At 40.7% G+C, this 72089-nt stretch overlaps 2 protein-coding genes across 2 annotated transcripts; one reads left to right on the top strand and one right to left on the bottom strand.

Moving 5' to 3' along the window:
* Positions 1-24674: 24674 nt before the first annotated feature.
* LOC131462802 (A disintegrin and metalloproteinase with thrombospondin motifs 15-like) lies at positions 24675-48827 on the bottom strand. Its single transcript, XM_058634333.1, has 8 exons — positions 47570-48827; positions 43041-43173; positions 39805-39972; positions 36533-36816; positions 36279-36456; positions 35276-35451; positions 32888-33063; positions 24675-29683 (listed from the first exon to the last, which is right to left on the bottom strand). The coding sequence occupies exons 1-8, from the start codon at positions 48518-48520 to the stop codon at positions 28906-28908; spliced, it is 2844 nt and encodes a 947-aa protein (XP_058490316.1). The 5' UTR covers positions 48521-48827; the 3' UTR covers positions 24675-28905.
* Positions 48828-50630: 1803 nt separating this feature from the next.
* Positions 50631-68769, top strand: LOC131462962 (A disintegrin and metalloproteinase with thrombospondin motifs 8-like). The gene is made up of 9 exons (XM_058634548.1): positions 50631-51657; positions 53848-54087; positions 57857-57989; positions 58698-58865; positions 59730-60022; positions 63035-63221; positions 63725-63888; positions 64162-64337; positions 66074-68769. The coding sequence occupies exons 1-9, from the start codon at positions 50917-50919 to the stop codon at positions 66816-66818; spliced, it is 2847 nt and encodes a 948-aa protein (XP_058490531.1). The 5' UTR covers positions 50631-50916; the 3' UTR covers positions 66819-68769.
* The last annotated feature ends 3320 nt before the right edge of the window (positions 68770-72089 follow it).

Below are 72089 nucleotides of genomic sequence, written 5' to 3'. Positions count from 1 at the left end.
TTTCATCTGCATTTTGACAGAACGAGCAGTCCCACATTGTATTAATGTACAGTATATCTGTTTATATGAATAGTGTAATCAATATGTGTTAAACCACATGATTAATTGCACTGCTGTTTATGAATCGTGTAGGATTTCTTCTAAAAATATGAGAAGCCAGCCTCGGCAAACAAACCAAAAACATGTCCTCCATTTATTTCAACAGGCTTTTACACATGAATATCTATGGGCACTTTGCACAAGAGTTCACTATCATGCTAAAGTGTGTCCTGTCAGACTAAACTATTTGGAACAAGCCTACATTTGTGGCGACAGTGATGTATTGCAGAATGTGGTGGAATGATGAGGGAGTAACCTGAGATTTCCCACACATGTAGACAGACATGATTTCACATGCACCATTCTGACACACTCTCACACACACACACACACACATGCTGTTTCACCACCATGTTTAATACCACAAGGATGATGTCATTGTGTGTGCCAGGCCTCTGTGGGCAAGCAGCCTGGTGTCCCAGGGAAATGTTGCCATTTTACTTTACTACAAACCATGGAGAATGTTGGAGTTGAACATACTGTAGGGCCTGCTGGACACAAGGTTTGAATCTTGCTAAATTGCTTCAAATGTTTCCTGTCAAAATGTTGTAAATGAATGCTAATTTCCTGAATTTCAGATTAAAAGTGTTCAGCCTGAGGTGGACAGGTCAGTGGCAGCAAGCAACGATAGTTAGTGAAACCGCTGCCAAACAGAGTTAGAGCACACAAAACAGTTCTTGCTCCAACCTATTACTACATTATTAATACTTTGTTTTTGTGGACTCAGCATGACAAAGAAGGAAAAACTGATTCAAGCCACTTAAGGTAAAGCTCATCGAACTGCTCAAGTATACGATATCTTAATACATTGTTGAATTTTATTGCCCTTAGACGGCCTTGTTCTGACTGGAATCTGAACTTTGTGAACACTCACTTCCTGCAACAATGTCCATAGAGAAAATCAGTGATCATAACACAGGGTAGTTGTTGATCAGTAAATTCAAATATGTTATTTTGTGACCTGGGTGTGTGAAATCCTTCTTTTAGATTTAACAAAGTGGCACAAACTTATCAAATGACTCCTTATTTTGCAACTGGAAAATGCTATCTCATGGCAAGATAAAGCAGCAAGCAGATTCCTAACATATGGACTTAAGCAGGCATAGATTTATTAGGTGTGTGTTTAGTTAAGTGGCTGAATTAAGTGTTTCCTTGTGTACCCGCTGACTCTGCAGTCCTATATCCATTCTAAGCACTAAAGTCATGCACAAGGCCAGTTGTATGCAAAGTATTTCAAGATATATAATTAAGTAATGTCATTTTAGTTCAATTACATGAGCTGTGGTCCAAGATCAATATTTGATTGTGGTGACTGGATCGGAGCATGTTGCTGCTGAGCTAAAACTGGACAGCAGGCTTGACAATGTGGACAACGTGTGTAAGGAAAATGACAAAACAAGCCTGAAGGCTCACGATCTGCTGTCAGTGTCATTTAAAACTGATACACATCAGAGAACAGACAGCTGCATTGTGACGGAGTTCAACACTGACAACCATGACTTCATGCTTTGTTGTTGCCCAAGTCTGCGTCTCCAGTCAGTGTTAAAGAACGCGGAGAACCAACAACATTTGACTGCAGGTACTAAAGAGTACAATTTGTGATAAAAAAGAAAAGGAAAGAAGAGTCACTTTAGAGGTTTGATCTTTTCTGCTGCTTTAATCACTGCAAACCTCAATAGACAGACGTCGTGCAAGTCCCTGCTTCAGAAATCTAATCTGCTTCATGGTCTGGACTGAAAACTAATTTCCTGGAACTGTCTTGTTGGTCAAGTGCCTGTTGTGAGTTGCAGGTCTTTATTAACAACCAGAACTTCACCTGCTGGCCTTTTGTTTTTGTTTTAGTGCTAAGTGCAGCTTTCATTCGTAAACGCAAGGGAGACAAAGCGTTCTCACCTGTCTGTCTCTGTGCCATTTACTGGAACACAGCCTCCTCCATGTCTCCTCCCCTCACAGCCTCTTTTTACTTGTTATTTTTCTCCGTAAGACACAAAGAATCTGGACACCATACCAGCCAGATGTCAGGATGTCACCAGATGTCAGTATTCAAAACAAAATGTTTATCTTTTAGGCTTGATCCTCACCTCTGTGGACCTGCTGACCGACGTGAAGCAGTTTTCCACGCTATAAACAAGGCACAACCTTTATTAGTAAAAGTTTCTCACCTCTCGCCATTTAGCAGTCAATAAAACGTAATGCAACTATTCCTATTAGTCTATTTTGGCAGACTCTGTACTTTATCAAAACCTACTTTGGGTTTAAACATGTCGGGAGATGTTTTTTTTGTAAAAGTGAGATGTGCATGGTTTAGCAATAGAAACTGCTCACAAACGCTGTGTAAAATGAAACATCTCTGAAGTGTTATTAAAAGTCAGATTTCAGGTTTTCGTTGTAAACAGATGTGTAAGAAAGATTATTAATGGTTATGGGGCACTTATGTGCTATTATCCTTTCTCAGTTTTTTCTTTCCGCCTAAAGCACGGGTTGCCAGGTGCAGTCAGTAAAAACAAGTTGGAGACTCTGCAAGCAATGGTAGGAAAGCTATGGTAGTGATGCTATGCATAGAGCACTACAAAATGATTGTGAAATAATTCAAACAACAATTTTTATTGTTTTTGTCCGGGCACATTGAACCAAAGAAAGAGTGTTGGGCTACAGAATAGAGACATAACACTGATATTAATGTATTCATCTCTTGACACCTCACTGTGGTTAGATTACACTAGAGAAGCTTTTATTCAACGTTTAAAGTTACAATGTGCCTTAAACCCCCATGAAGATTTATTATACTATACTGTACAGTACAGTACATGTATGTTCAGTGTCATATTGTACATGTATGTATAGTTTCACAGCATGAGAACCTCTGTTTAAAACACATCCGAGTCCCACAGTAACTCTACCACGTTCGATGCAGCCACACGTCACCACAGACTTCACATCTTCACTTCAAGTCTTTCTTCTGCTGCAGTTTGGCCACAGTGTGAAATGTGAGTCCTGCTGTGGTCGCAGGGTTGGTTTCTATGATTTGTAACCTCTGCTGCTGCACATTTCCACAGTATTGACTTTTACTTTAGAAGTTGTCTTTGTGGTTTGCCATAACTACTGACTCTAGCTCCCTGGTCTCTAAAGTAAAATAGTGTTGAATATTGTATACCATTCATGTATAAAGCACATCTGTTGTGAAAATCCATTCATGCTTCATTCATTTATCATGTCTGCAACACCTGATTTAAGTAATACCATCATTTCCTTATTTAGCTTTCATAGGCTACATAATATTAGCTAATACATTTTCTGTATGATGACCCAGCATTATTGGTGGACTGGACATGCACAGTTCACAGATCATGAGATCTACATGTTCCTTAAATGTTAAGGGGCACAAGTTTTACACTTGGGATGCCACCATTTTATTTCTTATTGGTATATTTACAAACACATTTATTTTTGTAACAAGTAACATTTGGGGTGTTGAATGCCAGTATATTGTATGAATACAGATTTTTCAAAATGTGTTTTTCACTTAACTGTAAAATCAAAATCCAGCAGATGTCAAGCTTTGTATGAGAACAGACTGCGGGCGTTGAAGAAACACCGGTTGCAAAGGAGTGGCACTTTTCTGTCGTCCAATCAGCTGATTGTTGTAGGTCTAGCTCCACCCGTAACGTACCATTACCCTGGTACCGCTAGGGAAGGGCACTAAAAAATGGAACATCCGGTTGCGTACATTCAACCGCAGAAGAAGAAGAACTACTCTCTTGTAGCTGCTGAGATGCAGAGCATCCACCATGCCAGAGGCGGAGCTGTGTATCTGAGAGCTTACGTGCTAATTACCTCACTTCCAGGTACCTGGCCAATCATAACACAGTCTGCATTCTGGGGGTGTGTTTTCGGTCTGAACCAACGCGGTTGACGAGAGCGTCAGTGAGGAGATATTTTGACCATGAAAACAAGTTAATATATGTAAGTAGACCTCCATAACTAACACATACGAGCATTCAATGTCACCTTTAACACATGGGAATGCCAGCCCAGCAGATCATCCTATGTGGCAAAAATACTGGACCTAAAAAGCCTTGGTATAAACTATGTCTCTCAAAGAAGTCTTGAGTATGAAAGTAAAAACAAGGGTCTGCAGTGGCAATGAGTTAAAATATAGACGTGGAATGTGGAGAGGAACCTCACAACAGACATGCTGCTATGGATCATTTTCTCCCACATAGGGAAGCAACACGTGAAAGTTCAGCCAAAGTTAGATTACACATTATTATTTGTCCTGCGAGTAACTGCTGTTGCTATTTTTCATGAACAACTTTTATTATCTGGCAGTTATTTACAATTTACTGCAGATTAAAATAGTGTAAGGAAATTGTAAGTTGTAGTTGTACATGAACACCAAATTCTACCTGTTAAAATTAAACAGTATAAAACATAATTAAAATAACATTTGTTTGAGTCTTAATGTTTAAAAACAGGCCAAAAAACAACTGTATGTACTCTGGTGACAAAGGCGCTGATTCGCCGGCTTCCTTCCTGCAACAACGTGAGTGAAACTACCATAATAAGCATGTTTGCCTTGATGTGCAACTTCTCAGCTTTCAGAAACTATTGGAATGTTTCCCATAGCACAAACCACCGCGTAATTACGGTAATGCAAAGTGCACTTGTGCAAACGTGTCATCTGTGATACGCTCTGTGTCAAAGGGTTAAAACTGCTGTTGTACATAATGTATATCACCTTTAAAAGATGCGGGATGGACAGATATAGTACATTTAAAGCTGAAATACAGCACCTTTTGATTTAGATTTTTCACTATGATGTCAAAGCTAATTGCACGGCACAAAGGAACCCCTTTATTCTGTGTTTAAACAATACTGTATTGCAACAAACAATGAAGAGTATCATTCAACTGGTGTCTCGTGTTTTGTGACATAAGGGTGATAATCATCACACAACACCATCTCTGAGGGAAAGTACTTCTGTCATCACTGGCACCTCGCTACTGCTGTATCTCTGTGACTGTGACAGTGACATACAGAGAGTGCTAAGGACATGAAAGTTATCTGTTGCTTCTTTAAATAAAGCTTGTGTAATTGATTATCAGTTTTTATCATAACCTTGTTTTGCAGAAAGAATGAGGTCACCTCCAGTCATCATCTCGCCACCACTTCGGAAAAACAGACTTTGTCTTCAAGTAACTCAGGAACTATGTGACATTCAAACTCACATGCAGTAGAATTTATTAGCTTTAGAAAAACCTTTCATCTGCATTGTCAGTGACTGTAATGTTTACATTGGACCAAAGTCTTGACATAAGAGTCAAAATGTATTCATGTTAAACAGATCTTTGTTGAGTTTGCAGTTATTAAAACTATTGAGAGCCTAAATCAAAACATTCATGTGCAATTCTGCATAATACTGACAGATAGGCCTGTGTTTGTTCTGACCTAATGTATGTACAGTGAAGCGAGGTATATAGAACATTTATTATCATAAAGTTATTTTTAATTACATAGTTCTCCACTGGACTTTCTCCACTGGAGTTGTACTGGAATCCCGGAGCCTGCTGCTTCTCACCACTACAACGGCAGCATTTCAACACACATGTAGACACCAGTGTGGACATAGACCGAGGGACAAGGAGATGCTTCATCGTTGCTGAGAGGTTGAAGCCTGTTGGCCTTATATAGTCACCACATACCAGGGTTAGCTGCCCATGTTTCATTTCTTAGTTGGAAGGAAAAGCAACAAAAGCATAGAGGCTCCACTTCCATGTCATTGTTGATAATGCACCCTTCAGGTTGTTGGTTTCACCTGTGACAAGGCATCAGAGTCTGCTATTGTTTGGGTGTTGGACTTTACTGGTGTTCTGTGTTTGTCTGTTGATCCTTTTAGGAAGAGAGCTCAGGACAACATTAGGGCTCATTTTGTGTCTTCCACGAGCTGTTTCCTTGTCATCTTCACTGCTTCACTGTTTCTTCCAGGTCTAGATTAGTCCTTGTTGTACATCACTGAGTTAATGCAGCTGATGATAGGTCTAAGTGGGGCTCCTTCCTTGTGCACTTTGGAAGTCCATAAATGCGAGGAATGGTATCCCCAGAGTACAGCATGTAGAAGAGCTGTCGGCCTATTGCTTGAAGTCCTCTCAGCTGTTGTAGGCATTTCACAACTTTTGTCTTGTATCCACTGGTGGGGTACCCCTTCAGTGACTAGTCACCTTGGCATGGTAATCTGCAGTGTTGAGCACCACTGTACATCTCCCCTTGGCGGTTCCACCTTCCTCTCTTATGTGGTGAGATTTGAGGGAGGTGATTTGGCACTGGACAGGGTGGCTAATACGTTGAGTCTTAGTTCTCGGCCAGGGTAGTTTTGTTATCCATTTTTCTGTTGCAGAAGTTATTGCTTCTTGACTTTAACGTAGTACATTTTTTGATTATATCTTTTCTTATCTTTGGTGTGTCGTGATGTCTGTGCCTTCTCCACAAATTGTTTGCTGCTTCCAGGACCTCAGATGAAAGTTTTAATGCGGTTCATGTTGTTGCTTTGCTTTACATTTGAGAGCATCAATTGTATGTTTCTGCTTCACACTCATTGAGGGGCTGGTTCTGGGCCCTCCGTGTGTCCCTTCACTGTAGAAGGACTCATATTTCTAACACAATACACATTTTGTTTTGATGTTTATGAGATCTTTATTTTTTATCTTCATTTTACAGTATATTGTCAACATATGCAAAAAAAAAGTCGTATCAATGTATCTTCATGAATTGCTGAAAGTTTAAACTTGTTTAAAAGATAGAGTCTGATCAATTAAAAATACCTACAGAAGGTATTCATAATGAGGTGTAATTTCAGTGTATGAACCCTGGACAATAGGGACAGGTGGAAGGTCTAATGGCTTTGTTTTTCAGTCTCAAAAGTTAATCAGCTTTCAAGTTTTAAATTAGAAATTATATAATGTATACATGATGCATGTTTGTTGCAGGGTAGAGAATGCATTGCTTCTTTAAATTCTTTATAGCTCTTTGGTAATGCTAATTTGGGAATATTATTCCAGATACAAATAATTATAATGATAATAAATGCTGTGGACAAAGTTATTACATGCTTTTTACATTGGATCCTGTTCAGGCTTTGGTTAAGAAGTGGTCCAGTGTGTAGCATGAGGCTTTATGAGGCTTGAGGATTAATGGTGCGTTTGAGGCTTATGCTGTGCTGGTTACATCATTGTCTCACACTCTCCAACAACATGATACCCGATACCTTGTCAGACCAAAAGGATCGTGTCACCAACATCTGAGACAGTGTTTCATGTGTTTTCAAATGGTGGTCTTTGATCCAATGCTGTCACATTGAAAACAGACTGTGGATAGCATGAGAACACCCATCATAAAAAGAAGACTTTACTGGTTCTGCGAATACAGGCTTGACCACATGTTTTCCTTGTTCCACTGTTGTTAAAATGCTATGACACTCACTTTTATGGTATTAGCAAGTCTGTTCTATATATGCACATTTCCTGCAGGTGAAAAAATAAAGTATTATGTAATCCAACTGAACCATGTGATTTAGATAGTCATGTCCAAATGTTCAGGGAAGTCATAATATTATGTGATTGATACAAAACTGAACATGGCTGCTTGTACTGACAAGGTTTAATCTAATTTAAGGTTGAACCATGCAGTATTTTTACCCTAATTTAACAGCTTTGCAGTCATTGTGATGGTTAAATGGCTTGTTGCATGGAGGTTGAGGACTGCCTCAGTTAGCTCTACTACTGTCTTTTAACGGAAAACCAGCTTTGCAAGATCAGGAATGTCAACCGGGATTTCTCAGAATCGGGAGGTCTTGCATATGTGTGGAGTGCTGTAAAGCAGTTTGTGTTTCCAACAAGACCCAACACCTTAACCAGGTACAGGCTATAAGATAAAGGCAGTGATAGCATTATTTTAGATGTTCATCAAGGCAGAGCCAGCAAAAAATAAGCAGCGAAAATGTCAAGAAATTATTGGAGGTAAGAGGAAACAAGTGTCAGACCAAGCGAGGGGCCACACTTGAGTAAATACCGGACCAGCTTTTTTTCAAATGCAGAGACTTGAAAACCACAGCAGCATGCAAAACAGATGCCAAACAATGTCTGTTGCTGGTTTATTTTCGGTGGGTGGTTGGCTGTTATTCCATCGGCATAGACATGGCTCTATGGCTTGTGTTCGCCAGCTCCATTGAAAACAAATGCACATGCAACCTGTCCTCCAACTGAAACATAACTATGGGTCGTTTTTTCCAACTCCTAAAACGTAACTATGGGTCATTTTTTCAAACTCCTAAAACGTAACTATGGGTCGTTTTTTTCAACTCCTAAAACGTAACTATGGGTCATTTTTTCCAACTCCTGAAACGTAACTATGGGTCGTTTTGGGCGCTGGTTTTGAAAACGTAGATATAGGTCGTAATGCCTCCATAAGACCTATATGTACAGTGCGGTATTTTTCAACTCAAATATGCACATGTGTTATTGAGGTTAGGGTAAGGGAAAAAAAGACAGGGTTAGGCAGTAAAAATTAAAAAGGTGGTATAGGGAGTTGAACCCTTGTCGACCACACTCAGGTGCAGTGCTCTCGTCACTGAGCCGACTGCCAGTGGCGACTTCGGTGACACTACTAGATACCACTACCAAGGTACCAAGTTGCTGTCATGTATACAACCGCTAGGGGCGCTGGTTTTGAAAACGTAGACATAGGTCGTAATTCCTGCATATGACCTATATGTACGTTTTATTGGAGGACAGTCTCATACATGGCAATGAGAGCACACTACTATACCAGTAGTATATTTAATAAGTTCATAATTTGAATCACAAGCACTAAGCAGACTCTTTTATCAAAAGCGACGGATAAAACAGTGGAGTGACAGAGGGTGAGAGTGAAGAAGTGCATCCAAAGGCAGAAGGAGATCACAGGGGAGGGGGGTACGGTAAGTGCTAGGACAGAAGATATTCTTGGAATAGTTGGGTCTTCAAGAGCTTCTTCAAGAGCTTCTTGAAGATCGACAGGGACACCCATGTTAGGGTAGCGCTCGGTATGTCATTCCACCAACGAGGAACCACACATAACATAAGCCTTTATGAGAGCATTTAAGTAGGTGGGAGAGGACCCATGGAGCACTTTGTAAGCTAGCATCAGTGATTTGAATATGATGTGGGCAGCTAAGGGTAGCCAGCGGAGCTCAATGAACAGAGGGGTGACATGTGCCCTTTTAGGCTGATTGAAGACCAGACATGCTGCAGTGTTCTGGACCATCTGACGTGGTTTCACAGCACAGGTCGGGAGGCCTGTTAGCAGGGCGTTTCAGTAGCTGAGGCGGGAGATGACCAAAGCCTGGGCAGCCTGTTGGGTTAGGTACAGCCTGATTTTTCTTATATTGAATAGTGCAAAGCCACATGACCAGGCAACAGAGGAAACATGATTTGTAAAGGTCAACTGGTCATCAATCGTGGCACCCAAGTTTCTTGCTATCTTGGAAGGAGCCAGAGATAGGGAGTCCAATTAGGATCAAGAGGTGCCATTTCCTTGTCCCTGACAGCGCAATCTCAACCTTACAGAGCTGTGACCCACCAAACCAATGACAAGGTAACTTTATTTAGGTAGATCTGGTTTACAGTGAAGTGAGTTAACTTGCTCCAGACACACATGCTCCATACTAAAAAAACAGGCTCAAAAGAACAGTGCAATAAAAAGGTTACAATACAGGAATAAAACCATCAAAGCAATATAAAAGCAAGATCAAAATTTCAAATGGAACGAATGCTGTTTTTTTTTGATCACTCTGATGGCTGCAGGAACAAAGCTATCGATATATTGCTTGGTTTTGCAGGTTGGCAATTTATATCTGTGGTCTGATGGGAGAGGTTGAAATTCACGTTCATGTAGTGGGTGGGAGCCATCTTTCAAAATGTCACCAGCCATCCTCTGTCACCATCTGCAATATAGGCATTCTGGGTTAAGCTCTGACTCTCCATCAGACTAGCCCACTTCACAAGTTGATTCAGGGAGTTTTTTGTTTTTTAGAGAAAGGTTGCTGGACCAAGACACCAGACTAGACGAAAAAATAGATTCAATAAAAGAACGATAAAAGAGGGTCAACTGTGTTCTAATGATGTGAAGTGACAACAATTTCTCAGACAGTATATAGACACTGATTCCCCTTTTTATACACAGCTTCGCAGTTGCCTCAAATGTTGGCTTATTGTTTCATGATACACATTCTACTCCGTAGCCCTTTATAACAGTGGGTTCCTGAGCCCAGGGGAACCAATCCCCTTCATCTCTGTACATGAATGTTTATTTAATGTTTTTTTTACATCTTGGTAGCCATCAATAAAGTTGTATGAAAAAAGCACACAATGGGAAAGCTTCCAACATAAGGCTTCGCTGCAAATGGTACATCCTACACCCACTAGTCCGCCCTTTCCAAAATAGAATAAACTGCACATGTTGACAGTTTCATCTACAAATCAGTTTTTTTGAGTGCAACTTAAATAACTGGTTGTGTTAACTTCACTATTGGCAACGGCTACAGACAATTTACTGATGGCTTTTAGAACACTGATGATTTAAACTAATATGATAATGTGTTTTAGAAACCAATTACAGACTATAGCTTCAATACCATCATGTCCTCTAGGCTGCTTCTGCGTCCCCTGACCGACTTGCTCTGAAACATCACCTCCCATCAGAATCGCTCATCAGAGTGAGTCAAGGCAAACGACTCTAGTGTAAACTTGTTAAGCAAACACAACAGTGTGTTGTGATCATAACCATGCTGTCTCCCTCCACCACAGCTCTCAGTCACTCCTCCCCCCCCCCCCAGCTTTTTTCTCCTCTCTGTCCAGTAAACCCAGTTCACGTGGTGGTGAGATGATACGATGGCTGCTCGCCAAAGCAGAGCTGAAGCCGCTCTGTGGGATCAAAGCCTATTGGCATCTTCTGCGGATTCCTGCCATCCATTGATTCCTCCTCCTTCAGATAACAAAGGCCGTTTCTGTTGTGCAAGAGAAAGCATTTAAAATGTGCAAAGTCTCGACAGACGAGTGAATCGCTCATTGTTGCCGTCTTCAGCAGGACGTCTGCATCAACTTGACCTTTTCTGACCAACTCGTATTATATTTCTGAAGAATTTGTCTCCGTCTGTGCAGCTGCCTGTTCTGTAACGTCGCCTGTTTTAGAAAAGCTTGTGAAATATATCGAGATAGTTTATCCCTGTGGTATTCATGACATTTTAATAGTCTAGATGCACATTTAAACACAACTATTAGAGACATTAAAACTACAGTTCCAAGTGGAGTGAACTGTAAAGAGCTGCTGACACTGACTTTTCTTTTAAAAAAACATGCTGCTTTTCATTACAGCCAAGATGATTGTGAAACATTAGGTGAGCAGCTAACTAAGCCCAGCCCTTATTTTGCTAAGTTTCCATGGTGATGTAAATCTACGTAGGCGCTGGAAAAACCCCAATTTAGTCCTCATTAGGTTTTTTATTTTCTTAGTGGGGAGCAGAGGGAAAGAAAGGAGTGAGGGGGAAAGGACACAGACGGGTGAATGTCTCTACAGATAATCGTGAAGAAGAATCAGACTGGGAAATAAAAGTTAAACTGAGAAAAAAGTGACAGTTGCATAACACAGTGTGTCTATCAAGTTTCGTTTTTATGACGTAGGCTGTTCACATGTGCTGCCGACTACATCCTGTGATAAGGCATAATTAAAACCACACACAGGCTGTGGTCTAAGTGTGGATGACAGCATCTAATCTCCGGATGAAGACCCACAATCCTTCACTTTGAAAGAAGATTGGTGTGGGAACAGGACAAGGCACTGCCAATAAATTCTTGTGGATGAAGTCCCGGAGCTGTTAACCCCACACTCACCACACGGATCCCTCCCATTTATTGATTTCAACCACAGCCTCTCTGCTTCCAGAGGAAGGACTGTTATGTGACTGGAGCTGAGGTTCAGATATGACGGCACAGGTGCCAGAGAAATGAACTAAAGCTGTTTGTGTTGACCTTGAATCTCTGCTGCAAACCTCAGTCCAACATGTCAGGTTGTAATTAACAGAAATATCCGAGCATCACCTCAGGTGGAATATTCAACCAGAGAAAAGCTATAGGAGTCATGATCAGCCAGTGTTAACTGTAAGACCTTTGAACCATTGACATTCACACTGGAATTGTTGTGCACATTAATGTCTGTGAAGGAACAGGCGCTCACAGGTCACAGTGAGGTCAACACACACATACACCTCCCAAATCTCACACACATATCATGTAGACCAGTGAGTACTGCGATGCAGGCTGTTTTGTTGTTCTAACACAGGGGTGCCCAAAATGTACTCCCTTGCAGGTTTGATACCTGCAAGGGAGTTGATAAAGTTGATAAAGGATCCAAAAACAAACACCTAGTGTATTGTATTAAAGCTTCAGTGTGTAACTAATGTCACCCCCCTGAGGAATTCTGAGTAATGACAAAAACAGTGACTCTACATGATGTATGCCTAGATGATCTTGCACCACTAACGCTCTCCACCCTCCACTACCCATTCACTATTGAGGTGCTTATCCTATCAAACTGCTAAATGTCTAGGGTTTTTGGTTTATTTAGCAGTGGAGTCCACATTTTGATGGGTGATTTGTGTTTTGTTTTTTAAGCCAAACTGTTGCAATGTTCTTCCTTTACCAGCACAGTGTTGCTGTTGCGTCAGTCTGGCTTGACATACAACAAATCACTTCCAGTGTGCGGCATGGGAATGATGCCTGGCAACAAGAGATTCTTTGGGATCTCATAGCCTGGGACATACAGAGTTATGTGGAGCTGATAGGCTTAGTAAGCACCGTGTGAACTGCAATGGATGTTTGAATACAGTGTCTTTAATTAAATATTCTTTTAGCTTTTACATAGTAGTGCTGCTTCAATTAGTATTTGAGAATAGTGTGGCATCCTCTGAAATGTTTTGGATCATGTCAGACTTCCACTGTACACATACTGTACATGCAGCATCTTCAAAGAGCCATGTAATCCTCTGAAATTGAAAAATCTGAAATCTGATTGGAAAAGGTGTGAATGCACCCACCTCTCCAGGATCATGGCGTCATCCTTTCTTCCTCCCACAGGAGCCAGCTGAAATACAGTATGTCACTGCCAACGTAAGTATTCAGCTGTCAGCACTGCTGTGCCTAACATACTAAAAGCTGAAATTACAACCCAGGCAATGTCTTTAAATGATGTGTGCGGTTATTTTGTCACACAACACTGTGGTTATAAAATCAGGACCAGCAATTTATAGAGGGAGGACTGAAGGACAGAATATTTTAAGAATTTACTTTAACTGGTTCCCCACATCACTAACATCATTCTAACTAATCTGTGAGGACAACTTTTGTGAGTGCAACCATTTCTGACATAAGTTATTGATGATTTTAATGGATGTTTACAATAGTTAGTGATTTAAATGCAGATTTCAGAGAGAAGGGAAGGAAAAATTCAGACTTTATGAGTGAAGTGAGACCAAACTGGGAAAATGTGTAGCTGTTTGTGTTGTGGTGGCAATGATGAGCTACAGTAGAAATAAAGTCTGTCAACCTTGGGACGACGGCGTATCAGTGGGAAAGCAAGTTGTCTTTCAACTGGAGGGTTGTTTATTTCCCAGCTCCACAAATCTACCTGCACTGAGTGAATGGGTGAATGGCAAAACTGTAGTGTGTTGTTTTACAGTGGTCATCAAGACTAGAAAAGCACTATATAAATACAGACCATTTAACCTGAAGATTGTTGCTGAAACCTGTATGCTCAATTAACAGATGCTCGCATCCAAAGACATGGAACCAGATCTTCACTCTGATTTAAACACAACTGTGACTGTAGTACATTCTGTGCTGTTGAGGATACTGTAATCACATTTGTTTGGACTGCTTTGCAGAGACATGGATGCTGGAGATTGTAAACTACTATGTCATTGATGAATACAAGTAATTATTGCAGCATCTACGAGAACAAATGGCAGTAAGTATAAACGTGTAAGATTTATGGGGCAGGGGGTAATGTTCTCCCGTTAATGGTCCCTGTCTGCAAAAATATTAAGAGCAGCTGATTTTTCCGAACACCCTTAACTCTCTTTGGAACATTTGGAAAACTGACTAAATGTTCTTTATACTTATCAGCTCCATGGTAAGTAGGTGAGGGTAAATGTGTGGTTTAAAATGATCTAGACATTCTCATAAACCCAGTGCAAAGTAGCACTGAAGTGTGACTGAAGTGTCATTGCCTATTTCAAACACACACCATGACATGTTCCTGTACAGCGTCCACATTGTTTAAATAGCAAGTGTACTTCATCCATCTAATCTTCCTGGGTTGTGATGGTCTTAAAATGATTTGGGGTCTTGTAGTCTGGGAAAACTTGAAACTTTACTCGAGCTAAAGTGGATTTTAACATATACAGTAATTAGCAAGAAAAATGGCGGAAGAGCTTGACTATATTTTCATAAAACAACCGTCAGGTTTTTCTTCTTGTACACTCTGATACACTTACTTTATCTTCTTTACAAAAATCTAAACAAGATATGAATTGCTGAGATTTAGCAGGTACAGTATCTTAACTGTAACTTCACATGTACATGGTTTGTCAGTATGACACATCATGAGGAGCCTGACCCCTAAATACCATTCCCAGAAATCCTTCTTCCACTGCCTGGAATGGAATAACGTCAAGGAAAAGGGCGGTTACCATCAGGCCCAGAATCATCCGTCACTGTTGTGATCCTCTCACGACCTCATAACTGAAGCTGTTCAGTCAAAAAGGGTGTTGGTGGAAAGGCTGTTGAGATAAACACAGGAATCCATGTGACTTTTTTTATTTCTCAGACAAAGGCTGGGAAAGCGAATGTCAGTATCCACCCAAGGAGATGAAAGGTTAATATGTCCAGCATTTGTCTGTTCTTACTGGAACCTGAAGTGTGTAAACTACTCACTCCCTTCACCAACGTCCACAGAGAAAATTAGCTATTTTAAATAATGACACACAGGAGCTGTGATGTATTGCTGCCCCTACTAGTAAGTATAAGATAACACACGTTTTTTTTTTTTTTTTTACGTTGGTGTTTGAAGTTTCCTTTTTTGGATTCACAAAGGCAGCAGCAACTCCTGAGTCCCCACAAGCTAAAAAAAATAGATTTTCTATAGACACTCAAATCAAAAAACCTGAATCAGGTGAGGTATTTTATTCATTCATTCATTCATTTAATCTGCATGAACCCCCTTTCAATAGATTTTGAATGTAAATGAATGTTAGTGGTGTTCTGTCACAATATGGAATCACTTCTTTCCCTAATTACCTCTTCAAGAGAACACTGTGTGTTGTAGTTGGCAGGAAACATTGAAGCTGCTATCAAACGCTTAGGAGAATAAATAGGAAAAATAATGAACCATTGTGACCGGATTTAGCAACATACTGGATCATTTTCACGTTCTTTGTTTTCTCTTGTCCCTTTTTTGGATCCTTCTTGACTGATGACTTGCCCTGCCTTGATTGATTGCACGTGTGTCCAGTTACTCACCAGCTTGATAGTAGTCTACTGTATGTAGAACTAATCCAAAGCACAGGAAGTTAGCAATATACCAGAATTGCTGTGGTCTCACCATTGTTTGCATGAAAGTTCCCTTAATGTTTAGTGTCTATGGCTGAAACAGTTAGTCCATTAATCAGTTTGAGTGTTTTTAAGGAATTTAAGGACAAGTTTTCTGCTTTCTGCTGGTTTTGTTGCTCCATGTAACAAAGAAACATTAAAACTGAATTATGTTTGGGTTTTTTTTTGGAAGAAACAAGACACTTGAGTACATCATCCTTTCCAGGATCCAGAAACACTGATCAACATTTTCTGACATTTTATGGACCAAACGATTACTCGATTAATAGATTAAGAAAATAATCGTTAGTTGCAGCCCTAACAGTTTCACACTTAATCCTGCAAAGATAGGTCTGTTGGTGAATGTATGCTTTCACCTTATATTGCAATGTGATATCCTCTGTTAACCTTAAATGCATACATTTGTCATTCATTGATAATCTTATGTTAAAGGTTCCACGGTCACAGAGTCCCACGTCATGCTTTACTGGTCAAATATGTCGATCAAATCCGCCCTCTGCATCCTACAACATCCCAACCCTGGAGAACATTAATACAGTGCATCAGGAACCGCTCATTTTTTGGAAACGCTCTTGTTTGGGTGATTAGTTTCAATTTCTCCTTGATGAGAAACAATCCTAAACCTGGAACCTAACATGCTATGAAATAAATAAATTGTGATCATAAAATAAAATAATAAATACATACATGTCCAAAAACATGCAGATGTTAACAGAACACTCTAAATTGCCCACAGGTGTGAATGTGAGAGTGAATGGTCGTTTGTCTCTCTGTGGCCCTGTGATGGACTGGTGTATAATGCTGTATATATATGTTCTTGAAGTCTACTCTGTTGTATACTTTGATCACAGTTTAATTCTTGTATTTCCTCTCAGGCATGCGCACTCTTAATTCTTAGGTGTAATTAGCTGTTTAGCTTGTCTCCTCTGTCCTGATAGCAGTGCAGCACGCCGGCCTCATCAGCCATCTTTTTAAATATGTTTTCTCTCTATGCCTTCGTTGTCCCACACTGCTGTTTACGGTCAACTTTGTTGCAATAAAATTATTCTGCAAATCTGCTACCAACTTAAGACATGAGAAACTGCAATGTGTGCATACCTGTTACTGGGCTACAGTTAATGCCAAATTTAAGTTCCATATTTCTGTTTGATCTCAGGCCCATGTTTGTCATTATATCCATCTCCAGTTTGGATCTAGGCGAGGTGGAGATTTTTGAGCTGCATTCTTCTCCATCAGTTGTCTGGCACAGCTCTAGAATCACATTCTGTCATGAACAATCCAATCTGGACCTCCTCGAGTTGCTCAAAATCTCAAAGAGGCATTACTCCAGCTCTGTGTCTGGAGTTCTCACAGCTCCAAGCCTTGAGCAACAAGGTGATTGTCAAATCTCCAGTTGAGAGAGTAACTCCCTGCTTCACATAGAACTTCAGCTCCAGCCTGAAAGTGGTCAGAGATTAAATCATTTTGCTCCACGGGCCAAATGTTGTTCTGTTTCTGCCAAACTCCATTTCATCCACTCCAGTTCATGTGGTCATTGCCTATCACTCGTCCAAAAGCACTCTAGTGATAACCCTCCCATCTCTGGTCAGTGCCATACAAGCAATCAGTACTTGCCTTCAATTTCTGGAGAATGACCAGGCCTCAACATCTGCTTCAGTATTGATTCCTCAGATCCCTCAGTTACAAGGATCAGAGCATGAGCATTACCAAAATCTTACAAGAATGGAAAAGAAAAAGGTTTTAATTCCCATTCTGATCACATTCATATCCAGGGTCTGTGAACATCACCCTCCTTATTTAGCTAATAGTGTCTCAAACTGTTGACATAAAGGAGTAATGTTATTTTAGTTCAGGAATGTGAGCCTGAACGTTTTCTTTCTTTTGGTTTGCAGAAATGTACGATAGCAACATATGGATCTGGTGACTGGGTTGACACACATTGTTATTACGCAGAGTCAACCTTGGATGGTTAGAGTAATAATGCTGATAATCAAAATATCAATGGAACGTTCACTTACAGAACCACACTGTCGGGCTCTATTATACTACACCAGTATTTAGAGAAAGGACCAGTGTGTGTGAACTAGTGACATCTGATGTAGAATATGGTATGATATAGTATAATAAGTGACAAATCCATTCAGATTGCTGTAGAAACCTGGTGGAGCCTAAAAGCACATGTAAAGGGCTTATTCTAAGTCTACAAATAACAAACCATTTTTTTTTTTATTTTAAAGCGATTATTCACATACAAACATACCTATGGTAGTATATTACATTTCTGTAAATAAACCCTTCTAAATGTTACACACAAGCCCCCCAATCAAAGCAGACTAGAACCAGGCCAGCGAGTCAGGTTTCTGCCCCTTCACTGTTTAATGGAGTAGAAATGAGAGGAGGGGTTGTGTGCCAGTGGAACAACTAGTAATGGCCCTCCTAAATGGCTTGATTTAATTTCCATTTCCATTCAAATGAATCACTTTATTAAAACAGTGTCCCCTATATGTCTCAACAGTTTGTTCTTCAGACCACACACAGATTGTTTTAACTACTAGGATTTTTTTTCAGACCACTTGTGGCTCTGCCAAAACTAACATTACACCTGCTATTATGAATGCTCTTATTCAGCTAAATGTCCACATTTATGGAAGGAAGCTGCGGAATTCAGAGGTTTTGTCAAGTGATCATGGCATTACAGCAGTCCAAATGTGACAGAATGAAGGCATGGAAGACAGTTTTGTAGCAGCTTATTTCTAACTGTTAACATAGTAGGTGTCAACAGAAAAAAAAGATACAGCTTTTCCTTAGATGTCGATTTGTGGTATGTCATTTGGTATTGTGTTTCAGTGGTTGGTGGTTTGGTTTTGATGCAAAACCCTCCATGTCCATTTTGCTCAAGGCCCCCCAAGTCCCTTGAAATGGCCCTGTGGAAGGACAAAGTAAATCTGTTTCCACTCCCATTCTGTTTAACCTGAAATCATGGAACCCATTATGTGAAGTTTGGTATTTCACACTACCACCAAGTGTCACATGATATGACATTACTAAATTCTCATTTTTACTCCCCATCTGCCCTGCTTTATCCCAGAGGACACTGAAAGAAAAATGATCCAACACTGATGAGTCACTGCTGTTTGGGTTTTCACATCAAATTTCACTCTCTGCAGGTGGAAAAACAAACAGTTTAATTTATGGAAATCTACCACATCCCATTTGGTAGAGATTGAATTGTTACTTTCTATTATGGGTAATGTAGCTTTAAAAGAAAGCCCTTCGATGGCATGAGAACAGTGTTTGTGTTTTCAGTAAACTTCTCAGGTGAAATCTATTGTGATTGAGACCATCTGGATGTTTACTTTAGATGAACATTATCAGGGCAGGACACTTTAATCTACTGCAAACTCAGTGTGATAAATATTGTGAAAATAAAAATGTGGTGAAATTCAGACACAACATCCTCCTTAAAGGCTGGTGGTTTTCTGTATTTTTGTTTTTGTCACGAAACAAAGACCACAATCAATAAAATGAGAGTTTCTGCTCATGCCTGGGCTTTGGCTGCAATATCAAACTTTTTACTGGAATCTCTTCATTGTAGCTTTGATCTTTTGTTTGGAAGAAAAAGAACATTGTGGACTGGCATGCTCAGATGCACGCTATAACTGTAATATACTAAACAGCATTAAAATTATGTTTATGGGAAATGATGTAAAATGCTGTGTAAACTCACAGCATTCTCTGAAAATCTGTAAAAATCTCTACACATGTAATTAGGCAGAAATGTCAGAATTTGCCACCTTTGTATTCCCACTAATGTTGGTCAAAGCAGAAGCCAGTTAAAGCTTGTTTGCATTAGAGATTCCTTTGACCTAGGAATGAATGCCAATTAAACACATTCTGATTGGTCCCCCATCGTCTTACCAAAAGTAAAAGACCTGGGTTTGTGACCTGGTTGGAACAAGGGCCTTTCTGCATGGAGTTAGCATGTTTTTACGGGTTCTCCAGCTTCCTCCCACGGTCCAAAAACATGCCATGGTTAACTGGACACGTAACTGTAGATGTGAATGTGACTGAATTGTTGTTTGTGTCTAGTGACATCTCCAGGGTGACTTTCACCCTATGTCAGCTGGGACTGACAACAATCTGGTACCTTGGATGGGTGCTCATCCAGAAGCTTTGCCCTTAGTACCATTGTACTTTGGTTTGGTTGACATAGGTTTGATTCCCACATTAAGGCCCTGGTATACTTCCGTGCACATGTCCCATGTGCCAAAGTGCACGGGAGTCGGGGTGTCAGACAGTTTGAGGGTTGCCAGGTCGAGGCTTGGATGACTATCCTTAGATGTTTTTTCTGCTTGGTGAGCGGGGATTAATACTCTTGGGTCGCTCTGCATGGAAGTATACCAGGGCCTTTAGACTTTTACAAACTCTGACGTTTACAATTTTACGAAAGTAAAGAACAAAAGCATTTTAAAAAAGTAACCCTAACCACACTTACACCTGTGAATAGTCAAGTTGGAAAATATTGGACCTTTGCGCTAAAAACATAACTCACTCACTCATATACCGCTTTATCCTCCACATTAGGGTTGCGGGGGCGCTGTGCCAATCTCAGATGACATAGGGTGAAAGGCGGGGTACACACTGGACAGGTCGCCAGTCCATCACAGGGCCAAATATAGAAATAAACAACTATACACTCTCACACCTACGGTCAATTGAAAGTGCCCATTTTGCCTAATCCCTGAATCTACATGTTTTTAGACTATGGGAGGAAACTGGACAACCCAGAGAAAACCCACTCACACACATACAGAACAAAGAAAGGTTAAATACTTACCTATGGGTCATATTCTAAAAACCTACCTCTGGGTCCTAGGGTTGGCCAAAACGACCCATAGTTACTTTTCAGTTGGAGGACAGGTTGAGATGGATGGCTCTATCAAATTGACCTTACAAACATGATGTTTGTTAGTGTTTAATTTTAGTGAGGTGTCTGATGTCAGATGGTGGTGATGATACTTCTTTGAGCTGTCTTTGGCATGTCTTTGTTTTACCAAAAAACAGGCAGACAAACACTACAGTTATCTGCTTTACAACTCTTCCAATTGATATTTTGGATCAGTTCTATTTCCAGCAGGTCCACAGCAGCAACAACGCCCCTTCACAAATTCTCCCCCTTGAATAATGTTTTATCTTCTTAACTGCTAACACGCTCACCACAAAGCATGTCAGTTTAACTTTGTCTCTGTCAGACTGTGGTCTTGGAAAGTGGTGTGTTGGGCACCAAACTCCACCAAAGAGCTTCACCTTCATCCAAAAACACTTGTTCTTGTAATTCATCCAGTTTAGCTGCATGTTTCTACTTGTAATGACCCTTTCTTAAACCAGTTGCCAGGATTACATGTTGCCCTTGTGAACTCATGCATTTCTGCAAACCACAGATATGCATGAGTTCACATTTTCTAACCAAAATTACACTACTCATTTACATGTCTACAGACATGCATATCAAGCACGATGGTGTTTTAAATGCTTGTGGCACTTTTGGGTGATTTCCTGGTTATGAATGAGGTTAGGTTTAGGCACAGAAACATCAGATTATGGGAAAAACAAAAGTTTCAAAAAAAGAGTCAACAACATCTCCATAAAAACACAGTCAAGAGGGTTAAAATTCTCCATTGTGATCGTGTCCCGCATAATACTAAAGAGTCTCACAGGATTAGAACACACAGGGATGAGACTGCAATGTTTGGTCTTGACCTGGTCTCATACTGTGATTTGCTGCTCTGTGAATATCTCACTTACACACCACCACCACTAACTCCTTCCCTCCTATGGAACAGAACACTTGAGAACTACATCACTTCAGACATGTGGACGTGACACCTATCAACTTTACCAAACATACACAAAAGTCATAAATCAGCTCTTCCAGGCATTTGCGATGTTGCAATCAAAGCAAGTTCATGACCTTGCATTTCAGTCACTGCAACTTTGACCAATCACAATCACAGAGGCAGTTTCATCATCTCAAATGATGGGTCGCCGTGGCACTAGGATGTGATGTATGATGTGTTCCTCACTCTGCTCCAGACACAGTGAGCTTCAGGACACTCTCATCACAACATTATGTACTGAATGCAGAGAGCAAAAACAAACTGGGAGCAGTGAATCAGACACAAAACACATTTTTCTGATCATTAAACTGATGTAAAAATGTAAAAAAAAGATGTAAAAAAAACAGAATTAAGCGTTTTAATGTAAATACAAGTGAGACAAGTGCAGCTTCTGCTCTGACAAACTGCTGGGGTGAGTGTCACACACGCGCGCAGGCTGCAACTCTCACTTATCTATGATAATCCTGTGCACAACTGTTTTAGGAAATTAATCACGATAAATGCCTTAAACACCACAACACACATTTTTGGTCGCAACAATTGAAAACAGTCATCAAAATCATGGAAAGACTTTTCCCATGGTCTGCGGGAAAGTACAATAGCAGTGTTTCTTTCCTAGAAGACCAGGTTGATTCCAAAACTTCTTTTGGAAAGCACCATATTCTGGATATCCTCATGCTGCCTGTCTGCAGTGACACATAATTACTATACCTGTGTGTTGTTTACCCCAACCAGTTAATACACCTGAGGCGACCACCCTGTAAGCAGGGTAGGAAATTAGCTGGGACTTTTTTTCTGCCCCTGATAATCATTTCCCTGGCAGTTTTATAATATGTTTGTAAATACCATGTTTTTTTTTTTTCTTCCGGGGTTCTCCAAATCAAATTTAAGACCTTTCCAATTCCACATACAGCGAAATGCAATGCCAACTGCACAACCAACAACAGTTTAAAGGATAAAATAGAGGCTCATTATGGATTCTAAGCCCAGAAAATGATCATTTACCAAGTTATGGTGCATGACAAAAGAACAATGACTTATTTTATTTCTTAAAGTGACATTTTCCATTGCAGGAACTTATTCTTCTTCTTTTATCTGGGATTTTGAAAAACCTCCGCGCTTTTCCACGAAAATTACAGAGGGAAAAACTCAATCCCAAACTTTCCTCAAAAGAATTACCTACTTGCGACAGATTACCAGGAACGCTAGAGGGAACGCTGAAGAATGCTGATTGGTGGAACACGTTTTGCAGTCAGTGTTGCCAACTTAGGAACTTTGTCGCTATAATTAGCAAGTATTCAGACCCTTCTAGCGACTCTTTCAAAAAAGCAAAACATCTAGTGACTTTTTCTGGTATTATTAAAGACTTCTGGAGACACTGAAGTGAAAGCTTGTATCATTCATAACGTCTATGCACACTGGATGGGACGAAGGTGTGAATAACGGATGCGAATCATGGCACAGCCTCCCATTCACATGTGAAGAAACTAATAAATTATGAGGATGAGGGGAATAAAAACCCCATCATGGTCTGTCTGCGACCAGAGCAGGTTTCACACACAAACTCAGCTGTTGCACCTCAGAGCGAACATTGGTGAAAACTATTTTCAAGCTTGATTTACACACAACGTCCCACTGAAGCTCCACTGCAATCCCCCTCCACACGTGTAATCATTTTATAGACTTCTCTTGTTCATTAAAATCAACTCACAATCAAGTGATCCGCTGCTATGTTAAATGTTTTGACTGTACGTCATCAACCACACTGAAAAAAACACACAGATAACCAGGCATTCATTTCCATGGGTAAATATGTTCATGGTAAAAGATACGTCCTGATTATTTTTGCCAACAAATGCAGCGTAACAAACAATATTGTTTATTGTTTATACACCAACAGCAAATCCTACATTGTGTTACTTTAAAGAACAAATCACTTTTGAGAATAAATTGCTATAATCTATAATGCTCATCTTTTGTTAGAACTTAGAACTTTTGATTGGCTGGCACGTAATAGGAAAAACTCCTTTGAAATAACATGCTTAAGTGGCTACACCAGTGGACACCAGGCTCATAGTAGCTTTCTCCTGTCAGAGCTCAACATCCTTGTCTTTTGACATACGCCATGATTGGAGGTCTCTCAGCTCCGTATGTCCTGAAGTAAACCAAAAGTCCACTGCTGGTTGAAGGTTCACTTGATCTTCATGTGGGCCCCTGAGTGAGATCAGCATCAGTTGGTTTCTAAGAGCAGCTCTTTGCACGATTCATCAACGAGAAGGCAAACTCAACCTTGGCCAGAAGCATTACTTCAATGATCTCATGGAAATGGATGGGCTTGTTGCTCTGGCAAACACTGTCATGGGCAGCAGTTGTGTGTGTTACATATAACGAGCTGGATATTTTCAACTCTGGCTTCAAAAAAGCTTACCATTTTTTACGAGGGTATTTGAAGCCCAACCCCCCACTACTTTCCTACAATGTCCTGAAGAACATTTTACTCAACAGTACTTTGTTATTGTCTTTTATCACAGAGTTGCTGTCAGGACAATGTTTTGTATTCAATCATTACTTTTGTATTTATGACTTGCCTCATGGGCTTAGGTTAAATTGTCCCATGGGCCATACATGGCCCAGAGGCCGGATGTTCCCCACGCCTGCTTTAAATCCTCATATGGATCAAATCTTTGGGGTTAGGGTGTCTTGAGTTTGAAAAACATCCATCCAACAATGCATCAGGATTACTGGGCAGGCACTGGGTGTGTTATTACAGTACAGCTGGAACAACAGAGTTTGAATCAACAAAAAACCAAAGTGGAAGAATGAATGCATTTTCATTTGCTCATGCTTCAAGTTGGAAGAGAGTGGACCATGTCATCACATGTAATGGCAGATGCAGCAGAAATCCGCTTTGACATATACTGCAGGAGACGTATCCATTAAGTCATATTCCCTGACTGTCATGAATGAATCATGATTCAGCATATGGTTATAATCTCATATATACTTTATTTTATATTGCTAGATGGATGTATACATAGTATACAATACAAAAGACAACTGATAAAAAAAACATCTGCACATGATGTAAAAGACAAAAAAAAGTACAAAGCTATCTTTAAGATAGTCAATATGAAGCAAAACAGAAATTGAAAAGATGTAAAAACTGCAATGAGTTTCCTGTTAAAGAATTGCCTCTTCACGTTTAAGGACATGTTTACCTTGGAGTACAAGAAGTTATTCGCCTGATGGACTTCAGCCAATATATATATACACACACAACATTTAGACTGCTGAAGCATTTTCTATTGAACCCCACATATTTCCAGACGGCAACCAGTTGGACAACTGAAATGAAAACAATCTCATCAAAACAAATGTCCATCCAATTTTCATCCTGTAGTTACAACATGGAAAGTACAGCAATATTTGTTTGATGATTGATTGTTTTTGAGTGAATTCTGCCATTGACTTCACTGTGTGTGTGTGTGTGTGTGTGTGTGTTCGATGTGGTACATTTAGTATTTTTTTCACTTCACAGTTCACTAAAGATAATTGGTGAGTCACCATGCAAAGTCATTGCTTTTCAAAAGGTTTGGATATCATGTACAGAAGGTCCCAAAACACAGGTTGGCATGAGATCAGATCACAAAAACTACACTCAGGTGGTTTGAGGACGAATGTGACTAAGCTGCATGAATACAGTCTCAGTCCTTTTTAGACTAATCAGCACCCATATGTTGATTTATAGCCACTGCCACAGTGTTAATACTGATTATCACGTGTCTGATTAAAACCTTATTTCATGTTACAATAGCATGAGTAACGCTTTTATTCTCTCAGCTCCTCTGGACTCTTCTCTCCCTCGGTCAGTCCTCACAACAGACATGACGTCAGGGTGTATTCGAATACTGGGTGGGGGCGCCAGATCTGATCTCATGTGGTCACAGGAGACACATCTAGGAAGTATTTTAATGCCAGGTGTGAAAAGCTGTACTTAATGCCGTCCACATGTGATCAGATCTCTCAGGACGGATGTTAATGCCAGGTATGAACACGACCACAATGTATGCTTAATGAGCCGAAAACATTAAAGCCACCACTGCCAAATATACTTGCATGTTGCCAAGACAGCGCTGACCCACTAAAGCAAGGACTCTACAGGACCTGTGCATGCATACTCCAGTATTGACTGGCTTCCATGCTTTAAGGTCAAATGTGTCTGGTTTGGGTTCCTGGATTAACCGTTTAACATGTGTACAACCTGAGCAGATCTGAGGACACCTGGCCATGAATATAATGGATGTCCTTATATGCCCGAAGCAAGGAGGTGAAGGGTCAGAGAGCAGAGTTGGGGCTCATCTCATACAGCACAGAGTGACTGCATTTTAGCAGATGTGGCAACAAACATGCAAATGTTACTATAGTTCAAAGGCAAACAGTTGTGAGGTGGTCTCTAATGCCACAAAGTGGATTCGAAATTAGCATTTGTCGTCATTGTTAATTACAATCTGTGAAAGTGATAGTGATCAGGTTTGGGTCTCTTCGCTGTGTCTTTCTCAATATTACTCCATTTTACTCAGGTCTGGAAAACAGACAAGCCTGTTTCATGCTTGGATCTGGAATTTCTCAGTTCTGCATGCATCAGGATCTCAGCTTTCAACTAAGAGATTTGAGAGGTTCTAATCCAGAACTTTTTGGGTACAAATCTGACAAATACTAACTCAGATCCAGTCATCTGGCCACAGCTATTTGGCCTTTGTCAAAGTTGTTCAAGTCTTGGTGAATTCTCCCATATCACTGACTTATGTACGAGTTTTGACTCATCCACGACATGAAGCTCTTATTTGTTTAGGCATAGAGGAGTTGACGTTGCCATGAAGCACAAGGAATGGAGCCTGTGTATGCTGAGGATATATCACAAGCCAACAGGCATTTTACCAAGAACTGTTTTCACTTTGAAATACTGTCAAGCCAATTTTACAATGATGTGCATGTTTGGAAGCAACCATAAGATATTTCCCTTCTTTCTTGTGGGGTGCCGGTTTCAGTATATGGAAGTGTTTAATTGCCTCAATTGGGAGTTTCCATCTGTTTGCATTTTGTCCTGCATTGTCTTCTCTCTGTCTTCCATTTAAGGAGATGCTTTGCTTTCTAGAACAATGATTGTGGAAGAAAAGAACAATGAACCTATCATTTGGGTTTGAAATATAACATACTGACCATATAGAAAGTGTTTAGGTTTGATTACTTTAGGGATATTTTGGGATATTTTGATACTTCCCGGTCTTCCCGGGTTGTGAATTTCTCTGTGAGATGAATAAAGTATCTATCTATCTATCTATCTTAATAATGAATATACAATGTCTTCGGATATAGGACGCCATTGTTTCAATCAACCATAAGAGAAAATATTTGACAAGCTCAAACCAGTTTTGCTTGTACAAGTACAAATATGACTTTTTCTGTTAACAGATTGTTGTCATATAACATTTTTACTGCCTACTTTTGACAAGGACGCATCAACAGCGATTAAGTTTTGACAGAAGTGTACAGTGGCTGTTGCTTCTGTGCACCTCAGGCTCTCAGTGTGCGTATTCTTTGTGGAAGGTTAAGCGTGGACTACGTGATGCATGTGAAGAGCGTGACACCCGTATTGCTCATCTGCTGCAACTCACGTTCATCTGTACACCCATTGCGCGCACCTGCTGTGAAGCTGTTACTTTTCCAGCTCTGTGTTTCACAGTGTTTGCCTTTGAAAATGTATAAATCTAACATCTATGCTACTGCAGATATTTCAACATTAAAGCATTTTTAAGGTCCAGTGTGTAACATTTTAGAAGGTCGTTGGCAGATATTGAATACATTACAAATAAGTGTGTTTGAAGAAGTGTATAACTGAGTCGGTGAGGGCCACAGAATCCACCATCATTTTCTGCAGCAGCTCAAATGGACAAAGCAACCAGACTGGGAGTTTTGAAAGAGTGATCACCACCTTTCATGTCTTAGTCCTGACACAATTGGGAAAAGGGAGAGTGAGCCGTTTGTTGCATTCTGCAGTCTCACCAATGGATGTCACCAAGTCTTACACACTGGACCTTTAAAATCTACACTGGATTTAGCCAGCAGGACAGCTGCACATGCAGAAAGTGTTGTGTATATATGAATATACGGTATATGTTTGGGCCATGTTTGACAGATACAGACATTGTGGTCAAAGATCCGTCTCTTTTTTACCATTAAAAAAAAAATGGAGCAAAAATAAGACCCGGTACACTGTGGGTGCTCTAACCTTATACAAAAAAAGCTGGTCATTAATAGACTTTTCAACTGGACCAAAATGAAAAGCAAAATGCTCTGGGACTCACACATGCTGGTGTTATAGCTCCTTGGCAACACTGAACAAACATCTGAGCATTCGTCAGTTTGTTTTACACATGACAGACAAAGACGTGTTATGATTGCACCATATAAACACACTAGATTCACTGTATACACAAGGTTAACATCTCAGCTCTTACCACGCTAATACAATACTTTTCGTTTTGCTTGGTCAACAGAATTCAGGAATTATTTGATATTGATCCAGTTGTTTCAAGTGCGTAGGATATCATGGTGTCTGGCTGTTTGCAGATGAACCGACTGGCACTGAATCAAGACAAAAAGATAAACAATAATGGAGGAACAGACCGATCGGGTCTAGAATGTGGCAGCTACAGTACTGTGTTTCACATGTCAGCTGAGTGATCAGCCAAATGAGTAGAAATGTCAAGTCACAGATACCTGCTCCTGATAAAAGCACAGTGCAAGTCTCATAAGCTTTCATCTAGTCTCATCTCATCCTTTTCATGGACCGATACCAACAAGTGATGTCTCTCCATCTCTGGTAGCGTCTGTACAGTTTGCACAGGTTTCGTGTCTTTGTTCCTGGTAGAGGTAGACTAACCGAAAGTCAAACCCACCACAGTTTGACGGTTCAATTTACAAGACAGCGTGTCCTGAATTTTTATGTAAACAGGTCTCTGTCTTTTCAAAACAGGAGCAGCTGAAGGTTCTCTCCTTCTGTAGCGCAGATGCTTCTGCAGACAGACTGAAGTTGAGAGGATTTGCACCAAATGTGGCCGTTGAATCATTGTCATGCTGATTTGGTATAAGGTTCATATCAAATCATCTGTCTGCCCTTAAAAGGTAAGCCCACTTCCTGTGTCTGCACTACTCTAACATGGTTTGAGGTTGCAGAGGTCCAGTTCCTGAGGCTTCCTCTTCCCAGAGCAGTGCTCTCTGGGTAGATGCAAGCCATTATCTGTCATGCACTGTACCAGCCGCCTTTTAAAGCCCCTTCCACAGGACTTGGAGCAGTGAGACCAGGTCCCCACATCCCACATGGGACATGGATCCCCACACATTCTCATTGCAACAGGCTTGTCAGCACTGTCACAGTCCACTGCAGGACGTCCCTCTGCACTCTGGCACTGCACCAGCCTCTTCTGTAAACCGCTGCCACAGGTCACCGTGCATACATCCCAGTTTCCTGTCACCCAGTGACTGACCGGCCTCTTGCCCATCACCTGCTTCTTAGCTTCTACTTTGTTGCTGTCTATCAAGACGCTGTTGTGCGCTTTGTGGCTTTTCTCCTCTTTTTGCAGAGTTTTCTGCTCCTTGCTCTCCTTAGAGATGTAGAAAGAGTAGCGCACCCTGGGCGGAGTCATCTTCCCCACGGAGAGCACTTCTACAGTAAGGGGCTCCTTCAGAGGCCTGGTGGCTCGCAGAATCTCCACCGATGTGGAGGTGCCGCTGTAACGCAGCAGGCTGCCCTTCACCAGCAGGTCGCGCTCTGCAGCCGACACCACGTAGTCGCCATTCAGGAGGTACTTTCCGTACTGGTTCTTCACCGCCAGGTAGTTTTCATCACTGACTATTCCACGATAGCCACGCTGACGGATGTCCACGTTGGAGGCTCCTGTTGGCAGCATCACCACAAAGTTGTAGCCATGACTGTAAAAGAGTGAAAGTGAACATTTTGAATGATCTTAAAATTGTAGTGTGTGACATTTATATAAACAAATATATTCAAATGTCAATTACATTCAAACAAATGAGTTCATCCAAAAGACGGACGATGCTCAATCAGATGATCATCAAAGCTCACGCAGCCAAGAGAGTCATCATTGGAAATGTTTAAAAATGTTTAAATTATTTTTATTGCCAAGCAAACAGTAAACAGGTTGGAGAGAAAATAGAAAAATATACACAAATAAGTAATAAAAAAAGATGCAAGGTATCAGTCAGTGCCGAAAATGTTTAAAAAGGATTTGTTTTCTCTTTCGATTCATGGTGTTTAATTAGGATGTAACTTTTGTTTGTATATTCCTGTACATGCAGATAAATGTATTTTTGACTATTGCTGTTATTTCCTATAGTTTCCCTAACCTATTCTGGTTTAGTCTTGTCTTTTGTTTCTTTTTCATAAGCCTGTGGCTCCTTGACGTCTCCTGACATGTTTAATATTCCTTTTCCTTCTGGATTTTGTGCCATTTGCCAGCTCAACACAACTCTCCCTGTGTTTCTCAGTATAGTGGTGTCTCAAATCAAGACAAGACAACTTTCAGAAGTGAATTCTACTGCTCAAATAACCTGGTTGTTGTGTGCTTCTTGTTCCCAACTGCCCCTGTGAAAAGAATTTGATCTATAACAATGTGTGAAGACAAAAATGTTCCTCTCACCACATGTTGAAATAATCTCAGATTAAATAAAACGGAGTAAGACAGGAACCAATATTTACTCCGAGCAAAATGGGATCACTGATTTGTTTGTGTGAAAGTCAAACACAGCATTGAGCTTTTCTTGTCCTCCAATTTGATTGTGTTTCACATAATGTGAATATAATGTAAAGCTGTATCACACAAGCAGAGCTGCAACTAACAATTATTTTAATAATCGATGAATCGTTTGGTCCATAAAATGTCAGAAAACCTTAAAGAATGTTGCTTGGTGTTTGTCAAACCTGGAAATGATGATGTTCTCAAATGTCTTGTTTTGTCCACAAACCAAAATGATTCACGTTTAATGATTTCTTTGTTATCCAGAGCTAAGAAATTAAGAAAATAGTCGCATTGAAGAAGCTTAAACAATCAAAAATGTTGTTTTAATCATGAAAAAAGCTTCAAACCGATTAATCAATTATTAAAATAGTTGTCGATTAATTTAGTAATTGATTAATCGATTCATTGTTTCAGCTCTATACACAAGTATTGTATATTATTATTATTATATGCCTTTGTGATTTGCACATTCTGATGACTCCTCCCACTCTTTCCTTGTTTTGCCGAGTAGGGTCCAGTCCAAATATTCATCCACACACACTTTGATGTTGAGGGGCATTCCTGATCAGTCAGTGAGGACTTGAGACCATCCAACTGTTAAACTGTCATGTACATAAGGGCTCTCTTACGGAGTTTCTGAATCTATTCCATTGCAGTTTTTGTGAGCCTGCGATTCCGCAGACTTTGCCAAAGGGAATTACCCATAGATCATTTTGTGTGAGTTAACAAACTAAACAGGAATATAATCAGAAACAATCATGGAAAAAGCAGCAAAGCCTGATGCTAGCATTGCAAGAAAATGATATAATGTCATTAGAAGGATGTATGAATACGCTTTGACGTTTACACTCATTTTTTTTCTGTTGACTTTAGTTTTTATGATGTAATTTTGTCCAAAGGAGTAAATCAAATATTTAAAATCAAGCCCTCATCCACTCTGTAAGTTAAGAGCACGGAACACATGGATAAGCACCCCGGTTGAGAAGAGGGTAAACAACATAAAACAAAAAAACCCAAAAACAAATGGAGCTACAGCATATGGCACATATACTGTTGTGCAGCTCGACTCATATTTAAGGCCTTGCTCCTCTTTACAATCAATCACTGAGCAGCTGTTGGTCATTAAGAAGCTAAGATTCAGTTACTTTTGAGGTTGGAGCCGAGAGGCTTGTTTTCTTACATGTGTCAGTGGGCGTGGCTTCAGGAAAGTATAAAGGCCTAAAACTTTATCTGCCTCAGTTTCTCTCCGTCAGTCTGAGCCGCTGTGTCGTCCTCTGCCTTTTCCCTTAGTTTAGTATGTCGTAACATTGTTTTCAATCATCCACTCATTTAATAGAAGACTGGTTACCTCAGCATATCGACCTTTATGTCTCTCCTCAAATTATGGCTGGTGTATTTTAAAGTTTACCCTTGGTTGATAGACCTGTGAAACCACACAATGAGCCTGATGAGGAGTGTGTTCTCCCTCCAAGTAAACAGAGGCTCAACGTTATCAAAGAGAAACCTCCACTATGTTATCAAGCTTCCAAATACAGATGAAAAATGTGTTTAGACTATTATAATAGAGAAGGTACGTACCAGTTTCTGATTCAGCGTTCTTCTTTATTATAATACACATCATTTTGTAGCTGGGATGACAACAAAAACAGCCTTTTGCACTTCATTCGGAAGCTAAACTGTTCTATGACCAAGTCACAATGTCCCTGCTAAACCTTTCAGCCATAAACTCTCATGATCTATAAGTGTAAGATGCAGCAAGGGTTTGATATGATATGAACAGGAATGGGAATGATTTTACATTGAAAACTTACTTTACTTCATTTGATGACAGCAAAGATGCCAACGCACAAAATGAATGGCCCTCACATGTGATGATTTTACAGTGAGTCAGCTGTAAGGGCTCACTGACTCACTGTGAGGGTGGACATTGGGACTGAGCCCATGTGCAGCTGGAGCACTCTGCGTCTACTGTGAACCAAGGGGCAACTTACTGTGACATCATCTACTGATTTATTAACTCCTGCTTTGGAGTCTCTACTTGAATATTTGGACCAGCACCATGTTGGTGTCTGTATCAACGTGTGAGTGAATGGTTGAATGGTTGAATGGGTGAATGGGTGAATGGCAAAACTGAAACGAGCTATAAAAACACAAACCATTTATTGGGTCCATATTCTCACTGATTTGCGTGCAAACTGATTTCTTGCAACCAGTGCAGAGATTACAGGTTTCAGGCTCTTCTGCGTCCTATCCAATCTCCCCTTTTCTAAATGTACTTAAGAATTGTAAATCCTAAAACTATTAAATATAAACAAACCATTGTCAAAGCATGCTGATTAACCCTATATGATATGGAATGTATTTGCATGTTACTTACACAGGTTTGGTGAACAATCCTGAGATTTTCTTGCAGCCTTTGTTGTCCCCACCACACACTCCGCACTTGTCGAACTTCTTGTCCGAGTCCAGCTTGCTATCACAGCCTGCCTTGATGCATTTTCCCTGGACACATACAGCTGAGGTGTCTGGAGAGCAGGGCGTCCCATCCACAACCTGTATTAGGGTTTGACCATTTTATTATTACTTCATCTTTGGCTGATGTCATTGGTTAATATGTCTAAAAGACAAAAGAGAGCAAAGCTGCAGATACACTTCTGCCAGTCGTCAGTTTTGACCGCGCAAACAAAAAGGCAGGAAAAGAACGAGGGGAGTTTAGAGTGTTCTTTAGTGTCATTGAGCCGTGGACTTGTGTTGTGTTGGGTTTTGATGCTGCTTACATAAATCGCAGCTGAGCAGCTACACTCTACTGCCGCTGACACATCTCCACTCAGCACTGTGCTGAGGATGGAATTACCTGTTTCTCTCATGACCCCCGGACCCTGAATGACTTTTGATTTGTTACGACTCGTTTGGACGTTTATTTTTCATTCGGACTTTTATTGTTCTGTCTGGTATTTGGTGTTTCTGTTGTTTTTGACTTGCCTTGCGTTTTTTTGTTTTACTCCCACTGAGTAAGTTATGTTTTTGGCTGCATCAGCCCATTTTTGGGCGGCATAACTCAAAAAGTAAAAGACAGATTTGGATGAAACTTTCTGCGGATTTAAGTTTACGACCCAAGACATAATTATAATTTGGTGGTGATGTTGATTCAGGAATTCCTTCAAATTGTTAACTCTTTGAGACAGGGGAGTTTTTTAAGTATTGGATTTAAAATATGTAATATAATAAATATATAATATGTCATATTGTAATAGCGTCCTGTCCAGGGTGTACCCCACTTTTTGCCCTATGTCAGCTGAAATTGTCACCAGCGGCCCCCGCGACCCTCATGTGGAGGATAAAGTGGTGAAGAAGATGAGTGAGTGAGTATATCACATAGATTTAAGTTACTGTGCAGACACTGTGGGAAACTAAGGTGCATTTGCAGAGGTTGAGCCACTCTCTGTGTTTTATCTAGTTTGTTCTGTCTTGGTCATCTTGTTCAGTAAATTTCATCCTTATGTGTCTTGTCTGATGTTGTGTCTGGTATTATTTTGTAGGTTTCACCCATGGTATAACTTACTGGTTTTACTTCCTGTCTTTAAACACACTCAATCAAAACAATAACAAAATAGCTAGTTTGATGTCATGAAATCATGGGAATTGTTGTCTTGTTGGCAACAGAACAAATGGCACTGAGTAATAATGAGCCATTAGTGAAAAATACACACAATAAAATGAAAGAAAAAAACAAACAAGAACAAAAGAAGAAAACTAGTAGTATCAAATATTTCCTTCCACTCTTTGATTGTGGATCTGTCTGGAAGTAATAGCACAGACAGTCAAATTAGGTCATTAAAAGGCAACGGAAATGAAACGGTCTGTTTCCATGAACAGAAATCCAGATTACTGCAGATATTAAGAGTGTAAAACTAAAATAAAATGTCATATATTAGATATATTACACAGAAATGTTGCATACTATATCTTTGAGTTTGCCTGATGGGATTTTCCAGTGTACTGTTAGTTCCTCCCCTTGTGTAGTTTATCATTCTCTGTTTTATTGTCAGTTCATCTTGTTACTCTGGTTACCTTTGTTTTCTGGTGTCTCAGCAATTCTTGTGTTTACTTGAGGGTGTTTTTTAGCGATTTTAGATTTTTGTTTTACAGTACAGTTTGATGTTTGCCTTACTTAAGCCCTCACCTGGATTCCCCTTTGTGAGTTATCGTTATTAAATACTTTACTGTTTGCACTTAAAGCCCTGCATTCGAGTCCAGTTTCTTCTAGTTTCTTCTTGCAGTCTGTATAAGAGCCAAGTCTCTCAAGGCAGACACTTAACTGTAAATGCCTAACACAGAAAAAACACAGAGCCACTTAAATGTTTCACTCCATATCCCATAAGGTCTTGACTCATGATGTGTTCAAGGACATGAAGCAGTGCAGATGTCAGAATATTAAGATCATTTCTCAGACACATGTAGATCTACAGTAAGTGTAAGAGAACATTTTTATTTATGGCGGTATAATAGAAGCAGGTCAAGCTGCTCTGAACTGTCTTAAGGCTAGAGCTGGATTTTAACTAAAGCTTTAACTTTCCCGGCTAAAATCCGCCTCCGATAATTATGTGCTGGTGGTGAAAAGGGAGTGGTGTCATCAAACATGTTAACTTTCTTTATCAACACACCATGCTGATAGTCTTTTTAATCTAACTCCACATTTTTGTGTTATCAACAGTGATTTAACGCCAATTGCATGTTTGGTGTCATGAATGTTTGTCATACATACCTTCTGAGCGTGGAAATGGAAGTACCCAGTTCCATTGGCTCTGCAGATGAGCTTGCATTGGTCCTTGGGAGAGATGCCTGAATATTTAGGAACCCAAACCACAGAGGAACCCAATCTGTTGGTGTTTAGGTTTAAGCCGTTGAACGCCTCACACTGCTCCTCCCGGAAACTCTTTCCTGGAGATGAAAAACAAAGTTACAGCAGAATGACGGTTACTCCAGAACTGTTTAAGCAGATGTTGGTGTGAAATACTGTCATTTAAAGCTTAGTTATTAGCTGTATGTTCTGACAGCGTTCTAGTGTGATCTCAAGTGTTTGCTCTGTGACATGGGTCTCTTGGTCTCGAGGCTCTGACAGTAAATTCTGAGCCATTTCAGGCATGAGCTCTGGCTAACTGTCTGGAAAATTGGGTGCGGACATGGTCCAGAATGTGCCGTTCACACATGACTAAGACAGTAGTGATTATCTGGGTCAAATGTTTTCACAACAGGAGGAAAATCTCCAGGGGGATCCAGGAGAGGAGGTGGAGCCTGGCTGGAGCCTGGCTGGAGCGTGCAGCATGCACTAGACAGGACACCCACCCACCCTGTGGATCATTTGGAGTTCCTCCTACAGAGTTCTCACATGAGCTCACTCAGAAATTGGAACGCCAACACATAAGATCATAAAAATCTGCATTTATATTCAAGATTAGTATCTATTTATTATTATTATTTTTGTTTCATTTTACTGTATTATTTGTCATTAATGGATCACAACAACTCATTGCTCTTTGCTGCACAGCAATTCCCATGATTCCATGCTGCTTCATGATGTTATCGAACTGGCTTTTGTATTTTGAATGAGAGAGGTAGTAATCGGATACCTGTGTTAAACTGTGCAGCCTGTGACTGAAAAGATGTCTCTACACAATGTTGTATTAATATTTGTATGATGATTTTGAACATTGGGCCATTTTTAGCTCTTTATGGGCGTCTACCTGTATAAATGCAGACTAACGTACCTGTATCAGGACAGGGGTTGAGGTTACAGGAGCGGTATTTAATGCGGACCCCGTAACAGTATTTGCCTCCATTCTCAGGGACAGGGTTGTTGCACTCTCTCTTTGCCAACTGAACTCCACCACCACAGGTACGGGAGCAGTCTCCAAATGCACCCCACTTCCCCCAGCGGCCGTCCACCTACAACAACAGTGGTAAATCAGTGTGACGTCAGCTGATGACATCGAAATACAGTAACCGATTTTTCAACACTCACCTTGATGTGCATGGTCACATTCTTGTCGCTGCAAACTCCTTGGTAGCAGAACTTGCCAATGCCACAGCTGGTGCCGTCCGCCCAGGGAAAGTGTCTGGTTTGACACACCAGTTGTCCGCGGGCCTTTCCCGTGCACCACAGTTTGGAGCAGGGCTGCATGTAGGGGCAGGGTTTGGAGGAGGCACCAAAGGCCAGCTCACACTGACGGTGCAGGCTGTAGCTGGAGCCCGGAAGGTTGTCCGGAAGTGACAGCTGCCTCTGAGGCTGGTCCAACAGACAGTCTCCTACATAAACCAACAAACAGCACTGCAGTCAATCAGACGGCACGAATATAACACGCCGGAGTTGGAGGTTTCCCATATGCATAAAACTATATTTAGGTTGAGGCTCTGACTTATATCATTATCATTTGTTGAACAGGCGATATGACAAAGTTTATCACAAAGTAAACTCTTAAGAACAAAAAACAAATTGCGATCCAGCAAAAACATCAGTCTTACTTTCCTTTTTTAATACTTGTAATAATTATTTTTTGGAAATTGTAATCCCATATATATAACAGTAATCCATTACTGAATAATGCATTACTGCCCAACACTGGTTACAAACCTATCACCTAATAAACAATCACAAATAAACGATTGCTGTTACAAGAATATAGTCGTTTAGGTTTAGGTTATAATTACTTGTAATGGTGTTAGAATGTGAATGAGGGCAACATGTGAATAAGGAATGATAAGGAATAATGCTCCTTAACATGTTTGGATTGAGACATGGTGAGCATCTGCTCTTAGTCATGTCAGAGCCTTCAATCTTCAGACACGTCAGCTATCATCTGGCATTGAAATAGCCTCTGGGGCAGTGGACCAGTATTTTGGGGCTTCCCATGTAGACAGCAAATATCTTGGCCAAGACCCATTTTCCATTTCCCGAACATTGTTTACAGTCTGAGCAACGTGAGACGTGAGAATGGAGTTACAGTTACAGCAGTTTTTTTTGGGTTTTTTCCCCTAACAGCTAGCAAGATTTTTGGCTGTCCTAAAGTAACAGCTGTTTGCATGTAAATGCAGATTAAATGCATTTTGGTCGACGTGTTCCATATCTTTTCCTCTCAGTTTTGGACTGCAGACCCACCACAGCATGCTCAAACGTCATTCTCCAAACTAGAAATGGAAACAACTCAGATTCTGCATGTTCCTATGTAGAAAGACTTCTGATAACAAGCTAATCTAATCAGTGTTAAGATGTTGTGACAGGATTTTCAGCTAAGTTCATGTGAGGTAATGACTCATATATAACCAACCATTTAAAAAGAATATTAAAGCAAAGAAACTCATCCAGTGACTGTACTGTATCAACGACATGCATGAGCTTAAAGCAGTTAGTATGGTACAGTATGTGTCCTGTATGCACAGGAAGTTCTATGTTAGAGACAGCTAATGTAGAAAAGTGTGTTAAAGTAAGAAGGCAAATCACATGGGGGTAATAAATTGCCTTTTAAGACTCTTTATTACACTGAATCTACTTGTTCTCACTTAACGGGAGTTTACATTTGAGCTTAATGTGTGTGTGTGTGTGGTCAGTTTATCATTAGAAAATATATCACAAGGCAAGGACAAACATAGTTACTTGCATAACTGTGTTTAACTCCCATGTGGTGTGTTTATTACACTCCAGTGTGGAATGTTATTTTAATGGTCTGTCCAGGTTTGTGAGGATCTTGTGTCATTAATTACTGACTCATCCTGTGGCAGTTTCTCTTGACATCAATGCTTTAAAATGGCGAAATGCATTTTCAGCTCATGCTAAATGTTTACTCGATGCAACTGAATTCGAACTATCAGCACACCCAGGACGACTTTACTGTGTTTTTAATGATCAAAAACAAAGAAAAATACACCCAGATGTTCAGCAATTCCCAGTATTTTTGTAAAAAAAACTCTGGCCAGCAAATGACACAACTCGATTAACTTGTCATTCTCAAGTTCTTAAAGCTGTATGAGAAACTGGCAGCTGCATCAAAGTGATGATCAAATCTAATGTTTTGAATTAATTCAATTCTGATTTGATTATTCCATCATTTTACCACATTTCAGCTATGACTTAGTAACTGCTGTGGCCTACAGATAGTCGGGCTCTTTTAGCAACAAAATGTTCCACTACATCACCAGCTGGTTATAATCCTGGGAGGGACGAGTATAGTGGGTTTATCAGTGTTTTATTAGCAGACTCGCTGCTGAGGTTAAAAACAAGATTGGTCCGATCACTGAGTTTAAGGCAAAACAGAGCACCAAGACACTAAAACTCCTCAAAACATATTTTTACGAATAGTATACTTGTCTTATTGCAAGCTCAGTTTTGTTATTTATCGTCCATTTAAGTACATCAAACAAATAGTATAACATGATTGCATCAATGCAGCTTGTTGAAATACCTCTTGAATTAAAGCAGCCCTCTTTTACCTCTTATTTGATGAAATAGCTATAAATAAAGACAGCTTAACATTAACTTAATGTTTAAATTAATTATTTTAAACCAAATATATGTACCTTGTGTTAGGTAACAATCCATTTTGCAATTTCCCTTAAATGTTGGCAATAATCCCTGTGCTCTGACAGGTACCTAAGTATACATGTTTCGCAGATGAGCGTGCATGATGATGACGATGATGATGGCTATAGCATCTTGATAACAGAGGACCTACAACTAAACTGAACACTCTGAGAAAAATGCTGTTCAAATGATCAGCTCAACATCATGCATGAGCTACAGGGAAAACCCCCACAGCAACTTCAAACAACTTCAAGGCTGATGGAGAACAGACTCTGCACACGTGATCTTTCCCTCTGTAATCAAGTGAGAACCTGTGCTGTCAGGTCAGCTGTGTTACCGTGTGTGTGTGTGTGTGTGTTACCATGAGCTTGTTTGTCAGAAAAACAGTAAGGAAATGTCTGCCTATAATGACTGGGATGTCCATGTGAATGAATGAAGAATGAATGTTACACAGCTGTGACTATGACTCAGTCACTGTAAAGCAGGGTCTGCCTCAACTAATGCTACACAAATTAACAAAGGGATAACAGAAAGGAGGCTGCAGACATATTGTTGGCCTTTGGTCATACGACTGCACTGATCTGTATAACTGTGACAAAATAGGGCCAATATCTTTATTTTTCTTTCTTCTTGTGCGAGAGATTACTACCAGCTGACGGCAAGAACGGAATTAGTGGTTCATCTACGTCCATTGACTTATACAGGAAGTGTTTACTAACCATGACCTCTGTCCAGGAACTCTGTAATGATGGCGGCGCTGCACACAGACCAGGGTCGGCTCCTGTCGATCTGAATCAGTGTGGGAGACATCATGTGGTTGTCCTTTAGTTTCCCAAATACCTCTTCACATGCCTTTGTATTGTCGTGGGGCATGCTGAAGACGTGTCCTGGGGAGAGAGAGAGAGGGGGCGGGGTGGGAACACAGACACACGGTCACCTCCTTCCATTTTCAGTCATAACATGATTTAAAACACAATTACTTTGACATTTCAAGGGCAGGAACCTGGTACATGTGAGTATCTTTCTCTCTGTGTTTCTCAGTGCTTAGATTAGTGACACGTAAGTGCTGCACACAGGAAGTGATTCATTTGTCATGTCATGGCAGACAGAGACAACAGCGTCACTGCGCTAGTAAAGTGAGATGACTGCAAACAGTCTGGAGTATGAATGAAAACACAAAGAAGTACCCTCTTGTCTCCGCCCACCCCTGCACTGCCACTGTATGCACACAAATGCTCTCTTAGTCAGGTCTGATAGTTTTGCTTGACAGCGTGCATTCTAAGATAAAGGATGCAGCACGTATATAATTACATTTTATGCTATGGTTCACAAAGAGGCACAATAATACCAACAAAAATCACAGAAAGTTACGTGCTGTAGCTTTAACAGACCACCACAGATCACCGTACACACAGTCTGTGTAGAAGATGTATAATTGTGAGCCAAACTTGGACTGAAGCAAAGAGGAATGCATCCATGCATGAGAACATACAGCATGGCATACATCCATGCTCTAAATCTGGCCTGGTGGGGGAATTCAGTTCCCAAGGTAATTGTTTCATTCCCTAAATACGAACATGCATACTTTCCAAAAGGGGAAAAAAGAGAAAAGACCAATCATAAAGTGTGGTTTTAGCTTGTTCAATCATGAGACAGGACTGTTCTGAGGGGAAAGTGTGCAATTATTTAACATATATGCAGTTAGTGTAAACCAATGCCTCTCCTGGGGCCTCAGGAGTTACTTGTGCCTGTGGTCTCGGGCATTGAGTCCTGCTTCTTTTACAGCCTCATCAACCACTGATTATTGAAAATGAGTGAACCTGTCACTTGTGGGATTAACGGGACTGGCCTTCATGTTCGGAGTAAGTAAAACTTCAGTTTAATGGCGTCCATTAAAGTGCATCAAAAAGCAGAAAAGGAAGGTATTAGCAGTGTTCAACTACACTTCCTTTTCCATTTTAACATCTGACATAAATATGGGCTTATATAAAAGCCTGGCTCACTAAAGCCTGTGGAAGAGAAAAGAGTGTATTGTCAGGTAGTTACTGCTCATCATTCAGACTACACTTCTGCACCCAGTGGACATAAATCCACACTTCTGAATTAAGTATGATGTCACAAGAAATTGCACTGTTGTAAACTGTAAGCATCTGAGGTAGACTCACCAAAAGGTATGAGTTTTTGAAAACAATGTGCTATTCTGGCATATAATGTGCTAATTCATTTTAGAGGTGTACACAGACAAACTTTATAAACATCGGATACAGCAGACTCAAACCTTTCCTCTCATGTCACGCACATATAGCATTTTGTAGAGTTGAGTACTTAGTGAGACACTAAAAAGACATAAATAAGGCTTAAGGTTTTTTTTTCTACTTCCAGGACTTGCTGTGTGTGAGTGAGAACCACTGCTTCAATAGTTCCACAAATGTCGAGATCAAAACCACGTCATAGCAAATAATGCGTATTTATTTTAGAGCCAACTTCCTCACTAATACGGTGGATTATTAAAGCGACACTATGAACCTTTGCTGGATGTGCTAAGCAAACGCTCCAGGATGAGAGCAGATGTTTGTGTGAACTTGATTCTGACAGTTTGAGTCTCTGAGTCTCATTAGCTTAGACTCACTTCTCACTGTGCTCACACACCAACAGAGCAAGGACAGAGGTTCAGGTGCAGAGTGAGGATTAAAGAGGTTCCATTTTCTGGGAAAATTGAGGCTTCATGGGTCATGGGTTTCTAATGTTCCCATTGGAAACAGGGAAATTTCCTTTGCACTAGGGACATTTTCCCTATTACAAGTCTGTGACCCATTACAATGATTTTGAAGCAGTTATTTTAAGTTTATTAAAGTTGCATAGAGTTGCTTTAATTACTTAACACAGAGCCTCTAAAGAGCAGTGAGAGGCAGTCATGAGAAGTCCAGAGAAAAGTAGACTCAGCGATAGATTTGTCTTAAAGTTGCCTTCTTTAAAGCAATACAGACAATCAGGGCGAATATATAACTGCTTTCCATGTGAAATGGTTAATAGGAACTGAAGTTGCGTTATTTTGACTTATCTCTCTCCTGCCACATGCAGCTGCCAAAGTGCAGAATTACATTGTGCAGCTGTTATGTCAAACATGCGCACATCTAAACGTTGGCCCATGGGACCCACAGATCTGCTTGTTCTGAATCTCCCCACCTCATTAGAGACTGATTTACAAACGGACATGAGTTTATGGTATTAAATAGACCCTAGGACTGAAACCATGGAGTGCTCTGGGACACCCTCTACGTGGTAGATCATTGTGTTGCAAAAGCCTTCCAAGCAGAGCGGTTTTCACTAGGCTTACGTAGGTATACGTCTGTCAGAATGGACTGTGGAGTTCCTTTGACGCTCATGCCCTGAATGAGCTGCAAGTGGCCCTTGGTCTGTTGGGACTTTTCATTCACACCTGATAGTCAAGTCACAGCTGATAAGAACCGGCATGAGTCATTGTTTCCAAAGCTCTCTGTTTTTGCCTGTCTATACTGAAAGGCAGTCTCAGCCCTCATGTCTGGGCTCCAAAATGCCGGGGTATTTGGACAGCAGGCGTATTGGGAGTGGAATTTATGAATGTTTAAACGAAAACTGAGTAGTATGGATGTATTCAGCATCATTCTTAGGTTGAATGATGCTATCACGCTGACCTTTAACTGAAAGTTTACTTTTTTATCAGCTGCTTCCCCTGTAATTGTTATAGATGATAAGAAAAAAAAAAAATGTTGGGAGGGGTCATGGGCTCTCTCGTCTCTCTGGAGTGCCAGAAACAGTTTGAGAACCACGGAATGAAGCATGTCTCACGATGAAGCCTGCTTCAGTTCAAATGCACATTTGCATAAATCTAAAATGTGTGGCATGAAAGCTCAGTCCCTGTTAGTCCAGGCCAGTTAGTCAGCGCTTCACTCAAAAAACACTCAAACATTCTCACCAAGTTCGTGGGCAGTTGTGAAAGCTGAGGGCAGGCCGTCATCCTCGATGACAGAGCAGCTCCTCTTCGGGTCACACATGGTCCCAACGTCAGCCATCCCCAGTGTGTCACAGGTCGTGGCACCACAAAGATCCTGTTGATGCAGCGTGGGGAGCATTATGAACACAAGTCTTTTTTTAGAAGAAGCATGAAAAATCAGACACATCTCAAACCATGTTCAAAGCATGATTTGTGTGGTTGAGCTGTGGGGTACAGAGCGAACAGACCTAACAGACTAATACAAAGCACATGGGACTCTGCTTTGCTTATTGCTGCTCTCTTCTCAAAATATATTGAGGCAGACGGACAGGGGAGATAGGCCATTACAGATTGCCCCTTGGTGTTTAGGTAAGAGGTAAGAAGATAGTTTGGGAGGGACTAGATGAATCCCACCTGCAACACACAACTCGGAGTGAAGTCAAACCAAACCAAGGGAGTCCACTACTTTCTTTACAAGCAACTAATTCTTACCATTCCCCCCTTTTGTGCATCACTTTGGTTCAGAGTAAAACATCTCAACAACTGTTAGAGGAAATGTCATCAAACTACATGCATATTATACATTCATGGTCCCCAGATGTTGAATCTCATTGACTTTAATCTGTTGATATTTCTCTGCAGCCATGGACTGCACATTTATGGTTTTAATTAAGATAGTGTCGAATGGAAGGCTATTAATGTATTTTTGACTTTTATATTCACCTCATGCAAAACTTTGGTGGTCCCTTAGCTTAAGGTTAAGCCAGCGGCTCTCAAATGGGGTCCATTGGCATTTTTTGTGTTTTACAGAAGCCTTCAGAGTACAATAAATCATTCATTATTCATGTTGTAATCTGAAACAGTCTGTAGATTATTTTCTTATCAAACAATTTATCATCATATTACGCCAGGAGAAATACATGAGTGGGTCCCCAGAATATCTCATCATCCATAGTTGAGGATAATACTGATAAGTGAATAATCATAATAAAGTTTCAATCAGTTTATTCCCTTTCAAAATTGACCTCCCTGTGCTTTTGCATATTTCTTTGTAAATCAGAATACACAAAAGACCCTTTCATTGTATACAAACATTCCAAGCCTAGCGAGAGTGCGCGCACAGTTTGGGGTCAGAAAACGTCACAACAGGTCAGCGAATAGCATGTATGTCCACGGTCCTCCACCGAATAATTCTGAATTTGGTCTTCGTCGTCGATTAAGAACCGAGAACAATACCTAAATAAATGAGTACTAGCTGTCGGCAATAGTCTGCCTGACCCAGCTTCCATAAAAGATTGGGTAGATGATATTAGATGATGGCCAGCTATTCACTTCTACCTTATAGATAAAGCTAGCCCGTACACACGAGAAAGTCTATGCTCATACAAGTCTTACAAGGAGCGCTTTTAGCACACCATGTTTACTTGTCAGCGCGCTAGCCGGCCGGCAGCTAACTACAAGCTAGCTACGTCCAAGACCACAACATAACTTAAGGCAGCATAGGTTTCATATACATATGTGCATTGATACACACATTTCTGTGAAATCCAAACGCGAGCCTCTTTGACTGCAGTAGCATCAGCCCAGTCTTCTCTTTTTAACGCTTGGAGCCACAGACCATGTCTGACCCTGTAGGGATTCTGAAGAACTTGACACCATTAGTGGTTCTATTTTCACTACATTACAAGTTGGCATCTTATGTGTTGGACTGTTGTACAAGTTAATGGTACGAGTGTGTTTTCTGACCCCAAATGCCGCGTGCACATTTCTGTGACGTGGCTCTCGAAAGGGTCTATTGACCAAGCATTAAACTAATGTGGGGACGCCAGGAGCACTGCTTTCCGTCAGCCATGTGTAGTCCACACCACTTGCTCTCCATAATCTATGACTAGATTTTTTCCAATGCAGCAGCTGTGCTCATTGTGTCCTCCAAGGACAAACACTGGACCTGGCCTTTCCTATACAGAAGTGCCCTCAGAGTGAACAAGGTATTTCACTGTGGTACTTAGATGAGTGTCTCTGACCTTCAAGAGTTTGGACATAATTACTCTGCAGTGAATGAGAGAGCGTTTGTGTATTGATGCTCAGTGAGAGTCGAATTATACCTTATTTAAAAGCAGGAAACATCTAACACACCACAGAGAGGAAAGGATGGACAGAAATGAGTCACTATGGAGAAAGTATGGTTTAGTATGTGCGTGGTCACAGCTATGATGGTAATGTGGGGTTACTTGACAGCTGTGATTATGGTGAATGCATTTGATGGTGTCACTTTACATCATGGAGGAGTGACTTGCATCCTAACAGGAATTGTATGCCTCCGCGATGGTGACAGACATGGTTGGAGGCATTGTTTTCAGGTTGTCAAGAACATCATGGAAAGGTTCCTTTTTTTATTTGGCTCAAACGCTCCCTTGGACTCACAGATGAACTGTTTGGATGGACAATGTTCAGGATCACAAAACATGTTTTTGGCCTCATGTGCATGTTATGAGTTTAGAAAGAAAAAATGACTGAATAAACTAGTAAATGTAATTTATGACAATTCTTATGGCAGATAATGAGACCCACTTATTCTGTAGAAACACATGAGCTGAAGGTCTTCCAGGAGAAAGACTGGCTGATTTGATCTTTTTCTTTTTCTTTTCTTTTAAACAATTGTTAACATTGCAAGATAGGAAAATGTGACTGTTGGAAAATGAGCAGCCTTTGAGTGCTTTCTGGAGTTGTTATTGGAATATTGCTCTGTTCAAAGTGTTACATTCTAGATCTAACACTTAATTTATTGCATGTGACCAAACTCTCGTTCTATAGAAACACATGAGATCAGAGTCTTTCATGGGAAGGGCCTTCTCACTTGATCTTTTCCTGTGACACGGGAAAAAAAGGGCATTGCACAGCTGTGTAGATAAAACACTTCTTTCATGGATGGATTACAGAACTGGTGTATACCAGGCACAAGTGTCAATTGTAGTACCCCTAAGGATTAGGGGTCAGGGCCCACAGCCTCTTTGTTAATGCTTGTTAAGTTAGTCAGATGGCTACAAAAGAGACTAAACTAATCCATGAGACATGACATGGCTACAAGAACATCAACTGACCAATGCAGTATAAAAACAACTCAAATGAGACACTAAATGACTATAAAGGTGTGCAAAGTAACCGCAGGGATACATTTTTGATGGCAAGCAGCTGTGACGTCACTGATAAAAATCTGAACTCCAGAAAAGGATTTTGCCAGTGCCATGTTGAGGTTTCCAAACTTAAAGTGGAACTGAGCAAGTCACTTTTCACCTCTTTCTCTATGGAGCTCCCCCTACAGTTCTGGAGTACATCTTTTCATACAACACCACCATAAACATCCATCCATCCATTGGCTACTGCTTTATCCTGACTGTCGTAAAAACTCACTGCTGACGCTCCCCCCTCCCTTCCTGTCACGTCAAGTTTGTTAGTGTTTTGTTCGCTTAGTTTAGTTTTTGTGTTAGTTTAGGCTTAAAGTCACATTCAGTTCATGTCACTTTTGGTGTGGGTTTGATTTTCACTTCCCCTTTTATTTTGATAATGTCATGTCTTCCTGTCTCGTAGTTTCCTTAGTTGTTTTGACACATCTCCCCTTATTCCCTCATGCACTTCACCTGGTGGTCCTTAAGTAATCACTCGCACCTGCCCTTGATTCCCTCTTCTCTATACAGTGTCCCCAGTTCCTTTGTCTTTTGCCAGTGCGTCGTTTATGCTTCTAGAGTTCACGTCAGGTCCCAAGTTGGTTTAGTCTTAGCTCAAGCGTCAAGTCAAGTCTTGTTTGTTCTCATTCTGTAATGAAGTGATTTTGTTTTTTCTACTAGTATAGTCTAGTCTCATTAGTTTTTCCTTATGTATAGAAGTGATTTTTATTTCATCTAGTATAATCTAGTTTAGTTTTTCCTTATGTAAAGTAGTGATTTTGTTTTTGCCTACCTTTTCAAGAGGAGAATAAAGACTCTTGAAATCAGTCATTGTGCCTCCTGTATCGTGCATCTGGGTCCAAGCAGTGTATTCCCCATTCCTAACACTTCCCCTCGCCTGACCATGTGCACTTGTTTTCAAATGAGCTGGCAAACACAAGCGTGGAGCCATGTTTTGCATGCGTGTGTTTTTCAATTCTCGTCGTTCGCTCGGTCAGACCGTCGTTTCCTCTTCCTCACTTCCGGGCTTCCATCTGTGTCAGAAGCCGTGATCTTGCAAGGATGGTTTTCCCCAATAGGGAGAGTGAAGACAGCTCCCAATCTCTCCACAACAAGCCATTAACCATTGCAATGACACCAAAACTGTTAAACAACCAGTGGTTTCGCCCCCTAGTGGCTATTCATTTCCAGGTTGGTTTCAGAAGGGACCCCAGTCACTATTTCATACATGGTCTGACAGAGACACAACAGTTGTTAAATAATAAAGAGGCCAAACAAGTACATACATTGATGCAATAAGTCTGCAAAGACCACAATTAATGACAATTCTGAGATGTTACACCTTACCTGCTTGGTGAACAGTATGGCAGTGTCCCAGTATTCCTGGTGCTTGTCATTGTGTTTGTTCAACTTCTTCTGCCAGGAGCAGAAGTTCCTCAGAGTCAGAGCTGCGTTGCCAGAAACCTTCGGGCCCTTGTTGGCTTCATTAATCACCATGAACCCAACCACCACAATGTTGATTGAGTTTAAAATGCTGGGGTGTTTGTACAGTCGGGAGGCCACTGACATCAGGGTCAGGAGGTAATGTTTCAGGTCATCCCCGTGAAATTTGGCCATGGATTCATCAGCCACGACCAGCACCTCGACAAATCTGGGGACGGAGGCGAATCGTTTTGACCTTCCTAAGCTTTTCAGCACAGTTTCAGTAAAGTCATCTCTATCCGGCTCAATCAAGTGCTTGTATTTCTCCAGGGGAACAGTGAAGCTGGGATCAGGTGCGACTCCACACCTGCTGGTGAAGTTGCCGTCTGAGCTCGCAGCGCGTGACCTGCGGCGAATGACATGCGTCCCGTCCAAATAGTTTCGGTTTCCAGACGCGGCTGTTGCGTCTTCACTCCTGCTGATGAAATACTCCATCCCTTTATAGGAGAAGCCTCCGCGTAGGCCTTTACACAGGCTGAGTGCAGCGAAGGAATCTGGGTCTGCGTTGACCTGGCCGGAGTAGAAGCACTCCCTGAGGTCAGCCGCTGTAGAGGCGTTGGATGCTGAGGAGCCACTCTCCGGGGCCAAAGCACCAGCTGCAAGGAAGCTAGAATCCGGTGTGAGTCGTAGGTAAAAATCCTGTTGGAAAGCACTTAGTCTAAAAACAACTTGTCTTTCACTCATCTGCAGATGCTTCTCGTCCACGTTTGGATCCACGCGAACTGGTGTGAGGAAATCCACCTCCATACAAAATGTTTGTTTGAAATAAAGGAGGAATTCTACACAAATAACCAAATAATGAATGAGTGTAGCCATGTCTGCTCCTGGTCAGAAAAGTCCACACAGTAATTCAGCTGCTGTGCGTTGGCGTGCAGTTAAAAAAAGTTGTGCGTAACTGCATGAAATGCCGCTTGCGCGTCTTCAGATAACTATGCAAACGCGCTGCCCCTTCAGCTTCTTCATCCTGCACAGCGATTCCACTCTGAACTGCAACTCCTCTGAGCCGCTACACTTTAAACGACAAGGGAAATCTGACTGAGTGCGCGCGAGAGAGAAGCGCGAGGGCTCAGTGGTCGGTGCGTCTAAGTTTGTGCTGCAGACTGCAGCCACTTAACTCTCCAAATATTATTGTTGCTGCACAACATGTGTGACATGAACCGGAGCATCATCCCCCTCCCACAACCTGGACTCATGAGTCACTGCAAAGGGTAACACACACACACACACACACACACACACACACACACACACACAGGTTTGCACAGCTAGTCTTCTTAGGACACTGTATTGATTTTCATTCATTTGGAATCTTAAACAGTTCCTCACAAATGAGGTTCTGCCTCATTAGGACCAGGTTTTGGTCTCCATGAGGACTACTGGTCCTGGCCTGGTAACAAATACAAGAACACACAAACCACTGTACAAGATTTTAACAGGCACTGTTATGAAAATAAGATACCCCCAATAAGTTCTGTAATATCATTTATTATCTTTAACATAAAGTATGGCAATCTTCAGACATCAAACTCAAGTGATTAAGGTTTAACAAGTTGAATTTACAGTTTTCTGTTGCCTTAACTAACTGAGAATTTTTAGGCAACTGGCAAACTAGTACATATGAGGAAAACCTCCAAGTAGGGTCTATTTATAAACAATAGATCCTCAAATCTATTGAAACTTAAACTAACAACAAAATGCCACAAGTTACAAATTAAAACAATAAGCATCATTGAGAATTGGTTCACTTGACGTTTTGAAGGGAAGAGATTAACTTTTGTTTAAGATGAAATAAATAAACTCAGAGAAATGTTATATTTTGCTACAATGTTAACATGTGTAATTATAATGTATCCATGTATTTATAGTTCCAGATGTGCATAATTCATGTTCATTTGTTACTTTTTTGCTCTCTGCTGCATCACTGTATAATTTACTTTCCACTTAATTTTCCTAAAACAGCATGTTTAATCCATCTCTAACAAGAGCTGCACCAGTGACATGTAATCAAACGTTTTCCCTCTGCACATTTTAAAGGGAAAGTGCAGGCAAAGAGCGACACCTGTTTGCGCTTGAGATCCTCTGGTGCGTTGGCGCGTATGTGCGCTTGTTATACTGTGGCGCCATCTGTCGGTTAATCTAGTAAACTGCGCTACCAGGGCCACTTCTCTCACTCTCGACGCTTCTGTAGACGCCCCCCTTCTCAAACACTTGAGCACACTTCATCTTCCTCCTCCTGGCACACGGTCTGATGATGTAACTTGCGTTGTGTCTGGAGGAACATGAGCTCAGTGTGTTGGTCCAGCAGAAGCAACTATAGCAATATGACGACAATACTAGTCTGGAACCCTGAATGTAACAAATCTATATTAAACAAATCAAATAAACCAAAAATAATAACAATACAAAAAGATATAAATCGAAAAGGTATTTGAGACATTTCTGCTTGAAAACGTCACGTGGGAAAACCTGACGTTCCTCTCTCAGATAAGTCTATCCACGTAATTACTTCACACAATCTAAGAAAATGATGTATAGCTGCACTAATGTGAATAAAGATTATAATTTAAACCGCTGAAGCGCACCCAGTGAAACATCTGTGAAACTGATTATGGGAGTATAACACTGCGCGTGTGAGTGCGCGCGCATGCCACTCACTCCTAAATAACTGGAGTAGCGAACTTTCAGCTATGCGCACAGTATTGGTGTCCCGCCGCTGCAGCGGGTTAATAATAGGAGCGCGGGTGTCAGGCTGTCTCGGAAGGAAGGAAGGAAGGAAGGAAGGGGGGAGTGTCGGCCTATTCTCATTGGACCCGTTTTGTCCGTGGAGTTTCTCCTGAAGTGCGAGTGGGAGGAGATTTTCCAGGATATCAAAAATAAACCCCCCCACGTCGAAGGAAGAGCAGAAAGTATAAATACCACCGATGCTTCCAGACTGCAGCGGTGCTGCTGAGCGGTACAACAAGACTCAGTTTGCGTTAGGAAGTCGAAACAGACAGACTGAAATAAAATAGCAGACATATTCTGACTGAGACTGTTTCACAGCGCTGGGAAATCACTTTTTATCAGAAGAGATCTCTGACTTTGAGAAGATAATCTCTCATTTGGAGAAGGTGTGCCACTAACAACAGATAAAGGACACACACTGTAATCAGGTCTTTTACTATTATTATATATTTTTTTACAACTTCGGACAGCTGTGTCATTGTCTAAAGATGCGTTCCTCTGTGCGTTTTGTCTTTTTATCCATGTGCGTAATGAACGCGGCACTGTCCACGCCATTTGAATCAGAGGATGTTTTACCTGTTCGGATAAAAGCAAGAACGAGTGGCCGCTTTCGGAAAAGAAGCGAGGAGCAGCCAAGGTTTGTCCTCAGCGTATTTGGCAAGGACATGACTCTAAATCTTGTACCGGACACCAGCTTCATGGCTCCGTCTTTCACTGTCCAGCGGATCAAGGCCAGTGATGCTGGCGCTTTACGCAGCGCCACAGGTGCTAAAGCTGGGCTGGTGTCAGATCCTCAGGTGTCCATGAACCAGACAGAGGACAGCGAAGGACACCTGAGGAGCTGCTTCTACTCTGGGAACGTGGACCACGATCAGAACTCGGTGGTGGCTGTCAGTTTGTGCTCTGGCATCTTCGGCTCCTTCATCACGAAGGGGAAAGAGTATTTAATTGAGCCCAAACTCAGCGGTAGCTTTGGGCCAGACTCTGCCGAGCAGCTGCATGTCATAAAGAGGAAGACACAAGCCAAAAGCCACGGGGCTTCCCTTCTGTTTGATCACGCGGCGCTTGAGCGCCGAGTGGAGCAGGGCGACGGGGAAAGTTTTACGCACAGCGACAGTGACGCACACGGGGAACCTCGCCGGAGACGCTTTGTTTCCGCGCCACGGTTCATAGAGACCCTGGTGGTAGCTGACTCAACCATGACCCACTTCTATGGAGATGAAATAAAGGTCAGACACCATGAACTCACTATTTCCTGCGCACACACACACTTGATAGGAACATAAACAAAGCCCGGTCTAACATAGCAATTTAGACTCTCCCATAAACAAACTCCCAAAGACGTCACAAGTTTTTCTTTCTTTCCACATCAGTCAAATTTTACAGCCTATAGGAAACACAGAGGCAGGCAGGGGTTTGTTTTTCCTGTGCTGCTTCATAAAAAAGTCAAAATGAAAAAAAGGCAATGAGGGAGTTTGGGAGGAAATCGGTGGCTCCCTGTTTTCCACAGAATGAGGTCAGGCAACAGAAATGCAAGCAATGCTGCACAACATTCCTCACGACTTTGTCATGATTTGGCAGCAGATCTTCAGCATCATCCAGAGAGGATTCACGAGGCTTACAACATCTGTTCTACTCTATCTTAATATTATAAATTGGTTACATTTTCAGCCACATACTATTTAAAACTTACCGTATTTAAATTCAGCAGAATTAAATGGATTGTGTATATTTTAAGAAATATCCTTTTAAACAGTCTTCCTTAACTAAGATCAGTCCTGGTCTGAGCCAGAGCTAACCAAAGGCATTTATTTATTTAAACAAGAAGTAGGACAATCCATGATCCATGACCAGCAAAATTCTAGTCTGTTTCTACTTAAAAAGCTCCTCGGCTGCCAAACACTTAGCCGTGCACCACAGTAAGTCCCAGGCAACCAGGCACCAGAGTCAAGTGGATACAAATTGTGGTGAAATATTTGGCTCATTTTGTTTTTTAAATTACAACTCACACAATTTCAGCTTCCATTTACATCGTTTCTGAATAAGCAGGTGTGGGGACGGTGATTTTTAGACCCCGGTAAAAAAAACAACAACACTATGTGCAGCACTGGCACAAAACCTTACAATCAGAGAATATCATCCCATGACTACTAAATAATCCTTCTTTCATGAAGGTTTTTCAAGGTAAACAGTAAAATCCAACCTCATACCAACGACAAACCCAAAAGCTGTATATATGACAGCATAGATGAAAGTGGGATAGGGCTTAAGCTTTAGAAATTGTTGACATACTGCACTTGAAATACCTCTGTGCTGCTGACTGTTTTGATCACCTGCCATGCAAAATATTGCAGTCTGTCTTGGACAGTGCGGACACATGAAGTAGTTTGTGCTCATACTGTAGATACAAACACAACATTGGTACCGCTATTAGATTGATATAACTCATATGCCGTCCTGGTGAAGTGTACTGTACATTATGAGTGGACGAAATATAGACAGCACATGGTTAACTTTGCTTCTCCAGCAGCAGTAGGAATATAAAGTACAACTCCATGCGTTAAATGCTTTAAGTGCCAGTGCCATAACTTTCTGAGTAACGCTTCCATTCTAAGAGGATTTCTACACTAGAGATTGAGGTATTCTTGTTCTTTGAATTCTAGTCTGGGTTATCTTGATTTTTAGTTGTGGGATTAAATGTTGGCCATCATAGTCACACTTATAAAAGGGGGGAAAAAACATTTATATATTTAAAAAAAATAAATAAAAAAAAAAGGTCCATATATGCACATGAACCAAATCAAGCCTAGCATATATAGCTCTTGTTTGCATTTGATACAAGGTGACGTGTGTGATAGAGAACAATTGATACTCCCACTCTATTTGCTCATTGTACTTTATCACAAGTCTGTTGGCCAACAAATTGCACATCTGTTATGTCCAAATGTCCATCTATCTAATTTCCACCACTTTATTCTCAGTCCAAGATATGTTTTGAATAATTCAATTGCATCTGTCTGGCAGAGAGAAATTGCATGGTTAATTTGATATTAATCAAAAAAAAAAAAATCCCACCCAGTACATCTTGGTCATATCTTTACTAATGTTAAAAGTTTCTTTTAAAGGTACAGTGTGTAAAACTTGGTAAGAGGTATTGGTTGCAGGTGGATATCCCTCACCTTACCCTTTTTTTCCCAATTGTGTTGGAGAATCACAGTCATACAGTAATGATATACAAAAATAGATACCTGTACTTCTCGATTATCACCCATTTAGCTTGAACTCTTTTGTTTATGCTCCACTGTGTTCCACCGTGTTCCACTGTTTAAGTTCTTTAAATATCTTGTGGATGAAGGTTCATGTTCATGAAAGTTGAAGTTTTATTTTTAGATGTCCTCTCCTGCCTCTCCTCTCTGTAGCACTACATTCTGACCTTGATGTCCATGGCAGCCCAGCTGTACAAGCACCCCAGCATTAAGAACTCCGTTAACATGGTGGTCGTCAAGATGCTGGTAGTGGAGGACGAGGAGGTCGGCCCTGAGGTCTCAAGCAACGGAGGTGTGGCTCTAAGGAATTTTTGCTCCTGGCAGCAAATCTTCAATCCACCAAGCCAGAGACACCCAGAGCACTATGACACCGCCATGCTCTTCACTAGAGAGGTGAGGGACACTCACAGAAGTGGTTTCATCTCTTCATACAACATGCAGATTTTAAAGTTTTTACAATAAAGGATTATATAGAATAGAATATATAGACTTTGACCTTAGGAGTAATTTAGCAAACGGTTCATTAATTAGCTTTTCTTAGTTTATTGTAATTAGTTGTTATTGAAAGTGAAACCGACCCTAGCTGACTCAGTTTTTACTGAGGAGAGGTCACATTTAATTAGAATTGTAACCCACATCTTAATGAAAGATGTGGGTTACAATACTCACTCATATAAAACCACATTTTACCCTGTGATTGAAATTTAATGATGAGACCATTTGATAACTCAGTCATTGTCACACGATAACAACTTAACCACAACAGCTGCACAAACTTCAACAGCAAGGAACTGAAATTTTACCAGATATTCCAGTCTAAAACTTAAGAGGTCCAATAATTGATCCCTGGTGAACACCACATTTAGTTTTCAACAAACAGTGTATCTCAAGATGTTTCATAAACAGGACATACACTATATGCCAGCAAGTTGGGTAAAGAAGTAGATAAATATTTTTCTTAGGGCTGTAAAAGAGCAACTAATATTTGTCAGGTCGTCTGAAGCATTCTCAACTGATGTTTGTTTCTGCCTTTACCTGATTGAGACGCAGAGAACACCAATCAAACCTTATCTGAACCTGACTTAGTGGATCCTGACTGGCTTAGTTTCAGGTATCCACCCTCTCATTTGTCTGCTCCAACAGTCAAATAGTCTGCCTTTTGAAACATTAAGTGTTGTAGATATATGGGCTCAAATGGCTGAACAAAACTGGAAAGAAAAATAAGGCTTGATACCAGTATTACAACATTTGAAATTGTTGGAGTGACGGCAACTATGAGGAAATATCATAGTCATGCTTCTATTCAGAACATGGGTTTGACTGTTAAGTGCATGAAATATAGTGTGACTGTTTAAAAGTCCATTTACCCATGTTAGTCTGGTCAAGTTTTCTCACTGTCCAAAAAGCAACAACTCTCTAAGGATGAGTCATGAATGAAGCCCTAGTGGAACTCTGTCTCAGACCAGCTGCGGTACATTCTGTGGTTTCAGAGGCATCACACTCGACCACACAACAATTTGTTGAAACATGAGTGTTGTATATTAACAGTAGTGCAGATGTGGGGGGTCCCATCTGAAAATGAAGCCCTTGCCTTGAGGTGATTGCCGTTCTAGCAACATGTATAAGTCAGAAAAGGGGGATAAAATAAGATAAATAAAGATTTTTTGTATCGCCCTTTGGGGTAAACAGTGTATGGACAGAGGAGATGGCTTTATGGAAGTTTCACAAAGAAATGCCCTGAGGGCCTGAGCTGTGATTGGCTTGTTCTGCTTTATTTGGCTGCCTTTATTCATCTGGTATGTGCCTGCTGACAAGGTGTTAGCAGACAATACATTAGGTGACGAACTTCTCTGTGATTTATATTTTAGTAGGTGAGTGCCCTGGTATTGGCTTGACATTTATGGGCCTACCGAATGACGCGAGCATGCAAATCTGACCCAGGATCAGGGAAGATGATGAATAGAACATATGGGCTTTTGCTGACTTGTGTTGGGTTTGTTGAAACAGCGCAGGGTTGGGGAAACCATCATTCACACAAACCTGGTTTGTGTTTGTTTTTCCATTTCTGCGGAGATATGCTTCTGAGGGCGGATGGTTCCTCGTGGATGAGTTAAGTTTAGTGCCCCCACAAGTCGACCACGACAGAAAGCTACTTGAAATGTTGGCGAAGTTAGTGTTGAAAATGTCTGCCATGTTCTCCACAGGAATAAGAGAAGGCAACTGCTAGTACTGGCTGTTATGAAACTCACAATCTACCATCTACCGCTTGTAGTGAAAGGTTTTTTTTACTGTTTGATTTTATTTTTTCAGTCTGTGCTTTGTCCAAACCTTATAATTAACCCTTTAATTAATTAATAGCCAAGATTAAATAGATGTGCCATATTTCAACCTGTGCGGCGCAGTAATGACTGTGAATGGATACAGTTGCTCATACTTTGACCCATAGAGAACTAGATCTAGATACATATATGAGCAGCAGATGCTGTTGTGGAACATGGTGTACAAGCACACACTGAGCTTCATTCAGCTGCTGCTCCAGGTCCAGATGTGTTGTGAATCACAGAGAGCTTTGCCTTGTGGGTTTTTCTGGGCTGAGCTAAAGACTGGACATGTCCATCTCCGTCCCACACAGCCAGGCATCGTCTTGAAAAAAGTGAACGTTTTCTCATATACCACATGCTTCACTTTTATTTCCACATCACACCTCAGCTCATTATGCTGCAGATATTTATTAGCTTTGTCTAATAATGGGAACATTGAGCAACGTGTTTTTATTTGTTTAGCTAAAAATTGTAAAAACTAATTACACAGTAAATATAGAATGAAGGTACACTAGCCTATGTAATTATACCAGTCCCTCAGGGCTGCCCAAACACTTACTATATTTCAAGCGATGTGTAAGAATAATACAGTGAATAAAATACTTCATGAAGTATTTTATTCACTGTATTATTCTTACACATCGCTTGATTGTAACTTAATAGAGAAATTCAAGTCAACAATACACAGTAAGGTCCTAATCTGAACTGATTTGACTGAAATGGTTTAATTGGAGCCTTTTCAAATATTTTGTTGAATATGTTGGTGTCTCTTGACATTAAAGCTGTTTGGCAGCAGTGCTGAGAGCACTCTGTGCACCACTTGTTCCAGTGACGCAGGCTGATTGTGCATGGTATGTCATATCATTCCTGATTAGTGAAGTACCATTACTCTCATGGCACTCAGTGATTAATGGCGGGCTGTGTGTGTCACTACTGTGCCACTTCATGAGGGAAGTGAAGTCCCTCTCTCTCCCCTCTTCCCGTCACCTTAGCCAGTCTTTTACCTTCACCTCAGCCCTAATTTAGCCTCCTCCTCCTCAGCCTTAGACTCTGTTACCAAGCACTATCAAATAGTACTGTATACTAGTATATACAGTACATGCATACATATGACTTCTTTCATTGGATACAAAAAAAGGCATTTCAATTCAACAATATTTTGCATTATGGTCAATCTTTACCAAAGGCCACACTGCATAAGCTAAACTCCCTGAGCTAGTAATACAGTGATAATAATAATATGGGACATTTGACAGCTGACATTTTTTGGAACACCTTGAAATGATGATGTTCTTCAATTATTCAGTTTTAATAATTTATTTGTTATATGGATAATTAACTGGAAATGATGAAAAATAGAGAGCTTGTTTTAATTATTAAAACAAACAAACACGAAAACCGATGAATAATTGCAGTTGTAGTTAATAGGATTTTCTATAAATCAGTGAGAATGAGCACGCTGCAGTGTAGTAGAAAGCATATTTCTAGTAATTTGTTATAGCTCCCAATATGTCTGGACATTTACACTATTTTGAGTTGCTGTTTGGGGGAACAAAATGTATTCAGCACTTATAATAGTGCACCCCTTCTTTATTTTTTAACCATGCAGAAACATGTCCTTTTTGTCATCAAACCATATAACAATCTTGCTCTTTTTTTTTAAATAAATACACCATATGTGAGCCAAATGTGTTGCATTTATGCAGAAATTTCACAGACTCCAGGTCACTACAATGTCTCTTTTTAAACTGTTTCTGGACTTAAAATTGTTGCATTTATTTTGGGCATCAGGTTTGAACTGTCAGTACAAAATAATCATGACCCCGATGCTCTGTTTTCAGGACATCTGCGGACAAAAGAGCTGCGACACACTGGGTGTGGCCGATGTCGGGACTATGTGTGATCCCAAGAGAAGCTGCTCCGTGATTGAGGACAACGGCCTGCAGGCTGCCTTCACAGCTGCACATGAGCTTGGTAAGAGGTTGGCTGAACCTTGACGTGTGGGTTGCAGGATTTATAAGTCTTCAGTTATTCAACAACAAAACAGACAAAAACAATAATCACAAACACAGCAATAAAAGCATAAACAAGCAACACAGAGTCAGATTTATACGTTTTCAGTTACTCAACAAAAAAGAGGGTGAAAAACCATAATCACACACACAGCAATAAAAGCCTAATCAGACAAATACAACACAAAGGCAACCTGCATAACAAGCCCAATTGGTAAGAATTAAAAAACAAATAAAATTCATGTGAAATATTTTTTTTATAGAAGAATAAAATATATGTTAAAGGCTGTAAACTTAAAAATCTAACTGAAAACAGGTGACTGGATGAACTTGCATATTCAAACACAGCGATACAAGAGCCATTTAACTATTTATTGTGGAGTTTGGTTTGAAGGCTGGATGGATGGATGAATGGATGATTTTAAATTGATGAGTATGCATGCACTACGAATAAATGGTGAACCCGTCAGGTATGTGTAGTTCACTCAACTGTTACAGAAGTGGTGACAGCATGGTCTGTATGTAAACATGGGTGAACACACCCAAGCCTTATACAAAACCTTCTTGTTCTGACTATTCTAACTGATTAATCTTCATATCCTCAGTCATTCCGATCTATTGTGAAGCTACAACTGTAACATTTTTCTCCTCGTGTCCTTTCCTGGTGCAGGTCACGTGCTGAGTATGTCCCACGATGACTCTAAGAACTGTAAGAGGCAGTTTGGAGAGCTGGGAGGACATTACCTGATGGCGCCGCTGTTTGTCAGCCTCAATATGACGGCGCCCTGGTCCCCTTGCAGTGCTCTCTCCATCACCGAGTTCTTTGACAATGGATATGGTAGGAAATGTTTCATGTCATCACTACGGCATGTCAGAAAAATGACATAGTGAAACTGTGCCGCCCCACAGAGACCCGCTGCCAACACAGACATCTTTCACAGTGCCGTGGCCCTATTATTAAGGCTCACTCAGAGAAGATTAAAATGCGCTGTTCTTCTTCTCATCCTTTAACTATGTCACTCCCTTCAAATTATGGGCTATAACTTATAGGGATAGTTTATCTCATCCTAAGAATTCCACATCTTCTCTTCCCACATGCTCCTCCTCCGCTCACTCTCTTTTGCGCTGTCGTTGCCATCACCACCACCACCACCTCCTCATCACGTATTGTTTGTATCCTTGCTAGACCCATCATTGAACCTTCTTTCCCACTGAGTCATACTATGGACTTCTCCCTGTTCTGCACCTCATTAGCCAAAAGCAACAGCTGGTGTCAGCAAAATAAGCTCTTTATCAGTTGGAAAATATGTCCAACGACAACTCATATGGCTGAGAATGTAAATTCCGAACTCTGGGTGTCATCGACAGCTCCAGACCAAAGCTTATCGAATGTTTGGAAGAATCGTTAGAGAAGAAATGGATAAAATCACATTTAGAATAGCTGTCGAATGTCCAGATTCACTAGGAGAGACAGAAAGCACTAGGCTGCCTATAAAAGTGCACTGCATTAGTTAAAATTAAATTGCTTATTTTAACAGTCAGGGCACAAATTGCCAGGAATATTTTCCCACTGTTGTCATGTCAAACAGAAAAGAGCAACACATTTTACCATTGCCACAGTGGAACCATTGTCAGCTCTGTAATCTCCACAAACCGCAAACTAATCGGTCTCATACAGCATTGCTCTGTATTGTAATCACAGGAGACTGCCTGCTGGACGTTCCAGAGAGTACCATGCCTTTACCAAGTGAGCTGCCAGGCATCAAGTACAGTCTGGACCAACAATGCCAGCAGATATTTGGAGAGGAGTTCATCCACTGTCCCAACACCTCGGACAGTGACGTCTGCAGCCAGCTTTGGTGCCAGGAGGACGGGACCTCACAGTGCATCACCAAGAACGGCAGCATGCCCTGGGCTGACGGCACCGCCTGTAGCTTCAACCAGACCTGTCTCCGAGGAGCATGCATGTCGACCCACGAGGTGATGCAGCCACTGGTAAGACAGATTCTTTTAATTGGTTAAAAAAAAAACAAAAAAAAACAACAACTCTGTTTTTCATTTACTGGCCTCAAACTGAGATTATGTAACAAGTGAGGGAATGAAAAACATGCTCGTCTTTTTATAAATCAAAAGTTTAATTTGTTCATTCTGAAATGTTTCATTGCTCATCCTTTTGTTTTGCTGCTGCAGCTTCAGTTGGTTTGGTATGACATAACTAGTATTATGGTGGCAAGTGTTGAGGTTGAATTTTTTTTCTTTTTTTTAATAATCAGCATCAGCAGATAATTACTCAGAGAGACAGACAATAAGTGTTGTTAAATATGTTTATTTACATTATTTTGTGTTCTATTTATTATTAAACTGGTGTAATTTATCAGATGGAGGAAAAAAGAAAACAGGCCAAATGAATGGATGAGGATCACCCAATAAATTTGCGGTTTGCCATTAAAAAACAAAAGTTGAGTCAACATTTTGGCCTGAGCTGCTCAAGATTCATTCAAATGAAGGAAAGCCTCTTTTTACGGTATCTTCCAAAGTTAAATTATTTTAGTAATTAAAATTCCCTACTTGTAATTCCCCTGATGGTATTTCCATGCACCATGACTATGGCTATGAAGGACCAAAAGGGCCAAAATTAAATAAATGAATACACCATTAAATCATTCATTAAATGTGTCATTAAATAATTAAATGTGTCATTAAATACATTTAATCAATTAAAGACACATTTAATTATTTCATGGTCCGTGTTGCAGTGGATCATTCATTTATTTTATCTGTCAAACTCGACCATCAAAGTCAGAGGGCGGGGCTAACGCTGATTAAGTCTGATTCATTGCTTTGGTCTGAAATGGCATGGCTGCCATGTATCACAGCATAGCAGCAGGGAAAAGAACTACAACCCTGAAATAAATATTTTTCTGAGTCCCCGAGCGCAGTTTTAAGATCATTTGAGGCGAGAAATTAGTCATTTAGAATTCAAAAATGTGGTTTGTGTATTAAGATATGATGTATTATATATAGTTTGGCAGCGACGGTATCGGAGATGATCAGCTTCGCCTCAGCGGACGCTGGCTGCTTAGTGTCCGAAGGAGAGCAGCGTTACCTCGGCCTGTCAGAAATTGTGACCCCCATAAACGACATCAGCAAATTTCACTCTGCCATTTCAGAGTGACCGTCAGCTGTCGGAAACTTTTCTAAGTTCTGACCGCTTCACTTTAACCTTCAGAGTGTAACGCGATCTGAACACACACCTTGTCACACTGTGTTGCATGCGGGCGATGTGTGTGGCTGTGCTTGCACTTGCTCACTTGCTCACTGCTGTGATCTTCCTGTAACGGTGGATGAGTCACTTCCCTTGAGGTGCACAGCTCATTTACTCTGAAACTGACTTATAAAAACAGTTTTAAGTCAAACCGACACCGTCTCCTACCACATCACATTTCAAAAATGTTTCATGTTCGACACGTTCAATATCAGAGCTGCTGTCAGTGATGTTTTGTTTTTGGTTCTTTTGGTTTACCTTTTACTAACTTCGGCCAAATTCCCTTTTTTCCCCTTGCACCTACCACTTAGCCCTATCCCTCTTTTTTGCACATTCACTTGTAGGCGACGCTTGTCCTGATTCTTGTTGTGGCCGTGGGGCAAGATGAATTGTTCGGGTTAAGTTGGGCGTGGAGGAGGCGTAGGATTATTGTTTCCCAAATTAACCAAGGAAACTATTGTTACAGTCATAAAGTCATAACATTGATTAGCAGGTTGTGTAGCAACACTAACCACAACAGAACTTGTTTGCAATGTTTATGTATCATAAACTGGTCCACATGTCTCCACTTTACTACAGACCGGCACACAATTATTCCAAAAATCCACAATAGTGATATTACAAGAGCTTTTTTGATGACATGGCATGTTCATGAAGGAGTGTCCTATATTGTAGAGCTTGATTTTAACCAATACACCTCGTACCTTTGAACCAAGGGGAAGAGGTCAAAATGAAAAATTGGATTGGGCTTCATTGACTGTCTATAGTCTAACCTCACAAGTATGTGCTATTCTGAAAAGTTTCTCCTGTATTTACTGTCAGAGCCTGAGACTCAGACACTGACGATCAGTGACATCTGTCATTTATAATACAGAGCTATTTAACAGCTTTCACACACACACTTATAAACTCAGGTAGCTCGTTATCAGTGTGTGGAATTCTTCCCCAACTAAATCCCCATTTGTTGGGCCTTGGAGTCATTTTGGTCTTAAATAACAGCTGAGATTGTGAAATATGGATGAAAGGGACACATGCCAGGAAGAAAAGGAAATTTGAACCGCCACAACTTCCTTAACAACTGGGCAAAACCTTTTTGCTGAAGACGTTAGTGGGATGTGAGTAGTACAAAATCAGATCAAAATGTCTCCTCGAAATATTGTGACTTAGACAAGCTTCAGGCTAACATGCAAATGGTAATCATTACCAAACCCTTTTGAATAAATTGTTTTACTTTAGACATGAAATGGAGAATTACAGAATAGCTGGAACGGGGGGGAGTTTGAAACCTACTGCCTCCTTTTTAATATTTCTTTAAAAACATTTTACATCAGGGTTTCATTTCAGCTTGATCGCCTTTATATATTCTGCTTGTTTTTCACAATCACAATCTGTTCATGAACTGGGACCTTTGTTGGTTCAAAGTCATTAAAACTGGACACCCACAACGTATCACACACTTTCAGTGTGACCTCTTCAAGCTGTAGCATGGCAGGTTCCACTATAGTGAGTGACGCATGTGGCAGGAACGTGGGCAGAGGCAGACAGCAGGCGCGTGCCGAACTTCAACACAGATTTGGGCTGGAGTCGCGGCACGCCAACTTACTGTGCGGCCTCAAACCCAGAAGCCCAGACTGTGGTTTGGACTGTGCAGCTGAGATTGCCTTTGGCACGGCGCTCTGACCAAAAACTCTGACAGCTCTTTTTTTCCCCTCCTCTCTCGTCCTGCTTGTGCTTTACCACAGGTGGTTGTGGACGGCGGCTGGAGCTTGTGGGGACCGTGGCAGCAGTGCTCCAGAACATGTGGAGGAGGGGTAGAGTTCTCCTATAGGGAGTGTACTGACCCGATACCACAGAACGGAGGGAAGTACTGCGAAGGACAGAGGGTCAAGTATCAGTCCTGCAACACGCAGTCCTGTGACGACAGCGATGGTGAGAATCAGGTTTTATGCTCTGATGCTTGAGGCTGCTGATGTCTGATGTTTTGATGTTAAATCAATTGATCAAATGGTCATTAATAATATCTAAAATCTTTAATTCATCCATTAGCTATAGTGTTTATCATGTGAGGGTACACAACTTTAGTACAACTAAAAAAATCATGACTTCATTTATAGTTCAAAATCATGCACTGTTGGATTTTTTTGGATATTACGATAGACATATTTTGTTATTCTTATAAAATAATTGAGAATCCATTCATTTATATTGAATTGCATGACGGTTGCACTATTTTAGAGAAATAAATTCCATCAGGTAGCTTTGTTTTTTGGGAAATAGTGTGTCAGGAGCAGATTAAATTAAATAGATACATAAATTCAGGAATGAAAGGCTGTTTCTACACTGTGTTTCTACAGTGTCATTTCCTTTTTTCTTTTATTTTTTAAGTAGGTAGACATATGCTAAACTGCAGTATATCTGTCTTTTATCATTAGGGAAGAGTTTCAGAGAGGAGCAGTGTGAGCAGCACAACAGCGTGGAGTTCAATGGGAACATGAAGCAGTGGATACCAAAGTATGCTGGCGTTTCTCCCAGAGACAGATGTAAACTGGTCTGCAGGGCCAAAGGCAGCAGTGAATTTAAGGTGTTTGAACACAAGGTACAGTATTATGCACTCAAGGTATATAACTTTGAAGCTTTGAGAAGCACCTTATGGTCTTCATATATAGTAACTGTGGCTGATTATACAGTCCATCCACCATAAGGATGATCATTACATGTAACCTTCATCCACTGATAATGACGGCTTGAAAGCTCTGACCACCTTAAAATGAAAAATCAACTATAGCCTGCAAATGATCAGAGTGAAAAAAGAAAACTGTACATTCCCTTTAATAGGATTTATATCCATAACTGTCAAATGTCTGTGCAGGTGATTGATGGGACGACCTGTGGCCCTGATACCACCTCAGTGTGTGTCCAAGGCCAGTGTGTGAAAGCAGGCTGCGACCAGGTGATAGGATCCAACAAGAGAGTGGATAAGTGTGGAGTGTGTGGAGGGAGTGGGCTCACCTGTAGAAAGATAACTGGCTCGTACAACAAAGCAACGTAAGTGATATATCAAAGTTCATATTCAGTGAATTGCACAAATGCATTTAGTGGCAGAATTTCAAAATAAAAGTGTCACCTCTGTCAAAGAGGCATGCGCTCAGGAACATTGTTTTGCTTTTTTAGGCAGCAGTGGTTGGGTCGGTTGAGACATGCGTGCGCAGTCAAAAACATAGCATGGACACATTGCTGGTTATTTCAGCTGAAGCAACAGTAGAACGGTTTACTCATGGAGTGGAGGAACAGACAGAACGACAGTCGCAGCTATGTGTTCTGTAACCTCGCATAAAGCATAAAGACTCGCAGTCTTTATATAAGACTTTGCTTTTATACAATCCTGCGACATATGGGACACTGTGGGAAACCATGCAGCCTTGGAGGAAGATTCTGCGGTCTTTGGGCTTTTACCAAATGATGCCAAACAAAGCAAGGATAAGTGACACTAACGTGTTCAGGTTAGTCAGCTGTGGCAGAGCGAGTGAGGCAGATATTTTGGCCTGGTTTTCACGTTTAGACATTTTTTTTTGTTTGTTTTGAGATGCATACTATTTCACGTAATGCACCAAGTTTGCATTCTATAAAAATGTTATTCATTATTTCTCTCTGTGTTAATAATAGTCCATCCATGCATTTTCTACCACTTTATCCTCCACATCAGGGTCATGGGGGTGGTGCTGTTCCAATCTCAGCTGACATAGGGCGATATAGACGGGGTAAACCCTGGACAGTTTGCCAGTCTATCACAGGACCACATACAGACAAACCACCATCCAGTCACACTCTCACACCTACGCTCGATTTAGAGTGACCAACATGCAGAGTGCTAACCACTACACCAACCGTAGAGCCCCCCAAACTGAACTCGTTTTTCTTCCATCTCATTTACCAACTCCTTAAAGCTTCTTCACACACACAGTGACAGAAATAGAGCCATATCAAGTTATTTTTTCCATAGTACTTAATAAGTACTATGGAGCACGCATTTCCGATATTGAATGATCATGTTTGTAAGAAGCTAAAGAAATATGACTGTGAAGTCTTTCTGAACATCCAGATTTATTTTCAACCTAAAAATGCGTCACTCTGTGTGCAGAGAATGTTGCCCCAGATATGAAAACAAACAAACTGTTTTACTGAGAAACAGAGTCATGTGGCGCTGACAGACTTTGGCAATGGGTTGAACCTAACAGACATTCATTTATAGACTACAGCTTTAAATTACTGAGGTTTTGTGGTCACTGATCTCTGTTGTGAGCTCCTCATTAGATGAGTCCTAACAGACGCACTCATTTCCCACATGCCAGAAGCAAATCCTCCATTTCTGAAAGTCTTGGTGGTTCAATCCTGGCCGTGTCATACCTAAGATGTTTACCAGTTAGCATAAAAACAGATGTAGGGGGGTTACTCTACTAAAGTCCAGTAATACTCCCAGTCACTTGCTGGAATAGCAATCATTCTACTGCAGAGACCTGCATGCAGAGTAGTTACAGTAGATCAGTCTCTCTGAAAAGCTCTGAGATTGGTCACACTCTCCCTTGATGGGCTGTAAACAAAACTCGAGGTGAAGAAGTGTTGTTATAACACAGACCCTTTGGTTTACAATATGCTGAAAGGTTATTTCAGAATATTTATTAATAACGCCATCATGCCAAATACTTTCCCTTTAAAGCAAATAAATGTCTCTTGATTGAAATGACACATGATCTAAATCCAGTTCTTCTTCTTTTTCCTACCAGCTATGGATACAGTGACATTGTCACAATTCCCATTGGCGCTACTAATATTGATGTCAAACAGCGGAGCAACAGAGGAATCAAACATGATGGGAACTACCTGGCTATAAAGAAAGAGAATGGTGGTTTTATCCTAAATGGGAACTTTTCTGTATCCACAGTGGAGCAGGACATTCCTGTGCTGGGTGCTGTGCTAAAGTACAGTGGCTCCTCCACCACACTTGAGAGGATCCAAAGCTTCAGGCAACTGAAAGAGGCCATCACCATCCAGATTCTGGCCACTGCAGGTGATGCCAACCCACCGAAGGTCAAATACACCTTTTTCATTCCTAGAGATGTGAGTTTCGATAAATCCAAGGAGAAGAAGGGCTCGTCACTATCTTTGCATATGATCCATCCCTTCAGCGTGCCTGAGTGGGTGTTGGGGGAGTGGTCCGAGTGCTCCAAGAGCTGCGGTTTTGGGTGGTCCAGGAGGAATGTTGAATGCCGGGACAGTGCAGGCTTTTTCTCCAGCCAGTGCGACAAAGATCTGAAACCTGTAGATATCAGACCTTGCGGTGACCTGCCATGTCCCATATGGCAGTTGGGACCTTGGTCCACATGCTCACGAACTTGTGGCCAGGGGGAGCGTCGCCGCAGCGTCTTCTGCATAGACTACACAGGGATGACTACTGATCCGGAGAAGTGCGACCCAAACAAAGTCCCAGAGCCAGTCTCCGTACAGTGTCTCAGCCAGGAGTGCCTATGAATAACATCAAACAGTGAACTTTCCCATATTGGTTTGACTGCGCTTACCAACCACGGATGGATTACTGAACAACACATGCCGGGCACAGGCCGAGGGAGCAGGGGACATAATGACCACCAGGAGACACAAAATGACCACAAAAGATTTATAGAACAGCTCCAAAGGGACAAAGACATCAACAAAGACAACAAGACTACTAAGACTCAAAATCTGAAGAAATTTAAAATGATTACAGAGAGACTATGAGTAATAAAAGCTAGACAACTATGAGAATATACAAAATACTATAAAGACACACAAAATGGCTGCAAAGTGATGCAAGGCCTGTGCCCAGGGACCCATTGTCCGATAATCTGTCCATGTTACCAACTGGTTGCATCAAGTCGCATCAAAGGCTTTTGCCTGAATTTTTGCCTTTTGTCTCTTTTTTTCTTTATTTGACAACCACTATTGAAACAATGGAAATCTACCTCATGTGATGCGTGTATATAGATGAAGGTGCTGCGTGTGTGTGTGTGTGTGTGTGTGTGTGTGTTTCTTTTCAAGAATGAGAAGTTTTATAGTCCTGCTTTAAATAGAATCGAACTTCTTGGGAGCGGTTTTGTCAAATCTGCAGTTTGTTTCAGTCGTTGTACGTTGGGTGTCATTTAGGGCATGAAATCTGCTGTCAAACACCAGCAAATTGTTCATACCTCCAGCCGTCCTCTAACGCACTCACTCCCTTATAAAGCTTTGCTCGAGATTTAAGCTGTTTCTGAGGTATGTCCATATGACTGAGGTATACGTCTGGTTCCCACATAGCTCTGTCTGTCAGCGAATCAGCCTGAAGTGTATTCATTCCAATGGCAACCTCCATGATATCTGATATCTGGTAATATTTTCATCTGGACTTTATAATTTGTGCAGTTAATTTTGGTAAACTGTATGCACTTTTTTAGGCTTACTTCTTGTGGCAAAAGGCGTATGTGGTTAGTTGTGTAACAGGAAATTAGCATAAAAACAATCCATCTGGCTTTTTAGTTAAATTCAGTTGTATGATATTGTTAGTCAAGCCGTAGTTTAAAATATAAACTTGTTCAGACAGTGTGCAATATATAATTACATTAACATAGCACACATTCATGTAATTGTAGAAATCAATAGATGATGATAATATAAACAATGCACTTTAACCACAAATCTTACAGCAATACAGATAGGCAGATATTTCACAAAACCACAATGTGAAAAAACAAACACACCAAATTCTCTTCTTTGGCTGCAGTGGTGACTCTTTCCATCTGTAAAGACATGCTTCCAGTGCTTTCAACACAAGGGGGCGGAGTCCGTACATGAAACGTTATAACGAAAAACTAAACAAAAGACTGTGGAAATGCGGCAATAGTTGAGAGAATGGCCTCCCGTTTGATTCCATATCTTCTCTGCACACGTACCAAAATATGAAAGAAGACGTCATGTTTCTATCTGAAAACTCTAGCTTGGACTTTTCCCCCTTTCCCTATACATTGCGTTACAAAGCAGTTGTTAATGCAAAGGAACAATGGTACTAACAGTTTGCAATGCAACAAATATTTCTTTGGAGGTGTTATTACTAAGTTATTAGCTCATCATCTACCATGTATATAAAAAATACCATTGATTTTATTCTTCTTCATTTTCCGTGTGTTAAAACATCCTATGCAACCCCTCACAGTTGTATTCAGACTCTGATTTGTACATTTGATTTTTTTTTTTCCATTCCTGTTGTTAATTTACAGTATGTTATAAAACTGATGAAGTATTAGGCCTATATCCCTTCAGTGAAGGACCATACGTATTTTATTATTATTACAGCTTCCTTTTTAAGCTATTTATTTTTGTAAAGTTTTTACCATGGACATGTAATTGAAATGGCAACTGCTGCTGAGATTTTTGTCATAAAAATGGTCAAATAAACACATTTATGTCAAAACTTTGTTGTCTTATACTGATCCTTATCGTCCATGGCAACCAAAAGGAAACACTTCTTCAAACATCTGCTATCAAAACAGTGGAGAGAACCCTCAATTCTGCACAAAAGCCAGGTTTAATTGTCAGAAGTCATTCTTCAAAATCACCCATAAATCCCTCATGGATATTGAAGTTTTCCGAAGTGTTGTTTCAAACCATTACCATTGAAAGCCAGAGTAATGGAATTCTTCTCAGTGGGTTGATGGCGTTTAACAGCTGGGCGAGGCAGATATTATGGCTCATTTTACGAAGTGAAAGCCCTTAAGATGTTCTGTAAAACAAAAATCCTCCCACACTGGAATGGTTTCTCTCCAAATATGAAATAAAGACAGAAACCATGTCTCAGAAGCTGATGCAGTTAGGGAGGAACCTCCGTTTAACAGGCAACAACAGTAACTTAATGTCCTATTTTTAATGTTGGTCTTATTCCATTGACAGCTGTCTGGGCTTGGTAAATGTGAAAATAATAATGGACCACAAATACCAGTAAGGTCATGAAATCATTGCAGAATTTGGTTTGGTTAAATGTATTTAACAATTTATTTTTAAAGTACAACACATCATACTATTTGTTACTTTCATAGCCATCAGACTTAAAGAAAATGTAAAAAGTGGATGGATGTCTGGGATTTTACCACAACTGCTGCTATGTTTTTTTTAGAGGTCTGTCATTGACATTTCGTGCTTACATTAATTAAAACAGCTCAGTGTACACTTAACACCTGATACTGTGAGGAAACAGGAACAGGATTCATGAATTTATTTGGCATTGACCCCATTCTGACCTGATATTACCATGTACCAATACATCCTGAATGCATCCTCTGATCTGATCACAGAAACCATTTGGAAGTAGTCTGACAGGCGTTTGGGCCACATGGTATTAGTGCAATGGCTAGTAGTATTGCCTCACAGCAAGAAGTTCTCCAGTTCAGATCATAGTAAGTTAAAAACAATTTGAAGTGGACATCTACACCTTACCGCCTGGAGGTCTTTTGCCATGTTCCCATGTTTTGTGTGAGCACATGGGTTGTCTCCGGGTTCTCTGACTTCCTCCAATAATCCATGAGAATCCATAAGACATGTTGATCTAAATGTATCATAGGTGTGAATGTGAGAGTAAATCTCTGTACGTGTTGGCCTTATGATGGACTGGAGATCTGCAGGGCAGGGTGAGCCACACCTTTCTTTTTGTGTCAGCTGGGATTGGTGCCAGCTCCCCCCCACAACCTTCAAGAGGATGAATTGGTTGAAATGAATGAATGAGGAGGTGGTTTGACGATGCATGTGGAGACATTCCTGAGACACATAAAAAGCAATCCGTCTTCAGGATGAATTGGTGCCAAACTCGTCATCTGACATCATCTGATCCAAGGTGGTTTCATGGATTTTTTTGCACCAATCTGTGCTCATATTATTATCATCAACTGCCACAATAATAATAACACTGATCTCCATACGTTTTCATGAATGGTCAAAACATGACCATTAGACCATTGGTGCTAGGGACTTTTGATTCAATCTGGCACCTCATCTCTTTTTCCTCTGCCTCACTCTCTGTCACTTGCACAAGCATGTGCACACAGATAGAGAGAGAGAGAGAGAGAGAGACTGTAGACACATCTGTACAGTCGGATTCCTTAAAAACAAAAATGTGTTCTTGCAAACATCAGTGTGTACTTGATTAAAGAGTGTGGCTGTCAGATCCCATCATGCGTTCACAGGACATGCACTTTAAGGTGTTAACAGCCACACTTAATACTGTCCATACTGATCAAATCACCAAGGACAATGTCAAAAGTGGGTCTGAATGACGCCATTATTGATCAATAATTCCAAAATAACCTTTCAACGTTATGTAAATCACGTGATCATAGAGAGAACAACATGTCAGCCCCTTCGCTGAACTCTGTCTACAGCCTCACAGTTAAATCTGTATGGCCACAAGAGGCTTTGTTCAGAGAGTGGCTAAGAGACTTGGACAATAAAGGACACAAAACACATGTCAGTGTCAGAAGAGAATTTCAGAGATGGAAAAATTGTCTCGGGTCACTGTCACACATGAAACGAGTGCATCTGTCTGTGCTCAGGACAGAGAGCTGTGATCCCAAAACGTGAGTATTTTAATAACATGCAGATGAAACTGAACAATCAACTATTTTCCAGTGGTCCTACCTGCTACCGATTTGAAGATTACACCAGTGGTTTTCCAACCTGTTTGGCTTCTTCTATTTTTTCACAAATGGTGTGTAGTCTGGGTCACATTTCAGACGTCTGTAGACTGTCAACAGTTCCAACAGCTAGTTCTTTTACCCCCCCCTTAACTTCTCACATGTTTTCATTTAAAAAAAAAAAAAAAAGTTCAAATGATCCAATATCTCCCCAAAAACTCAAAGAATAGACGAATAGATGAGAAGTGAAAACAGATGTATGTTTTAGAATATTGCTTTTCTGCTTTTACTGTCAGCTCCTCAGATTTATCTGGTGTCCCGGTGTACAAAACAAAAGTGCAGTTAAAACTACCCCCACCTTCCTCACCGGCTGCCCACACTGTTTAATTCACTGAACCATCAGTCAGATGGACAAACCATGCTTTCTGTTTCCATGAACTCCAAAAACAGATCCTATGTCTCACTGAATAAACCAAAATAGAAGCCACAAGTCTATACTCTAAATTACATACAGAAAGCAAATGAGACAGGCAACAGACCTATGTACTTTTAAATATATTTTAAATGAGTTAAGGATTTGAATACTTCACACCCAGCCTCTCCCAACTACTCTGCTCTAACCCCACGTCTTGAATTTCTTCTTATCTCCCTCATCCTGGTCCACTTTCAGTGCTTGGCTATTTTGTGCCATTCCAGCTGTAGTTTTCCAAATATTTGTTCCTGCCTGCAAGTTTTTGACCTTCTGCATGTTTTGGACACCGCTGGCTTCTTTTTGCTGATTGCTCCCCTGCCTGCTGATGGTTCCTCTTGCTCTAGTTACAATCTGCCCTTGCTTCTGTTACCTGTGAATAAAAAGGAAGCATCTGCGTTGTGCATTAGTGCATTATTTTCTGAGCTGTGGCACAAGCTGTTTTCAACTATTCTGATTCTAGGGTGCTGTTGCATGGCACCTGATGTCTGGCCCATTAACTATAAATAGAGGTGTAACAATTAGTCAGTGATCAATATAGAGATATATATATATAAGCCCATATGGTACATACAGTTTTGTTAACTTTTTTGTAAATATCTGTTATTTCTTCAACTGTGTCTACCTGATGTTTTTGTGTTG

This window comes from Solea solea, chromosome 7 (assembly GCF_958295425.1).
Source record: "Solea solea chromosome 7, fSolSol10.1, whole genome shotgun sequence".
In the NCBI taxonomy this organism is placed as follows: Eukaryota; Metazoa; Chordata; class Actinopteri; order Pleuronectiformes; family Soleidae; genus Solea; species Solea solea.
The sequence above is the reverse complement of the archived record's forward strand: the minus strand, read 5'-3'. Positions and strand labels throughout refer to the sequence as shown.

Excerpts from the sequence above, each read along its gene's own strand:
- LOC131462962 (XM_058634548.1), top strand. The coding sequence starts at position 50,917 with ATGCGTTCCTCTGTGCGTTTTGTCTTTTTATCCATGTGCGTAATGAAC. Across the intron at positions 58,866-59,729 it reads GTTCTTTGACAATGGATATG|GAGACTGCCTGCTGGACGTT; the intron begins GTAGGAAATGTT and ends TTGTAATCACAG. Across the intron at positions 63,222-63,724 it reads GTCCTGTGACGACAGCGATG|GGAAGAGTTTCAGAGAGGAG; the intron begins GTGAGAATCAGG and ends TTTTATCATTAG.
- LOC131462802 (XM_058634333.1), bottom strand. The coding sequence starts at position 48,520 with ATGGCTACACTCATTCATTATTTGGTTATTTGTGTAGAATTCCTCCTT. Across the intron at positions 39,973-43,040 it reads CACAACTGCCCACGAACTTG|GACACGTCTTCAGCATGCCC; the intron begins GTGAGAATGTTT and ends CTCTCTCCCCAG. Across the intron at positions 36,457-36,532 it reads ATGTGACCATGCACATCAAG|GTGGACGGCCGCTGGGGGAA; the intron begins GTGAGTGTTGAA and ends CTGTTGTTGTAG.